General features: G+C 38.7%; 8 protein-coding genes and 1 pseudogene across 10 annotated transcripts in view; 8 read left to right on the top strand and 1 right to left on the bottom strand.

Moving 5' to 3' along the window:
* The window catches only part of LOC146660824 (claudin-4-like), a 3,426-nt gene extending 2,515 nt beyond the window's left edge, over positions 1-911 (top strand). Inside the window, exon 2 of the mRNA XM_085420861.1 lies at positions 1-911. This exon is cut by the window's left edge and continues 980 nt beyond it. The gene's annotated coding sequence lies outside the window, so the exon portion shown is untranslated.
* A 12,793-nt stretch (positions 912-13,704) lies between these two features.
* LOC146660823 (pyruvate dehydrogenase E1 component subunit alpha, mitochondrial-like) lies at positions 13,705-17,660 on the bottom strand. Of its 2 annotated transcripts, none has more exons than XM_085420853.1 (11): positions 17,609-17,660; positions 17,157-17,221; positions 16,910-17,083; positions 16,593-16,719; positions 16,116-16,207; positions 15,901-15,993; positions 15,568-15,723; positions 14,984-15,055; positions 14,841-14,908; positions 14,361-14,469; positions 13,705-14,097 (listed from the first exon to the last, which is right to left on the bottom strand). In XM_085420853.1, the coding sequence occupies exons 1-11, from the start codon at positions 17,658-17,660 to the stop codon at positions 13,933-13,935; spliced, it is 1,173 nt and encodes a 390-aa protein (XP_085276979.1). In that variant the 3' UTR covers positions 13,705-13,932. The 2 variants fall into 2 exon arrangements, with proteins under 2 accessions (XP_085276979.1, XP_085276978.1); XM_085420852.1 differs by having other exon boundaries at positions 17,157-17,225; positions 17,613-17,660.
* A 2,441-nt stretch (positions 17,661-20,101) lies between these two features.
* On the top strand, positions 20,102-24,624 carry LOC146660822 (uncharacterized; annotated as a pseudogene).
* Positions 24,625-30,044: 5,420 nt separating this feature from the next.
* Positions 30,045-30,638, top strand: LOC146660821 (claudin-4-like). Its single transcript, XM_085420859.1, has one exon. The coding sequence runs from the start codon at positions 30,045-30,047 to the stop codon at positions 30,636-30,638; it is 594 nt and encodes a 197-aa protein (XP_085276985.1).
* Positions 30,639-35,053: 4,415 nt separating this feature from the next.
* LOC146660820 (claudin-4-like) lies at positions 35,054-35,629 on the top strand. The gene has a single exon (XM_085419638.1). It carries the CDS (start codon positions 35,054-35,056, stop codon positions 35,627-35,629), a length of 576 nt encoding a protein of 191 aa, XP_085275764.1.
* A 2,534-nt stretch (positions 35,630-38,163) lies between these two features.
* Positions 38,164-38,727, top strand: LOC146660819 (claudin-4-like). The gene has a single exon (XM_085419640.1). It carries the CDS (start codon positions 38,164-38,166, stop codon positions 38,725-38,727), a length of 564 nt encoding a protein of 187 aa, XP_085275766.1.
* Positions 38,728-41,641: 2,914 nt separating this feature from the next.
* On the top strand, positions 41,642-47,770 carry LOC146660818 (sterile alpha motif domain-containing protein 3-like). 2 transcript variants are annotated; one of them, XM_085420850.1, is made up of 7 exons: positions 41,642-41,822; positions 42,760-42,955; positions 43,125-43,283; positions 43,442-43,529; positions 46,248-46,419; positions 46,564-46,643; positions 46,748-47,770. In XM_085420850.1, the coding sequence occupies exons 4-7, from the start codon at positions 43,488-43,490 to the stop codon at positions 47,042-47,044; spliced, it is 591 nt and encodes a 196-aa protein (XP_085276976.1). In that variant the 5' UTR covers positions 41,642-41,822; positions 42,760-42,955; positions 43,125-43,283; positions 43,442-43,487; the 3' UTR covers positions 47,045-47,770. The 2 variants fall into 2 exon arrangements, with proteins under 2 accessions (XP_085276976.1, XP_085276977.1); XM_085420851.1 differs by lacking the exons at positions 41,642-41,822; positions 42,760-42,955; positions 43,125-43,283; positions 43,442-43,529 and adding an exon at positions 45,799-45,983.
* Positions 47,771-50,906: 3,136 nt separating this feature from the next.
* Positions 50,907-51,515, top strand: LOC146660817 (claudin-4-like). Its single transcript, XM_085420871.1, has one exon. The coding sequence runs from the start codon at positions 50,910-50,912 to the stop codon at positions 51,513-51,515; it is 606 nt and encodes a 201-aa protein (XP_085276997.1). The 5' UTR covers positions 50,907-50,909.
* Positions 51,516-55,266: 3,751 nt separating this feature from the next.
* On the top strand, positions 55,267-61,627 carry LOC146660816 (uncharacterized). The gene is made up of 4 exons (XM_085421613.1): positions 55,267-55,422; positions 56,698-56,800; positions 57,656-57,819; positions 61,553-61,627. Exons 1-4 carry the CDS (start codon positions 55,324-55,326, stop codon positions 61,625-61,627), a joined length of 441 nt encoding a protein of 146 aa, XP_085277739.1. The 5' UTR covers positions 55,267-55,323.
* The last annotated feature ends 9,067 nt before the right edge of the window (positions 61,628-70,694 follow it).

Here is a 70,694-nt window from a genome sequence, read left to right as displayed (position 1 = left end):
TAGTAAATTGCATGTATAATTATGTATTTTAATATTTTTAAAGAGCTACAAGGAAAATGAAGTCTGTTTGAGCTGCTCTTGGATTGTATGTATGTTGCATATGATAATACAAAATGTTTACTGAAAAAATCTCCGATATGCTGTGTAGAGCACATGTTTTAAAAATTTTAATGAATAGTATTTGTTTAAGGCTCATAATCTTTTGCAATATTTGTATTACTGCATGTGTGAAAAAGTCTTTTTATACTTTTATACTTTCAGTGAATTTCAGTGATAGTTTTAGTGGAAGTTAGACAAAATGAAGTAAACCAGTCAGCTACAGAAAAATAAGCTATTACCGTTTATTAAAAAATTTGGTAAAAATAGGTATGAATTCAGTGGTAGACTTTGTAACATTTTTAAACTATGTGTTCTTCATTGTTTGTGCATGTTGTACTCTGTAAATGAAATGTTTTTGATGGTCACTGTAGTGGCTACATTAACTTCTTAAAGCTCTCTTTTTTTCTTATATTTAAAATAACCACAATACAGAAGGATAAGTGACTGTTTTTATTCATTGGTTTGTTAGCAAAAACAATGGTAAACCCAGCGTGTAGCTCCGCCATCTGCTTATTTATTTTCCACATGAACCTTTCACAATAAAGCTGAAGTTCCTGTTGAGATTTTTCAAAATAAACTGAAATGATGACAAAATGCATTATTCTCAAACATTAAATTTCAGAATATGAAGATGAAACATTCACTGTACCAATTCTTCTTTTATGTTGCTCTATGTAATAGATATACTGGTGCAGTTTTGTTGTTGAAACTAGAATGTATCCCATGATGTTCATGCTCAAAGCTAGTTAGCCTGAAACTTGGAAAATATTGACGATATGAATATGAATAAAACGTTTTTACTTTGGCTTCAGTTAAACATACTGTAATAAGTTGTCTGATCTGATTTTTATTTCCAAAGACCCCCTGCTTGATGGTTAGTCAGTTAAATTGCAATAGTAAAAGGTCTCATTTTGTGTAACAACTTATAAAAAAAAACTGGGAGTGAGTTGGGCTTCTGTTTCTTGTCTGTGGACTCTGCGGCACATAAAGGGGCTGGGAAGCCAACCTAGCAATGAGTGGTCAACCTAACCAGACCAAATACTACACAACACCAAATCCACATTTTAAGATCTGGTATGTTTTCTGTTCACTACATAGAGCAGATATTCACTGAATACATATCAAGAAATTCTATATGTAAGAGGTTGACTTTGCATTGCATCTCGCTCATACAAATTGTACCCTACAAGCCTACTCAACCCCTCCTACCTGTCACCATCACAAAGCATTACTGATGTTTCAAAGAGGAGGGGTGGCAGGAAGTGGTCAGTGTGAGATTTTTTTTAATTTAGGAAAGAAGGAGAAATCAAGAGCTTACTCAAAGAGAATCGCTGGGTTTCTGTCAATTGGCTTGGTGCTCTGAGGGCTCTGAGTGCTCTGAGGGCAGTCCATACCCTCCACCCTCCTAGCTCTTCTACTCCAAAAGGTGGAGTATATTATGTGACATGCATGAACTTGACAACTTTGCAGTCACAACACTTGATCCCACAAAAGATTTCTCACATGTTTTGCATGTGGCAGTTCACATGCAAAACACTCTGAAAACATCCAAAAGCCACAGCACCAGCCCCCCACTTCAGCCTGCCGCCAGTCCTGCTGACCCATTTAAAAATTATAGCTCTGAAGCAATGAACCACATGAAGCAAGTCTTAATCATCCACTGCAACTCCAAAAAAAGAAAAAGACATTCAACAGACTCTCATCTCCTTTAATTTCAAGTAGAGAGAAAGATGTTTTCTTAAACTGTTATACAACAGACAAGGAGCTCAATAATGATATGAATACATCCTTTGAAAAGAGGCAGCTTCTGAGCTGTTTGTGGATGTACGCATAAAACAAATATTCAAACACCTCTGGGCTACACAGTCAGGTTTTCAGGCTTTTACACTCATAGAAAGGGTTGATATTGAGCACTGAGCCTCTGAGATACTTTCATGTAGAAAGTGCAATTAGGGATGTGCGACATGACCAAAATCTCATCTCATATGAGACATTTATCGTCCTTACATTTTCTGTAAATTGTGTGAATCTCGGGCAACTCGTGAAGTGTTTCAGCTGGGTGTCATTTACCTGGAGTGTTTTGAGCCGCCATTTTCTTTGTGAGTATAACACGGTTTGCCTTCTGTTTGGAGCTACCTGGTTCTGCCTCATCTTCACTGGCCATGCCGGTATTCTCTGTGCCTGCATCCACGTGGTAACTGTAAGCGCCATTTATAGTTACTTCATGTTTTTATTTGAAGAATTGGTACGGTGAATGTTTCATCTTTGATTTTTATAATAATTTACTGAAGAAAACATTAAAAAGTGCACATTGGGTAATCTTTCAAGATGTAGAATATGAAAAGTCTCATTTTTTGCTTACATTTTGATGCAAGCTTCTCCTTCTAGCCACGATTCCTTTTATTTGAAAAGAATTTTAACATAGTCATTTGTTAACACTTGCCATTGTATCTTATGGGTGTGAAATGTGGAAAAACTAATGGTGTTTACATGTTGTCATATTAATGAAGCAACGTTAGTTTCTTTAGTTTTCCAAAATCTTGTGGTATGGATGGAAAAGTTTCTCAGGATCAAATTTATCACTCTACCCCTGATGTATTCTGCATGTACACAATATTTACATGCACCACCCACAGATGCTAAACAAGAAGAGAAATCAGTACTGGAACAGACAGTGTTATCCACCAAATACAAAACAGTGCTGTAGTTGTCAGAGTACAATAATGTGTTCACTGATAGAATTCAGTTGTTTCAGACATTGATTGAAGCTCTACGTTAATTATGTATTATTATCTTGAACTTCACATCATATGAAAAATGCGGCAAATAGAGCTGTAAAGTAAATGGCTTTAGCATCTAGACCACAAATCATCAGTTCTGCAATAATATTGTCATGATGCAAGTGTATCTGGTATTATTCTGCTTGAATCCTGTGGTTTACTGTGTCCGCCCATGTGGGTGGAGCTCTGGGTGCTCACCTGTTTCTATCACCTGTAATCCATCAACAGCACTCAGCAGCTGACTCATAAGGCCAACGCCGTCCTGTCAGTTTGTCAATGACCTCACAGCCTCCTTGCGGCTTGCGGGAGTGTTTTGTTGTTCCTTGCTTTGCATGTACCCTCATTTTCTTTGGTTGTTAGTTTTCCTGCATCTGATTAACCTCACCTATGTTTAATCTCATAAACAGTGGCTGCACCTGGTAAGAATCTCCAAACCTGCTTGCAAACCCCTTCTTGGAAATGCCACTACTCATGGGACTCGCCTTTCGTCACTCCTGGATTCTCGGAATCACCAGGTTGAAACCTCACCTTTTACCAGTGTTGGGCAAGTTACTTTGAAAAAGAAATTAGAGTTACTAGTTACTTCTTGAAAAAAGTAACTGAGTTAGTAACCTAGTTACAAGATTCTAAAAGTAATTAATTACTTGAAAAGTAACTATTGCGTTACTTTAAGAAAAATGTTTAACCCTCTGGGGTCCAGGGTATAAATCACCATTTTTGAGTACTTTTGATTTGATCTCTACATATTCGCTGTAAAAACTATTTACTTTGCCTTGTTTGGTATCATTCTTTTCAGCACAACCTCACGTGTCTGAATTTACAGTTATATTTTAATTTTGACATACTGTATTAACAAAATGTATGTTTTTTGTCTGAATTTAGATCAAATCTGAGTAGAAAAATCTATATTTCTTTACTGTAACAACCACAAACATGTTTATTGAATCATGTTTCATAATTTTAAATGCAAATATAAATTGTCAATTTTAAGATTGTATGCATAAGTTTTGCAAACAACGTTATTTGCAGCCATTTACTTTTTGCCCTTTTTGTTAAAAAAACAAAACAATTTCAAACTGTTTACAGAACAATCAGGTGTTCTGCATTCAATAAGATGCCACACAAATTATTTGATGACATCAGTCATCTGCAACACAGCTCTGCACCTAACCACCTCTGCTTCAGTGCCTCGACGTCTGAGACCCTTGCTACATCCCCTCATTGTCTTTTGTACGTATTTCCTGTGCACAATAAAACCTGGTTAAATATGAACTTGTTTTGTCCATGTAGTCTGCTTCAGACTTTTGATAAACATTTTTCTACAATGTGTTATATTTACTAATGTGTTTTGGCAGTCATTGTCTAATTTAACTACACATGTTGTCCAAACGTGTGCTCCTGTTGTCATGTATAGAGAAAAAATAATAATAACACAATTTCTTTGGAGGTGCCTTTGAGAACACTCAAGGACACTGTACACAGCAGAATAATTAAAAGCAAGCAGTTTAATCAATCATAAAAGCACAAGACATGAAACAAATTTAAAATGGCAGAGTGGTTGGTTCTGTTGGATAACCATTTTATTTTAACAAGCCAAAAAATATACATTATATTTCTGCTTTTTAATGCATTTTTGTCTTACATGAAATGTATTTCAAATGTTTTTCATTTAGCAAACTAAGAGGAAAATAGCAGTTTGTCTCTGAGGCTCAGCACTCAACATAAACAATTTACATTTACAGACAGGTTTAAAGCTCCCCATCCCGGGACAACTTTTAAATATCTTGAGCTCGTTGTCTTAACCTTTAAAGCTAAAGCCAGCAGCTTTCTCTCTACTTACACAGCACAGTCAGCTTGCTTCTTTTGGTACAGTGGCTGTACTGTATTAGCAGATTATTATTGCATGAAATGAGAAACACACTAAGGATTAATATTTACAAATTTTGATGTAAGCTGGATTGAAGTGCCTGCCTGATGCTGGGACATCTGGGATATTTTTTTTTTTTTTTAAACTAAAGCGGGCCTTTTTCTAAATAAACGTAACAGCTCATCACCCCTCTACTAAAAAACAAAGATTAATGCTTATTGCCACTCCAATTATGAAAATACAGTCCATTGAAATACCTCAACATAAGGCACAATATAATATGTAGTAATATAACTAAAAAATTAACAACTAAAAAAAGCTTGAAAAGATGACAAATAAATAGCACACAACAACATGAAGCACAATGCAAAATACATTAAAAACAGTGCAGTGCAACAAGATGTAGTCATGTGAGAGTTCACTCTAAGTTAGTGGGTCTATATCTTACTTATTTTATAGTCAAACAGAGAAAGAACAAAGAATAAAATCAGCATCTAAGCAAGGAACCTTTTCACGTAATCCATCAAACTGACTAATATAACAATGGACATAAAAGGGAGACTGTTATTTATGTATTACCACTCAGTAAATCTAAACAAGTTCACCATTGTAACCAAGCTTTAATTTTATTCCCACTGTACGTCACCATGTTTTCCTTCACTATTGTTAGCTGCACATTTTTCTCCCTGTGTCTGTGTGGGTTCTCTCCAGGTACTCCAGCTGTCTCCACTCACCCCCCCCCCCCCCCCCCACCCCCCATTTAGTTTTAATGTCCTTGCATTTAAAAATTATTATGAGTCACTAAATTTTCAACCAGTTTACAGGTACTTTAGTGTGAACATAATCCCCCTATGGGTGTGGTTACTTTTATGGGTAATCTACAAATGTTGACTACAAACTTTTCTAAACACAGTCAGTTTATTTCGACATGAGTTACCCAATCTTGCAACCCTGTGCAATTTATTGCATGGTTGCAAACTAAGAGGTAATATTCAATATTCAGCTGTGGGTAAGGTACTAACTGGGCAGGCACAGCTTGTTAGAATCAGAAAAAACAATTAATTTAGGTCACAAATTTATGGCACATGTAAGCATCCAGTGGCAGTTTTACAGTGGAAGTCATGATAATCTGATGTAGAACTGTAAGCAGTGCAACAATATTTTGATGTTACGTTCTGTAGCATTCTTGTCTTAACCTGTATTAGGCTTACATCTTTTCAAGGGATAAAGGTATTAGCTGATTTCAGTGAAGTATTTGTGAAGGTCCACCACTACAAACAATCATGTGTTACATTCCAGGTCATACGGTTGAAACCGTGTGTGCTGTCAATGTCAATGCCTGAAATTATAACCATTTAATTTGTTTAATATTTCATTGTTTTCACTTGATTAATATTGTAAATACATTAATCAGAGCAAGAGCAAACAGCAGTGCGATACTATTAAATAAGAGATCAAAATGGAAAATTAACTGCTATTATGCCTGAGATCCATCCAAGGCTCGATTATGATCCATCCGAGGCTCGATTATTTTCAGGATAGGTTGAAAAGTCACTGTCATCATACCTCGGTTCTCTCTTTGAACACCATTGTGCAGGCTATGAAACACATAAGCCACAGTTAGTTGAAAGAGATGAAAAAGGTTTTATTGCCACTGGTATTGTTTGACTCCTTTTCATTGGAACAAAATTCACTGAGCAGATTAGGTGGCTTGGTGATCCATATAGTTTTTCCACCTCTTCATCTATCATTTCAAATATAAAGCAACACAGCTAATAGTTACCTGATCCAGTCTTAACTTTGCAAATTAAGAGAAATGGAGATTGGGAGAAATAAGGCCTCCCTTTGTCAACACGATTAGTACTTCTGCCATGACATTTTTGACCAACTGAAAGCTTTTAAAAGAGCTTGATGCTAAAGAATGAAAATAGTCATGCCTTGAATTAACAAAAGCATGAACTAGTTTCTAGCATTGCTCAGTAATCAGGTGAAAGAAATCAGTGCTGCATATTTGTTTTAACATGTGGACTGGAGGATGTATCCTGGTCAAAAATGACTTCAAGATCACAGTGTAATAATAGGCGATAACTAATATTCATCCACATATAAAATACAGAAAGCTACATGAGGGTCATCCTTCCACATAAGACAGGGAGTTCTTTTCAGTTACACTTTATTTATTATTCAAAACAACAGTTGCATCAAGATTCTTTAAATTGTGGATTCGAAGACATTCAATACAACCATTAAAATGAAAATAAGCACCAGGACCAAACTCACACAGCACAAAACACAGGAGACAGAAAAAAGGAACAAAAAGGCAGACGTCAATATTTAATAACATAAAGGAAACAAAAAGAAATAAGCATAACCACAGAAACACAGGTAAAACAGACACCATGTCAAATATTTAAACAATTATTTAAACACTAAACATTAGAAGAGCAAGAGGCATCACAGACTTTGTGAATGCAACACAAATAGGGTTTCACATAAAAGAGTAAGGCTTCACCTAAAGCAGTCATCCGAGATCCAACATGCTCATTACAGGTCATAGGCTCCCACCTAGTGGCATCAACTGAATATCACATTCATATTCTGCTGGTGCAGCAAATAACACTGATTAACAAATAATCAACTGAACACAAAATATATCTTAATATTATTCAAGAGCCATTTTGAATTCCTAAAGAAGTCATCAAAAAGTAAACAGCTTGAATTTGTCTTTTCCCTGCTCCAAAATAAAAACACTCAAAGTACAGTAATTCATGGTAAATTTTGTTTTTGTTTGTGTTTTTAACAGCACTTTTCTACTCTGAGCACCCTTTGCTATGCTTAAGTGCTTTCTAGCTATGATTCAAACTCTGACGGATGGGTCAGCGATCAATTTGGGGCTAGTGTCTTGCTCAAGGATATCTGGACCTGCTAGTGACTGAACCACCAACCTTCCAGTTAGTAGATAACCTGGTGCCACCTGAGCTACAGCCATGTGGTAGAGCTATTCTTTTGCTACTGTGTATCACATTAATAACAATTCACCAAGTCACTAATCTCAGGGCACTTCATAATGTGAAGACTTTAAAACATTAAAGAGGTAATTCCAAATATTATCTCTGAGAAAGCACTTGGCACGTGCTCGGAAAAAGCTTTAGAAAAGCTATTATCAGGATGTGCCAAATGAAGCCCTTGAAGTGTCTTTGGAGAAGACCCTGAACCCCAGCTTGCTCCCAATGGCAGGTGAACACCTTGTTATGGAACTACCATGCAAGGTGGTGCACGAGTGTTTGTTTGAATGGGTGAATAAGAAAGTCAATATAAAGAGCTTAGTTTTGGGTACAAAAAAGAATAATTCTTCATAAAAATCACCCATAAAACAATGTTTTGGGGGGCAAAAGTTGCACCATGACACAGATTAACAGAAACAAACATGGGTACCTTGGATGACATCTGTTTTGTGATAATTCACTGGAGGAAACTTCAAAAGGTACAGCTTGGATAAACTTTCAATGGTCATATGAAATAACCGATTGGTCAAAACAAGTTATAAGATATATTTTTTTAAAATTCTAACATCAGGTTTGTCATGACTCCATGAGTCTTTTTCTATTATTATTTTTATACACTCACAAATGTAGCTTACACCTGTTAAACGGAGAAACAACATGTGCACATGAATTTTGTAATACTGCAATACCCCACTTTGCAGTTATTTATTTGTAAAAAATGTTTGGAATCATGTATGATTTTCGTTCCACTTCTCATGTGTACACCACTTTGTGTTGGTCTTTCACGTGGAATTCCAATAAAATTGATTCATGTTTGTGGCTGCAATGTGACAAAATGTGGGAAAGTTCAAGGGGGCCGAATACTTTTGCAAGCCACTGTATCCAAATGATTAATCTGTTTTTCCAAAGTCTGTTTTGCTTTTTTTTTTTTTACTTTCTTTCGCCTTCTTGGAACTATATCCCACACATTTGCCATTTACGATTGTAAATGGCAAATGGACTGATTCTTATCTAGCGCTTTTCTACTCTCCCTACTCAAAGCACTCTATACAACATGCCTCATTCACCCATTTGTACAAGCACTTCTATTCACAAGTGCAAACTAACCTGCATTCACACTCTGATGAACGCATTGGGGTTAGTATCTTGCCCAAGGATACTTGACATGCAGACTGGGGAAGCCAAGGATCGAACCACCGACCTTCCGATCAGTAGCTGATCTGTTCTACCACCTGAGCCACGACCACTAAAGTAAAACCGTCATAATGGTGGTTTTACTTTAGTGCAAACAACTTACGAGAATTTCAAAGCTGTTCTTAGCACTCCGACACTGGTCTCTCAATCTCCCGTTGGAGAGTCACGAGCTTCTCCGTGATGTTATCAAACTTGTGCTCAGAGAGCCGATTCTGAGAACTCACGACCGCAGTGAGCTGCTCCATGATGTGATCCAACTTTCGCTCAGAGGTGTTATTCTAAGTGGACTTCTCCTTGATGTAATCCAATGTACGCTCAGAGGTCTTATTCTGAGTATTCACGGCAGCCGTAAGCTTCTCCAAGATCTAACCATGCTGCACTCAGTGAGCCCATTCTGAGAAGTCGCGCCTCGTCCCATCGTTTCAATCCCAGCGGGCAGCCTTGGGGGGGTTTGAACAGCCGGTTCCGCTTTCTTAATTCTCCGATAAGCCAGGGCCAAGCCAGCTCTGATCAGCAAGAACCCTGTTATCATGGTTCCAAATAGATAGATATCTTCAGCGTCCTCGATCGACAGTCCCGCCAGGCACACGACCCTCCAGTTATGCCACCCGTCCATCGTGTATCCGGCAGGGAAAGTACCTCCAGGACACTCAGGCTCACGCAAGCCCAGACTTCTCGTTGAGAAAAGGGTGTCAATAGCATTCAGAGACCAGTTGATCAAATCCATAATTCTGTTTAGGTTTTAGAGAACAGACTGTGAGAGAGTGTTCCAGGGAAAGTAATACAAAAAACATGAGACTAGACAAGGACATAAGAGCTAAGCAGGAAAGATAAGGGAGAGGAGGAGAGGAGAAAAGTGCGACCGCCTTCGCCAAGAGCCAAACGAGCTTATTATCTGTGGTACTTTTTGTGTCATAATCAGGAATCATTGAGATCATTTAGAAAATGGGAAACGTATACCTGACCTAGAAGATTTTGAGAAAAAGCATAAAGTGTAAGGAACAGAGACGTGTTTGATGTGCAGATTGTGAGAGCTCCGTCTTAAAATGTTCGTGCATAAAAGTCCCGTTTTTACCTACATTTTGATGCTCACCTGATTTCTGATCTACATTCAAATGCAGTCATATCAAGAAAGATATACTCATAAAATGAACAGAATTATAAGTCGAAGCAGTCAGATTTGCTTCTTTTTTGTTTTTTTTCCTCTGGGTCTTAATTTCAGTTTAGAGTTCAGCCAGCTGGGTAGCAATAATTTTCTGTCTGTCTTCAATTTGTTCTAAAGAGTCTTCTTTCAGCTCTCGGTCAAGAGTCTCTACCTTCAAATCATCAAGGGCCTTGTTGGAGCAGAGCTGGGATTTAAGGTCCCTGATTTCTGTGTTGAGTGTCTCTTGATCCTACCCATGTTTAACTGACTGCTCCTTCAGTTGATTTTGAGCTTCTAGGAGCTGTTGCTGGAGCATTTCTATCTGTTCTTGTTGATTCTTGCACTGGACCTCAAATTCAACCTCCTTAGAAGATTTCAGGCTTACAAAGTCTGTGTGTGAAGCCTCTGTGGTTTGAGTGGCAGACTCCGCTCTGTTGCAGGGTGGCTGATTTGTTGCTGCAGGGAAAGGATCACATCATCCAGTTTGGTAATATAAAGCAACCTTGTTAGCAACTTCCAGTTTCCAAAAAAAGCTGGTTCTGATGATAGTGGGAAGCTTGCAGTTGCTGTCTGAGAGCAGAAATCTTGTCCCATGGATTATACTGGCCTTTGCCCTTATGAAATCTAAATTTGAAATAGGGCTGATGTTGCCAAGTCCCTCCATTAGGCCTAGGGTTTTGTCCGCTGGGGTTATTCACATTTCCCTGTGTGTCCATATTCATGTCCTCCTTTGCTTCTGAAATAGTGAAGGATTCAGGGTTTCCTCTTACAGAAGTTGCTTAAGTGTTTTCTTGCATTTCTTGATTTTTAGGGCTTGTTCCTCAGCCATGCTGTTTTGCGAATCAAGAAGAGCCCGAGTATATGCCCGAGTAACTGCTCCTCAGGCACTTTTTCGTTTTTTTGCACTTTTTTTTTCCTTGGTTCTGGTGACCATTTTCATTTGTGCTTCTGCCATTGTAGATTCTTCAGCGTTTGCATCTACGTTTCTCTGCGTCTGCGTTTCTCTGCGTCTGCCTTATCTTAGTTTTAACAACCAGGTTGTTTTTACACTAAAAGCACTAAACAGTAAAAGCTACTCTAACAGAATTGCAGTAAAAAATAAAACAAAAGCAAAACATACGTTTTAATAAACGGATGTTAAAATAAACCTAACCGAAGTAGAAGATGACTGTTTAGCGGGAAAGTATTAGACTATCAAGAGATTCTCACTCATAATAAATTCTTTCATAATGTAAACTAAGACAGCGGTCCCCAACCCCCGGACCGGTACCGGTCCGTGAGAGTTGAGACTCGGGTGTGAAACTTATCGTTTTCAGGGTTTTTATTGGTTTTTAGCGTTATTTTGTTATCGTTTTTTTCCATTAACTCTGTTTTTCTGGTTGTGTTATGAATAAATCTTTTTTTCGGTACCGGTACTAGTTTTATTTTGTTGTATTTATCCGCGACACCTTAAAGGCCGGTCCATGAAAATATTGTCGGGCACAAACTGGTCCGTGGCGCAAAAAAGGTAGGGGACCACTGAACTAGGACATGTAGAAAACTTTCATATTTTGGAAAAGATATTTATTAACATTATCCAGTGATCATCATATTGTTCTGAGTGTTACTGAATGACTGTAGACAGCGGGATCTTGGTGGATGCCTAGGGGACAGAATGTCATCTATGTTTATTTTTAAATCTAATTTCATTGCTGAAACTATGAAACAACAGGCTGTAGAGGGAGACTTTAATACAGGTTGACTAATTCGTACTATCATATCTGATGTAGAAAAATATGTATAGATTTAGCATAATATATTAAAAGTTTATTTGAATAATCCAAGTATGCAAACTAAATATCACAGGAGAGCTTATGAGACCCCAAATACTGACGAGGTCCAGTTCAGAGATGCAGGATTAGCAGAGGTGAAGCCTAGAAGACAGCTGGCAGCTGCAGCCATGCATGTCAGTACCCACCTGTCACAAAGAGCATTCCTAATTCTGCATAACTGTAAGCATTGAAGCAAACTGCCAATTGGATACTTCTTTACACTCTCACTGTCCTTTGGATGAAACCCCCCCCCCCCCAAAATTCAGCCAACAAGATTTTGACTGGTCTCTTAATGCAATTGACACACTCTCTTCGGCAAGCAGCCTGGGTTCGGAAGAGCCCAACCGTCCTACAGGGACGTTTCCTGTCGGATACACAATGGACGGGTGAAGGAATTGGTGCGTTGTGTGCCTGGGAGGACTGTCGATTGAGATTTATACCTATTAAGAGCCATGATAACAGGGTTCCTGCTGATTGGAACTGGCTGGGCTCTGGCTTATTGAAGAAAGCGGTTACAGCTGTTCAAAACCCCACAAGGCTGGCTGCGTTGATCGAAGCGATGGGAAGGGCCATGAGTACTCAGACTGTGCTCATTGAACGCAATATGGATAAGATCTTGGAGAAGCTCACAGCTCTTCAACGAGAAATTGATAGACCAGGTGACCAGTGACGGACATTAGACCAACTGTGAAAAATGCAGTTTCCCCGAAAGTTGATTCTGTTCATCTGGATGTAGAAACTTTCACCACATACCCACCCATGTTGCTTGTCACGTGAGTTTATGGTGTTGAGGTGTGAATGCATGTTATTGTTGTGCTGAGAAGTTAGTTTTCCATTCACATACTTATCCTCTACCAGCCCCCACCATTCCATTGTACATGTCATTGTTTGGCTTCCAAGCTACCTGTTCTGCCCCATCTCTAATGGGACTTAATGTGTAATGTTTGGAAGGGGTCCAACTTCACTGCAGGCAACTGAGAAATAGAGGCTCAATCATAATGAAAGGTAATCAGGCCTGAGGAGACTCCACTACCAGAAGGTGACACTGTAGACATTGAGAATAGCTGCAAGCACCTGGAAGTCCCACAGCGAAAAAGAAAACATGAAGTGGCTGCAAGGATAGCTGCAACCTGGAGGGTTTTCACCATACACCACATTAGTTTAGATGAGTGGGACCAAACCTGAAGTACTGGTGTGCTAATGCTACAAAAATTAGCGACTTCTTTGGAAAGGGATCAAGTAGGGTATTTCTTGAGTGTCCCTTAGAGAAGGCTACATAGACCATTCTGATAAAATTTGATCATGCACTAGTTTAAAGCCATTTTCCTCTTAGTTTTGTAGGTATTGAGACTAGACATTCATAGACCATTGTTCTTTGTCAGAGCTGCAACCATAATCTTAAGACATTGAAGCCTAAAGTTTGTTAAAGTTGGCCTGAAGTCTAAATCCAGCAGTGACAGAAGCATGTTAAGTCTTCAGATGCACAAACTTGTCACCCAATGTTAGGGTTCACATTTCTAGTTCAAGTCAAGCCTGAAATGAATCCACTCTTAAAGGGCCTCAGGATTTGAGTACTATGCAAACACATCCGCTCAACTTGAGTCGGATTAAACCTTAGACAGTTGTGTCAAGAAAAGTTACCATGTGAAGACAAGCACTTTCTCAATTTGACTTCTTTAAGCATATGGAGCACAAAGCCATGTTAAGGTCATACATCCTTTGACACTAAACATTTACAGCACCTCAAAAATTACTAGATTACACAGCAAATAATCTAGTCAGAGATTTAAGGAATGTGGCTGAAGTAAAAAGATGAAATCTACCAGAAGCCAATCACTAAACATTTCTGGCCAATGTAAATATGGTGAAGAGCATAAATGTAGGTATAAGTCTTACACTGATAACATTAACACTTCACTGTAGCAATTTCAAGACTTGAGGTAGTAAAGTGAACCTGATCTTGTCCTCTCTGGTGTGAGGCTCAAGTTTAACGTACATTGTGTGCATTAAGGACAGGCGGTTGTCAAAAGCTTTAGCTAAGAGACTTCAGCTTGGTCCACAGGTTTGTTCCGCGCACCTCAAAAGGCGGCTCATTGTAGAAGATGTGGTTGCACAGTTCTTCCAGTGGGGGCTCTGGGTCTGTGGTGGCAAACTGAGCTGCATCCTCAATCTCCTTCCTCACTTCCACATCAATTCCCTACAGAAATGACAGTTAAACAAGGCATCTCCCAGTATAGGAGGCAATTCTGCAAGACATGTGATGAAACCTGGAGGATCTCATTTTAAATGGAGTTGCAGCCCTTTCATTATCCTCACATGTAAAGCATGCCATTAATACTAGTTCAAGTGAGATCACAAATGTTAGTATGCTTAGCTAGTCAGACTTCCATTACTCGCTGCAAAGAAAAGGTCTAAACTTTCAGAAGTGTTGCTCATAAGTTTGATTTCTGCATCTCCTACCTTGAGTTCCTCCACACTAGCCATGTTGTGGCTGAGCATGTGGTCCTTTAGCATGGCGATGGGGTCACTCTTACTGCGCACTTCCCGGATCTCCTCACGTGTGCGGTAGCTAGAGGGGGAGATGGTGCAGCAGTTGTAGGGATGCACAAGGGTTGCCAAAAAATGTTCTTTGAGCATTTAAGTGATTTAGATGCTCAAAGTGAAAAATTAGTGCCTTGAAATTTTCAATAAGCCATTTCTATGCAGATTAGAAACTGATAGACTTAAAAGTTATTTTGAAGCATCAAGTCTGTCAAATGGAGAAATCTAGCAGAAGATACTGAAATTCTGTAGGCAGAACTAGCCACTACAGAGGGCATACATGAGACCAAGGAGCAGAGATCAGAGCCACAGGAATGGCAAAGGACATTTGTAAGATTAAACAAGAACTTGAGCCAGCTTAAGTTGCAGCAACTTAAGCTGGCTCAAGTAGATGTTTACCTAAGTCCAGGATTGCTCATGCTGTGTCCATGATAGCGGTATGTCTGGAGTTCCATGAGAATAGGACCCTGAGCAAAGGACAAAGAATTTCAGCGAGACAAGTTTCATATCCTGCACATGACAATTAAGCATTTTAAACATACCTTCCCAGAGCGACAGTGATCAGCAGCAAATCTGGTTGCTTCCCGGACACAGAGAACATCCATTCCATCCACCTGTGCACAGTTACTGAGTTTTAATCTCATCTTACCAAAAAAACCAAAAAAAAAAACCAAAAAAAAAAACTGACAGGGTCCATATGCAAGTCCATGGTTGCACCAGACAAATTTTAAATTAGTCAAACCTACAAGGAGTCAGACTTGGTATACTTTTCTGTATTGCAGTCTGATAGTGAACTTCAGAATTCAACATTAGACTAGTGTGTGAGAATGGGTGGATGACTGAATGTGTTAAGTGGTTTGGGGTCCTTAGGGACTAGTATAGCACTATACAAAATACAGGCCATTTACCTGACCATTTGAGGCTGCCATTTCTCACTTCCAGCTAGTTTGCATTGTGTTTGAAACAAGGAGTTCAGACATGCATTTTTAACTAAACAAACCCAGATTGAATAATTGGCATTTTGATTAAAGAGTGCAAGACTTTGCAAAATGAGAGCAACTGTCATTTTGAGCTGCACTATTTTACAAGTAATGAGAGATGTGCCGAAGCACGCCAGACCCCCTACCCTCAGACCAGGAATGAACTCTCCTCTCTTGTAGTAATCTGTGCTGGCTGCAGCTCGCTCCACTGAGGTGCCCATGGCATAGCGGTTGTTCTCACAGACAAAGATAACAGGCAGCTTCCAGAGAGCAGCCATGTTGTACGTTTCAAAGATCTGGCCCTGTTGAATATACACAAGGCTTTTTAAAGGTTGTCCTGCAAAGTTGTGAAGTTACAGCTTCAAGACTTCCTAGAGTTTAGTCATGTTGTGCATTTAGCACATATTTGACAGATACTGGCCGTGCAGAGCCAAGCGTTGCTCTTCAACCCATTTACATACAAAATAAAAACTACATACCTGGTTGGCAGCACCATCACCATAGAGACAGACACACAGCTCATTGTTGCCCAGGTAATTGCAAGCAAGTGCAACACCAGCACCCAAAGGAACCTAGAGAAATCCCACATTGTGTGGACATTAGTGTTAAAGTCTAAATGTACAACAAGTGTCAGTTCCAAACCAATGACATGTTTAAACCATAGAAGGCAAAAAGACACGTAGATGACATTTACCTGAGCACCAATAATTCCATTTCCACCATAGAAGGTTTTGCAGTACATGTGCATAGAGCCGCCCTTGCCCTTTGCAATTCCACCTCTTCTGCCTGTGCATGGAAAACATTAGTTGACATAACGAAAGTATTTCCATCTCAGAGTACTTATTGCCATTTGTTCCTTGATTCAGTGATGCCAAAAACATCTTAGAGCCTTAATCTCAGGGAGTAAACCACCAAGGGCAAGCCACAATTGTGCCACCTTCATCCAATTAGGGAGACATTTCTATTGTCATCTTGTAACTGTAGTACTCCATGTACTGGGCTCTTTAGGATAATCTTTAAGTTTCTGAACCTCAATAGCTTGACTTTTGGGAAATATTAAAACCCTGTCAAGTTACTCTGGCAAGAACTGAACACTTACAACTGCCACGTTCACAGTGGAGTTGCCAAAATGAGTCCCATGTTTACTGATCTTTAGTCTTCAACAACTCACCAGTGAGCTCAGCCATGATCTCCTTGACAGTCCCTCCCCGGGTGTAAGTGTAGCCATGGACACGATATGCTGTGATCAGGTGGTCTGACAAGTTAATTGAGGCTTCAAGACCAACAGCACAGGCTTCCTATTATGAGAAAACAACTTCACGTGTCTGGACCTAAAGGGAGATTCTGAAGAGTAGCCAAAGAGTATTTTACAATAATAGTACTGTGTTACTGCAATCTGATTGCAGTTCAAAGCCAGTTTCAGATCTTTAGCAGGTATTCAATGTATACCAGCCATGAGTTTCATTGTAGATGAAGAAAAAACCCAACCTGGCCATCATACAAGTGACAGAATCCTCTAATCATCTTCTGCTTGTACAGCTGATCTGCCTTCAGCTCCATACGTCTCATGACCTGCATTGTGCGGTAGTACTGCAGACCCTCATCACGAGTCAAAACCACCTGAGTGGCAGGGCCCTCATCCAGCAGGAAGAGGTCACATTTCTGGAGAAGCAAATACCCATGAGTCAAAGTGCCAAGTGCCAGTCTGTGTTCAAGACCTCACTGTCAATCTTACCTTTATTTCAAAGGTAGCCCGAGTTGTGAAATCAGTGAATGTGCGTGCTGACATAATCAGTGCAGCTCCCTGTTGAAACAAATTTAAGCACTTAGTCTTTAAAAGCAATGCATGTCATATGGAGACAGCCACAGAGATGATGCTTCCAAGACATTTTTTTCTCAAGTGCTGTTCCCATTAATCACTCAATGCAACTAAAACACTAGTGGTTCTTTCCCCAACAAGCCAAAAGAATGTCCTTTGTAGAACCAGGTTTGTAGTTAAGCCATGCACTGAACAGTCTTTAAGCCAACTGTCAGTTTCCAGTAGTCTCAAGCCATCATCTGAAACAAATTAAAAGTTCTTATCCAGTGCAAATAATATTTTAGCACTAAAGCTTTAATGTTTAAATAAAAACAAGAACAAAAAACAAAGATTTTAACTCAGGTCACAATAAAATAAAAACTGAGTACTTGCATTCTTCCAGGCAGTCACTCGAAACACACTTGCAATACTGGCCAACATTTCACCTACACTAACCCAAGACACAACTGTCCTTGTGGCTTAGGGCCTCTTCCCTGTCTTAAATATTGGCAGCTAAAAAACACAGCTGACGGCGATCCCTCTGATGTGCATAGCACAGAGTGAAGTGAAAGCACCGGAGGTAATCAGGGTAAAGTGACTGCACCTGCAGGAAGGAGTGGAGTTTGTTAACAGTTTACTGATTAAAGGATTGGATGCTGTTGATTTTAAAAGAAAATGTAGGCATACTATTGATGATCATAAAGAGCCTGATACTCTCAGGTGATCTGTGTGCCGTGATAAATGGGGTGTGTTTTATTGAGTAAAGGGTGTTAAATTATTGTGTAGAAGGTGTAAAATTGGTGTGATAAAACTTGGCCATAGCCGTGTTTGGCCCACTGTGGTTGCCACATTTCATACTGTGTTGTATACTTTTTAAACAAGGAAAATTGCTGCATGAGCTTGTTAGGATCCTTGAAATCAATTTTTAAAATAAAATAAAACATAATAAAGGATCTGTCTAACTTGGGAGCTGCTGTCATACTGACGTAACCACAGTCTCAGGCCTTGATCTGTTTCTGTTACATCCTACATGTCTTTGAAGAAATATTCTCAGTCCAGCTGAGGATGTGGTCCCTGCCAGTCATAATGGTAGTTTAAATGCCCTTTTAGGTATGACCTATACGTTTCTGCAGTATGTTCATCCACTTTGTAAAGGCATTTGTATAAATTTGTGTTACAGAATCAATCACAACCATTAGTTTCATATCTGCAATAAAACCTTTCACCTATATAGCATAACAGTGCAATTCTTTAATGCTTCTTTAAGCTGTTTCAGCTATTAAACTTTGATGATGGCTATAACTTCACCTCGGTGTGTCCTTGGTCCTCCAGGTAGATGCCCGAGGTTTTTGAAATCTGGTGAGTGAGATCAGACTGCAGAGATCCTGATCCTGTAAAAAAAATTAGGAGAAAAAACATCACTGCACACTTTCATGAAATGAATTAAAGTTGATGAAAGGAAGAAAAACAGGTTAAATTAGAGCAGAGCTCTGGGAAGCAAAACAATACAACATCATCAGTTTTTATTAAATGTGATCTTCAGCCATTAAATTGTGATGGAGATGGCAAATGGTAAATGGCCTGTATTTGTATAGCGCTTTTCTAGTTCCTAAGGACCCCAAAGCGCTTTACACAACCTGTCATCCACCCATTCACACACACATTCACACACTGGTGATGGCAAGTTACATTGTAGCCACAGCCACCCTGGGGCGCACTGACAGAGGCGCCCCAGGTCGCAATACCAAGCCAAGTGTATGACCCGGGAATCTACTGAGCAGGCGATCGGTTTATAGCTTGAAACTTACACACACGATCACTGAATGCACTTCCTGCTGTGAGACAACAGTGCCAACCACCACTGTCCACATTGTCCACATTCATTTAATTTTTTTTAAAAATGTCTTTGTAGAGTTTAATAAGTTCTCTCTACTATACAGCATATGCACTTTGCACAGGCTATAAGCATTCATCTGCACAGTAAAATGGTTACATCTATGTCACTCATTTATTTTTATTTGGTTTTGATTTCCTGCCCTGTATCAAATCCATCATAGACTCTCAGCTACAAGTACCGATACACTAATAAAATATTGAAACTGATTAGGTACAGTCTACAATCTTTCCATGCATAACATGAATAATCCAGATTGAGGTTGTCATAATGAAAGGGTTAAATAGCTGTTAGTGTGCCTTGTTTTGCAGCATGTTTCACAATATAAAAAAAACATAATGTCACATCTGATTTAAAAACATGAAGACTTACACGTAAGCTGTAAATAAGCCGTCCTTATCTTTGAATCTAACCTCTCTTCTTCCTCTCTTGTGCGCTTTCTTATCTTTCTCCATCTCTGAGTGAAGTTAGGTCTCTTTTTTTTCTCTTCCTGTGAAATATAGCAGCTGGACCTTTAGCTAGCAACACACTGTGACAAACTGCACACAAACAATTTGTGTGCAGTTTGCTAATGTTTGTTGGTTTCTTAAGGCTCAAATAGGTTTGACGTGATGATAAAATAATTACCCCCAAATGTGTTAAAGCAAAAGTAACAAGACTGTTTTGAAAAGGAATAGAAAGTACATATATTTATTTAAAAATGCATGGAGTAAAAATAAAAAGTAAAAACTACTCACGGAAAGTACAGTACCTGGAAATTGTAATTTAGTACACCAACAAAATATTTGTACTTTGTTACTTCCCACCTCATGTGACAACGAGGCGGAGAGAGGTGCTTCAGCCAAGATTTTCAAAACATGATGTGTCCTAAAAAACCATCAGAGTTCAGAACAGGCTTAACCTATACGTAAAGCTATCACCTGGGGATTTAACTGCAAATTAAACCATAACATATGGGCTCCATGGAGTGCCAGCCTGCTGCCTCAACATGCAGAAGCTGCCAGTGGCAGTTTGGATAGAATGTAGAAGGTAGGAGAATCCAAACAAAATATCACTGCAAACTTTAAATATGCAAGTACAAATCTAGCAGCACCTTCTGGATGAAAGCATGAGGAAAACTCTCTCTGGGTCCCTCCCATGTAGCTTTGACTGGAAGCAGCTTCTGCAGAAGTGTCTCCTGAGCAGTCCCAGTTATTATCGCCACATTCATCAGATTCACAGGATACGGTCATCCTTTCAGACAGCCCTTTTAGGAAACGTCAGAAGCTGGATGCAGAAGCTAAGCAAGTAAGAGTTAGCAGAGTTCCCCATTCTTCTAACAGTATCATTTTTGTTTGTAGCTTAAGTGCTCTGAACTGTGGTTATATCAACATGTAGAATGTTTTTTATTGTGTTTTCCAATTGTTGGAATCGATTCTCACCAGCAAACCTGGTGGAGAACGTATAATAAATGAATACAATCAAATATAAAGTCCCTGGTGGATGAAACCAGAAGAAAAATGGTCAACATACTGGTAGCTGACTTGACAGAAAAAAATGGGTAATTTATTTCTGGCCCTTTGATTTTACTATCATTTTCAAATGATTTTAAATCTCTATTAATTCCAGGGAAGCTGACTAGTCCTTTTCCTTTTGATCTTGCAGTACATCACCACCACGACAGGTAAAAGAAATGTATGCCAGAGGAATTGTAACCTTTTTCCCTTACCTCAGTGACCCGTACTCCAAAAATGGCTATGTAAGTAGCTCACAGTAATAACTGATACAACTAAAATCGCATTTAATCATTTTAAATCCTGCCAAAATGTACGTCCTTATCAACTGTTCATTGTTACATAACTGATAAATGAATAAACAAAATGTCTGTACATGTCACTCTCCAAGGAACATTATTATGATTGCGAAAGTGGCACTGGTTACTTGGCCTGGAGGATAAAAAACCATACAGAGATGGACTGCTAAAGGGAGGCGATTATCATCTGGAGGTAACACTTATAATTCAGTGGAAATACAGTATACAGTTCCAAATTGTGGTACTGTATTAATAATGGTTATCAAATGTTGTTATTAGTTTTGATAAAGCTGTATTTCGTATTGTCTAGCACCAGGAGATGGATCATCGGGTGAAGTCCGGTGTGGTGGGCCAACTGTCAGACGAGAGTTGCAGTTTGTTACAGAGAAGTTACTGAGTGAGGATGAGTGCAAGGAAGCAATCTCTCTGATGAAACATTCAGCTGATAAAGACACAGTAAAGAAGAAGATTAAGTTGACATTTGTTTATCGACACAACATGGTCCTTGACCCCCTGCTGTCAAGCAACATACTGTCTGTTTTTCCACATTTCAAAGATATCAAAGGCTTGGTGAATATTTGTCATTACTTTGACAATGTAAACACATTTTATTTTTTGCAGATAGCAGATATAATTCTCTATTCTCTATCCCTGTTACAGATCGAACAGGATTTTGTACTGATGTTTGGTGAGGATGTATCAGGCAGGTTGCTGAAAAGGTGGCCAACAACATTCAAAAGAAAGATTATCCAACAAGGCAGAAAGCTTCCTTCAACCAGTGACCTGAAAAAACTCTTGCTGGCAGTTGACTCTCCTGAGGATGCCACTGAATTTAATGTTGACATTGGTGAGCTTGTAACAAACCTTTTGGGTTATAGCACCACTAGGGGGGGAGTCTCCTAGGGGGTGTGTGAGTATAGCGTGGCAGCCATTACATGCTGCTCGTGTTCTGTTCTCAGGATAGACCTCACCATTGTAACGGCCTGGCACCGGCGACTACCGATCCCCGCACATGTATGTACGGACAGTGTAGAGCCGTGGAGACCTGGCTTGTATGGTCTTATGTTGCTGACAAGGAATAAAGGTCTGTTGTTTAATTTAACTGACTGGCTCCGTGTTATCCGGCTAACCTCCACACCACATGCCCGCTGGACCGGCTAGCCGCTCCTTCCTCGCCAGACTGCTGTTACAAGCTGTTGTTTCTTGGATTAGCACATTTATAGCATATATAATGTTTGTCACAGAACAGCTATCCTTTTTGTATTTTGGGTCTACTCAAACATTTTGTCAATGCAGATGCATTGAAATATGTTGTTGATGCTGATGATTCAACTTTATTAAAAACAAATATTTTTTGCAGGCTGGGACAGTGACCTCTCAGCAATTCTGTTGCTATTACATCTGATTCCACCATCCGGTCAGGGTCAGAAGAGACCAGGAAATGTATCAGCTTCTTAAACAGAACGGCATCTTGTTGTCTTCAAGAAGGTTTGTGTTTCTTTTCTATTTTTGTGTTATGAATTACCAATTTAAGAAACACTTGATTCTTATTGCTTGTCTGTATTTGTCTTTTCATACTGGAGCAAATATCCAAGAGCACCTTGATGCCATCACTACCAGCACTCAACCCTACCTCCTGGCTGTTGGGGTGAAAAAGAATGACATCCACCGGTTCTTCATTATTCTTGACAACAATGCCATACCATGCAAGTCTACCTCTTCACTTGGTGCTTTTGATGAACTGTTTAAAGCACATTTTGTGTTTGGCACATCTTACAACACCCTGCTTCACAACATAAGATAAGATAAGATAAGATAACCTTTATTAGTCCCACACGTGGGAAATTTGTTTTGTCACAGCAGGAAGTGGACAGTGCAAAAGTTATGACGCAAAAATTAGAATACAATAAGAATAAATACAGTACACAGCTGTACAGAATAGAATAAAATAATATACTATATACAGTAGAATAAAATAGAATAAAAATATACAATAAGATAAAAATAGAATACGAATGCTATATACAACTGAGTAAAAATACAACGATGCCAGAAAAGATTATTGCACTTAGTGTTATTTCACATGTGTGGATGTGTGTGTTTGTTCAGTTAAAGTCTTTGTTGTGGAGTCTGACAGCAGTGGGGAGGAAAGACCTGCGAAATCTCTCCGTCCCACACCGTGGGTGCCGCAGTCTCCCACTGAAGGAGCTGCTCAGTGCTGTCACAGTCTGCTGCATGGGGTGGGAGACGTTGTCCAACAGGGATGACAGCTTAGCCGCCATTCTCCTGTCACTCACCACCTCCACTGGGTCCAGAGGGCATCCTAGAACAGAGCTGGCCCTTCGGATCACCCTGTTCAGTCTCTTCCTGTCCCCAGCAGAGATGCTGCCGCCCCAGCAGACCACACCATAAAAGATAGCAGAAGCCACCACAGAGTCATAGAAGGTCTTCAGGAGTGGGCCCTCCACCCCAAACGACCTGAGTCTCCGCAGCAGGTACAGCCTGCTCTGCCCTTTCCTGTAGAGGGCGTCTGAGTTATGAGTCCAGTCCAGTCTGTTGTTCAGATGAACACCAAGGTACCTGTAGCTGTCCACAGCCTCAATGTCCATACCTTGGATGTTCAGTGGTTGCAGTGGAGAATGCTTGTGCCTGCGGAAGTCTACCACCAGTTCCTTGGTTTTACTGGCGTTGATCTGGAGGTAGTTCAGCTGGCACCAGTCCACAAAGTCTTGAGTCAGTCCTCTGTACTCCTTGTACTCCATGTACACATTCATCCAAACCACAGGTTTTAGAAAACATTTAAATACCAAACATGTTAACTATTTTGACCAACAGGTTGACACTGATGTTAATCTACAGCCTGATGTGGAAGTTAAAGTTAGCATTACAGGGGAGGTGATGTCAACTAATGTAGAAGAAACACCCACAACATCTGAAAAGTTGAAAAGGTCAAATAAGAGCACTTTGGATATGTGTGCCTCTGCTGTTGCACAGCTCAGGGCAGCAGGATTAAGCCAATCTACTGTGAATAGTTTTGTCTCCTCAATGGAGGAAGTGTTTTTTGAGATTCATACTCAGGCTAAAAATGCAGCCTTACAGAGCGTACCTTCACAGTACACCACAAGTAAAAATAAAAAAGACAAACAGTATCCCACGCTTCAAGATTTGATGTGTTGGAGCCGGAGTAAGGTGCACGTTATGGAGTAGACGCGCAAACCACGAGGTCCCAGTTATTTGTTAAATTACTTTATGGTTCACCTATTGTGGCCCGATTTCAGAGATTCCTTAAGCTCTATTAAGAAAGTCAACATTGTTTTAGTAGTTGTTTTTTCCGTCTTTTTGGCTTATCCTGAAGTGAAATACCTCCTAAGCAGTCTGCTAAAAAAAAAAAGGCTAGCTGCTCAGAGACTGCAGCGAGCAGTCAACTGAAATGTAGCATTTCTTCAACAAACACACCTTAAGAGTAATGACCATGCTAGATTAAGACGAAGTTGGGTTGGACACATTTTTCATTCCAAATTTAATGGTAAAGCCAGAGGCGCAGCAATTTTGATCAATAAGAATATTCCATTTATAGTCTCTCACACAACAGCTGACCCAGGTGGTCGATATGTAGTTGTGACAGGATTCCTTTTTAATACTTCACTTTTTTTGAGTGCTCCGAATGGGAATAACTCAAAATTTTTCAGTTACTTTCTTAATTCCCTTCCACAGATTGATACACACCAATTGGTCCTTGGAAGAGCCATGAATACTGTTACGGATCTAGCACTAGATTGCTCCTCAGAGAAAAGATTCATATGGATTACTTTTTTTCGACAAAAAATTGCTTCCTAATATCAAGACTTGTAAATACAATAGCACAGTAATATCACAGTCCACTTGTTTTGGAACTCAGCTTCCCGGATGATCCCTTTGTGTACTCCTGGAGACTCAATCCTCTTCTTTTGTCAGATAAAGAGTTTGTGGAATATCATTCCAAACAAATTGATATCTTTATAAGAACAAACATTACGCCTGGCATGGCCTACAGTACAGTTTGTGAAAACTTAAAAGCATTCTTACGGGGCAATATTATATCATACTGTTCATATACTAGAAAACAGAAACATCTATCTGAATTGATACACCTTATTTCGCAATTGGATGAGCAACACTCTACAACCCCCTCTCCAGATCTGTATAAACAAAGATTAACTTTACAAACTGAACTTAATTTAATCTCAACCCAGCAGTTAGAGTCTATGATTCTCAAATCTAGGGGAAGATGGTTTGAGTACAGACAAATCAAATATGAGGCTATATTATGGGAGCGTGAAGGTATGCCAGGGGGCGGGAAGGATAGAAGTTACTCGGTTCCCCTGGTGTTAGGATTTCAGCACACTGTCCAGGAGGTGCCTTTTAGAGGTAGTCCGGCAGGTATTGCAGCCTATGAATCTGAATTACAGGAGTTAAAAGAGATTGTTAAAAGTCAGCAAGAGCAGTTGAATTAGCTCGCAAGGAGCTGCTTTGAATAGTGCTTATCCTAACCATATCCTGCCATATCCTGTAATAAGGCCGTAATTTGCAGACGGTGCCAGAAGGTTGAGCATTTTGCCAGAGAGTGCCCTGGCGAGCCCACAGTTATGCCTACGCAATCCAGCGCAGGCCTGTTCAAGTAATGTTGCTTGCTCTTCCATTCAGGGAAACTTCCGCCCGGTGAACCATTGAGCCGAGGTTCGGTTGGGGCGTCCTAGGCTCACAGCCTGTAGTACCTGACCCTTTGCCCCAGGTTATTGGTAGGAAACCACTAACCCCTGCTGTTCAAGCCACTACCTCTGTCTTCCCTGGGTATGCATTGTCTGACCTTCGTGTTTTACAGGAGACTGACCCCTTGATTGGAAACCGAGATGGTGGCCTGATGCCAAGGAGCGTGGTCGCACTTCAAGGCGGGCTCTCAGGTTGGCCAGGCAGTGGCGTAGGTCAGTGGAGCGGGATGGCGTCATCGTAGGAGAGGAGAGGCGCCGCAGGTATTGTTGCCCAAATCCCTTCAGGGTCAGGTTTTGTAGTACGGTTATCAGGGTGTTCGGAGAACAGTAGATGTGGTTTCTCAATGGTGATACTGGTTAGGGATGTATGGAAACAGCCAAAAGTGGTGCCAGGAGTCGGCTAAAGATGCACAAACCCATCCTAATGTTTATGTGGGTCATTTGCTGGCATCCCGACCAAAGCAAATCCCTGCAGCTAAATGGCGTAAGACGCGCCACGACCAGTGTGTAAAGGATGCTCCCCTGCGAGAAGGTCAGTTGGTTTACCTGAAGGAAGTTGGGCTTAGAGGCCGTCATGAAATTCAGGGTGTTTGGAGTTAAGTGGTGTATAAAGTGCTTGAGGCCCCTGACCAAAATGGGTCCATGTACACTGTTGCTCTGGTAGATAACCCGAGTCACGTGAAACATGTTCGCTGTTCACAATTAAAGAAGAATGTGGAATTTGAGAGCCTTTGTCCCTTCAGTGCTCCAGTTCAACTACTAGAAACTGCCCCTATAGAGGAACCTATGCAAGATTGTGAGTGGTTTTTATTGGTTTTTGAACCTAATCCGGCCCCAAGAAATTGCCAACCAAGACTGAAGACTCCTCGCCCACGTAGATCAGGCTAGCTAGAACCCTTAAGATCCACTGTGGTGTCGGTTTGCACAAATCTGTTGCCAGGTATTGCTGACGTCCAGAATGGTGTAGCCCCTTTACGTAGGACTACTTGGGCTAATGCTGGGACACACTCGAATCCGCATAATCTTCGCCAGGTAGCAGGGAGTAGAGCAATCAAGGCTGGGAGTCCCCAGGTACTGGTGCCCAATACAATTACCCAGTTTAGTAGGGGTGCAACAATACTCGTATCGGTATCGAACAATACAAATTTTTTTATTTATTTTATCAACTTTTCTTCTGACGATGCGTTCGACTACTCCGCCTAGGCTGCACTGTCGAGCGCAGATCCACTGAGCGCAGCGCAAGCTAGCGAGACAGAAGTTAAGCTCGTTGCAACATGGCAACTGCCTCAATGCTACCCGAAATTGAACCTCCCCCACCCTCATTCAGCTCTGGCGTATGGAACTATCTTGGTTTTCATGTGAAGCATGACCCTGATGTTAGCGCGTCATGGATAAAAGTAAAACAGTATGTTTGATGTGCCACGCAATGCTCAATTACATTTGTGGGACCTAGTGCGTTAACGCAGTTAGATCGTGTTAGATTATAATATTATTTTATGGCATGTTATACCCCTAATTAAAGATTGTGAATTATTATGTAGTTTTAGTTTGCATTATTCTCCTGAATTAGAAGAAGCTGATAACTATTGCATTAGTTAAACTGATTTGCATTACATTAGACTGCTGATTTATTGTGGATGAATGATATTGTTTTATGATGCATTATACTGCTGAGCTATAAGAAATACTGTTTGCAGAAAGTCATCGCCTTATTTGTCTGATTAGAAGAGAACAGAATATACTGGAGTTTTCTGCCCCATCTCAGCAGGAGCAGATGAACGGGGAGCCAAGGTCGTAGCTTAGGCGCCGTGTGAGAGAAAGCATGTGAATGTTTAGGCTTTTATGATAAGGTGGGGGGCACCAGAGGCTATAAGAGTTTGAGCAATGCTCCACCATTTTGAGATCCGAGGCTGTCTGCATACAGTGTCCATCTCCCACGCGTGTGATCATTAAAATCATCGTTTGACTTAACCCGGCCGGACCAGTGTTGTTATTGTGGTTTTTTCTCTTGTCTCCATCCCCAATTTTGAACTCGTAACAATCGTTAACGTGTTGACGCCATCCAGCCCGATCCGCGGTAACTCGTTAACGGAGATTTGCGACGTTATGGCTTTAATGTCATTTTAATGAGATTAACGCTGACAGCACTAGTGGGAACACAATGAATATGACTGCACATTTACACCGACATCATCCTACTGCAAAGACAAGTGGAAGCAGACAAAAACAACAAGCACGCATGCTACAAACTTTACCCGAGTCATTTAGACAGCATATGATTCTCCTTATGGGGACCTGATATGTTTAATATGCTGCTGAGAATATAGCCCAGAAGAAGCGTATACTATAGCTTTTATTTTGGAAAGAGCCATTTCTCTGTAATAAACTCTCTTTTCCAAATATGAGTGATTTCTCGATCAGATAGATTTATTTATTTATTTTATTACTTTGTTGTTTCAGCAAAATTACATATAAAAACTGTACTTTTGAGTTAAAATATATATTTATAATTTTAATAAATGACAACTTAAAAAGGAATGAACATTTTTTTGTATCGAAAAAATATCGAACCGTGACACCAAAGTATCGAACCGAACCGTGAATTTTGTGTATCGTTGCACCCCTACCGTTTAGACCTTGGCAGTAAATGTCAATAGTCAGGACGATACAAATCCCGGGGGTTAATTGTAGTGAAGTCTGCGAATGCAACGCAAAATCTAATATTCTTTCCTGGGGTGTAACTTCCCCGAGGTAGCACCCCTCCGTAATCCCTCGCACCGCTACAATTTGGTGTCTGTCGACAGGATGTAGGTTCAGTGTTAACCTGCCCCAGCCAAATCCTTTCCTCCCCTCCTCGTGCCGCTACATTATAATTGGAGTATATTTGTCTTCTCTCTTGTTAAAAACAAAAAACAGAAAAACCAAACAAAAAACCCTAACACTAGGTCTGCACTTGCAGGCCTCGCTGGTTCAAAGATTTATCCCCATAAACAAAGCAAGACAATCAGAGATCAATCTATTTCAACTTGCAAGGGGAGCCGATCGGATCAGGGTCTTAGAGCTGAAAGCTCCTCACCTGATCCCAGACAACTAAAAAAAAAACAGTGTCCTTACATTCCTTACCAAATAAGAAAACCAGGACCTTACATGAAATGTGCCTGCAGTTAAACACTATAGCTATAACTTCCTCCACCATCCTACAAGTAAGAAAGGGACAGAAAAATATCTGAACATGCAGTTCAGGACAAGGTTTACAAATTTAAGTACAATGACAACTTTTACCAAAATCACCCTAACACTATAGGCTGCACTATTTGGTTATGAAACAACATCAGCATCTTGGCCACTCTGCATGAAACAGACTTTTTGTTAAAATGTTTTTTCAGCAAGTTGAGAAGAACATTGGGTCAAAAGAGCCAGGACCACGACATTCACATTCGTATCATTAATTTTCTGTAGGGGAAATCGGGAGAGAAAGGAAAGAAGAAAACTGTTAGTAAAACATAAACATAAAGATTAAAATATACAAGAATTAACAATTAACAGCACAAACAAAGTGAAAGAAAATCAAAGGAATTAAAAAACATTAACAATTGTTGCCAGTAAACAGGCGTGATATAACACCAGAAAAGGTTTGGTTTGGTGCCTAATGTGTTGCCGGCTTTGTGTGGTTGTATTTCTCACACTATATTCTGCAGTGAAACTGCTTTTCACACAGGGTATTGTTTCTCATCTTTCTCCCACTGCTTCAGAAATATATTCTGTATGCAATTATTACTTCCATGCATTAAACACACACACACACAGACTACTGATCTCACATGTATATGAAGTTCTCAATCATAGTTTCCACTTTAATTTAAACACAGCATTTCTTCAGAAGGATTGAGATTAACAATATAACAACACAAGGCTCAATCTGCTGTGAATAAATCTCACTAATTTTAGTGATCCTGAACAAATTTTGATTTCTTTATTTGCACTGAAATAATTTACTTAGTGACTTTGTGATAAAGTGAATAAAAAGTTAACACTGAGATTAAAATTGTAACAGAGATGTGGCATTTTTCAGCAATGATGATGCACATTTAGTAGGTTCCAATCAAATACTACTTGCATTTTTCAAAGTCAAATTATTATTAGTTCTTCTGTGTGCTATTTTTTGCCGTTATGTGTCACTTTCTTTAGAAACCAGTTTCAACTCAGAGGCAACACTAAAAGCTGTCATCTCCTGTAGAAGTGTGAACAGGAACCGTGGAGGCCACAGTAGAATTCTGAGTATTAAAACCAAATGATAACCACTTCCTTCTCAGCTCTTCAGATAAATTCCTGAATCTCCTGTTAACACATCACCTTTACTCTTTGAAGAGTAAAGGTGCTTCAGCGTCATCATGGTGGCTTGTGAAAGACAGCTTCTGGGCCTGGCCTTGGCCATCATTGGCTTTGTGGGGACCATTAGCATCTGTGCTCTTCCCACATGGAAAGTGCATAAAGTCGACCATCAATCATCGAACAACGTGCAATCTGAAGGTTTGTGGAAAGCCTGTGATACCGTCAGTGCAGAGCATGTGGAGTGCAAACAATATGGAAAACGACTCTATATAAGTCTAGACCTTGAGGTTGCCAGAGTGCTCATCATCATTGCCATTATTATTGGTGTCTTTGGGATCCTGCTCGGTGTTGTTGGGAGCAAATTCATCAACTTTGTGCCAGATGAAATGAAAAAGAGCAAAATAGCTATGGTTTCCGGAGTTGCTATTCTCTTTGCTGGCCTCTTTGTGCTAATACCAGTCTGCTGGACCACCATCACCATCACCTATGTTCTGCAGGGTGACCGTGTAAAGAGTGAACCGGGAGCCTTGCTTTACATTGGCTGGATCACCACAGCACTTCTGTTCCTGGGAGGAGGCCTCCTCTGCAGCTCCTTTATCTGCAGAGATGGAACTGACCAAGATGTTGAGTATGTCAACCCTCACTCTTTGTAAATAGTCTTTTTTACAAAGAGCAGTTACTTAGTTACTCATATTAACCTAAGCTTTGAAATCCAGCAGTCTGTTAAAAAGAAAAAAAAAGGTTGAATGAGTAGTACAAGAAAGTTTAAAATGTAATTAAAATAGGAAAAACTTTCGGCAATTAGGTATGATTGTATTGTAACAGTAAAATTGTCACATTAAGTTGTCGGTTAATAAGAGAATGAGATCATGTTTTGGGCATTTTGAGTTTTGCTTAGTGTTTTTAAAGATGTCTTTTTGGTGGCTGTTTTTCTGAAAGAAGCCAATTAAAAATGTTTGTTTTCTTTTGTTTGGATTTTTAAATGTATTGCATCCAGTGTTGGGCAAGTTACTTTGAAAAAGTAATTAATTTAAATATAAATATATAAAGATAAATCATAACAGACTTCAAAGATACCACAGTGTACTCCTGCTGTGGAGAGGGTTTGTGGAAGAAATGTGAATTCGCAGAAAGCTCATCCTTTGGTGTGTGTATGGATTACGAGCACATACCATTACCTAAAGAGCTGAGGGCTGCCAGAGTACTTATGATCATTGCCATTATCATTGAGCTCCTTGCGATGCTGCTTGGTGCAGCTGGGAGCAAGTTTATTAACTTTGTGCCAATTAAAAGGCAAAGGAGCAAAATGGCTCTGACTTCTGGAATTGCCTACCTCATTGCAGGCCTCTTTGTTCTCATACTAGTCAGCTGGACAGCCAACACCATCAGTGATCATTTTCATCCTGCCCAGTCTCCTTATGATCCTCACCATGGGATGCTTAGGAAGATGGAGTGGGGAACCTCGCTCTACATTGGCTGGTTCACCACCGTCCTTCTGTTCCTGGGAGGAGGCCTCGTCTGCAGCTCCTTTTTCTGCAGGGCAGAAACTGACTAAAACATTAAGTACTCCAACTCTTACCATGTAAGCAAGGCCATATGTAATAAGGCTTATTTTTATACATCGAGCAGTCTATTGGAAATAAGAAAAAGGTTTTCTGAAAGTTTTCATCTTTACTTTGTCCTTTGAATGAGTAGATTAACAAAGTATAAAATCAGATTAAAAAAGAAGAATTTTGCAGTTTGGTTATGTAACTTGCTTCTAAATCCGTTTTGTTGTATCCTACACCATTATAACCACCTTTGCATTTTTTAAAAATTTATTATTTGTGTTGTTCACTTTGTTGTATGAAAAGAGACGTTCCTTTTTTGTGTAAAATCATACAAAGCATGTGCATTTAAAAATGCTATAAAATCTGACTCTGTATCCACTGGTTTAAGTCTATGTTTTATCTTTTAGTATCATCTGTTTATGTGATTGTATACAAGTAAGACTTATCTCAAATGAGAATATATATTTCTGAGCATGTAAAATGATGTGTATTTTTTTATTTCTCTTTTTGGTTCCTTTTTTGTTAAAGTGGCTAAACGCAAAGCTCATTAACCGCAAAGCCGTTTCAGCAGGCTTTTTGCTGACGGTTGCTTAGCCTACTCCAGTTACACACAACAAGAAAGAAAATATAAGGATTTATATATATTTAATACATTTCAATATATTTACCAGTACATTTCAGAATAAATGTAAATATATGTGTGAAAATACAAACAAAATAAACAATCACGTGTACTTGTAATGCTGTGAAGATGTATTCGCATTTATCTGATTTCAGATAAAATATATTTCCCTATATTCTTTATATTGTGAAATAAAAACACTAGTAACTGACACAAGCACAAGACTGCAACACCAGATTTTTATGCTAACAACACCTTTTTGAAGGAATTCTCCTGAATTTCACCAGCGCAAACCGTGCTCGTCCTAAAGATTCAGAAACTAAAACTGTGACAGGAAAAAAAGGAATACAAACGCTTTCGTCTTTTCCTTCATTTTTCTTCCGGTCTCTGATTTAAAAAACAAATTAATGTGAAAAGCACAGCAAAACCCTGGTTAAAATTAGCAAGTTGATATCCAACTTTGTGTGACTGCTTATCCCGTTTGCCAGCGTTAGGGAAAGTGAACCCAGATAATTGACAGTTACCCTGGTTACGCTGAGCTCACTTTGTAGTTTAAGGTTTAAATTTACAGTAAAACTTGCTCTGTTTCATTGGTCTGCCCACAGCAGGAGTCTTCCTGCTTGAGAAGAACTTTCTGCACCTTTTCTGAATGGAGTCATTAAATCTGGTATAAGGCTAAGTAGATATGGTCAAATAAAGCTTCCTGAAGCACCGAATTACTCACAGATTTTCAACACAGTCCTCTTTGGTGACATCTGGTGGCAAAAAATATGAAGAGCAGCTTGAATCTGCAAATTACGAAATACCTCATTATGATTGCCCCCTCTACAGATGTACGTGTTTTGGCAGTTCTCTCTGACATCTGGGTACCGCAGTGGTCCTTTAACACATATTTTTGGGGTGAAAATATTATGTTGACAATTTGTGGGGAGAGTTGCTTATGAACTGGTTTTTATTTATGAAGAAGCAGAACACTGACTGAAAAATTGACAGCGTATGACCCCACTTCCTGCTCAGATCTTCCCTCACAGATAAAAATTACAGCTCTCAAGGACACACTATGTCCATCCTTCCATTCATCCTTTTCAGGGTTGCAGGAGGGCTTTAAGCCTATCCCTGCTGTCTTAGGGCAAGAGGCAGTGTACACCCTGGGCAGTCTGTCACAGGGCTAACACAGATACAGAAGACAACCATTCACACTTAAATTTACACATATGGTGGTGAGAGTCCAATTAACCAACACGAGAAGAGGAGGCTGCATGTGTAAATATATACACTTTGAGATCCTATAAAGAGTGCAACGAGAGCATAAAGTGTAAATGACATTTTCACACGATGTGCAGATACTGAGAGCTAAGTGAACTCTTTCCAACTCTCATGCAAAAGAAAAGTTACTGCACAAAGGTCTTATTTTTACCTGCATTCTCATACTCGGCTCTTCTTTTATCCATAATTCAAGAGAAGTCAAAACTATTTTAAATGACAGTCATATTTTATAATGTGCCGTATGGCTGTCAACAACATTGGTATTCACATGTTCTATATTTAATTTGTGGCTTGGAGATTGCAGCATCAGTACAATCTAATGTGTGCTTTCTCATGCAATGTGAGTGAGCGAGTAAGGAAGCCACTCGAGTGGTTTCAAGTGTGAAAACCACATAAAAACTAGTTCCTGCTCAGCTGCCGCTCACTGTTAAATAACTGGAGCACTCAGACCACATCACCCCTCCTCTTTGAAGCGGTGGAAGACAGTTTCTTGATTTGGCCTCGGCCATCGTCAGTTTACCTATATACAATTAAATCTATCAATCACTAAATTAACTGAAACTGAAAAGAGAGTTAAACACAAAATGAGAGTAAAGAAAGACAGACAGTCAGAGACCCTGTATACTGGCAGCTCCTTTACTTTTGGTTGTTCTGTGTGGGTGAGACAACTAATCTCACCATGTACATCTTGAATAGGTTGAGTATAGATGATATAGTTTCAATAAAAACAATTTTATGACAGAAATTTATTGGACATATCACATTAACCAACTTTAGTTCCTGAAGAAGATTTTTAAAACGTATCCAATGTGAGCACACAGAAGCACATGGATTACAGAAGATCATTAGATGATCTCATCTGAGTACGAGCCAACAGATGAGTAAACTGCACTGAATAAAAGTTTCAGACCATGTGGATGTTCCCCTCTAAATTTAAGTAAACTGAGCATAAAGGACATGCCACTTCATTTAAAACACATGATCACAAGTTGAACCAGGCACAAAGCAACAAATTGCAACAAGAACATCCGGTGATGAAGATGAGTCTGTTATCATCGTTGCAGCTACATATCAGTGACTGAACTACAAGTATCTACTGGTAATGAAGATAATCTGTAGTCACATCTTCTTCCTCGGAACTCTACATCAGTATCTGCTATGAGTAAATCTCACATTTCAGTGAGAATGAAGGAATTTATATTCCTCTATTCATGAGGAAACAATAATGTTTGATTTTGTTTGTATTTAGTCACAAAATGCTGAATCATTAAATACTTTAATGTAATTAACTTAAACCAGGATTGCCACAGACCATTTTAAAAAAATATAATCCAATTGTAATTTTCTTTAGATTTAATTAACAAAAAATTGCGATTTCCTTTGCAACCTTTTTCTAATTATACTTTTTACTCTCTCTGAGAGTCTGGGTTTCCTTCAGAGAACATTTTCAGCTTAAAGGCAACAATATGTCTTTTCCTTTAACAGCATGATTAGTGAGTTGGAAACTAGTCAGCTCCTCTGATCATGAAAAACACATAAAAACCACTTCCTGCCCAGCTCTTTTCTAAATTACTGCAACTCTCAAGAACACACTGTCTTTCCTCTTTGAAGAGCTCAAGAAAACTTCATCATGAAACCTGGCGGGAGACAGCTTCTAGGTTTGGTCTTGGCCATTTTCGGAGTCCTGGGGAGCATCATAAGCTGTGCTCTCCCCACATGGAGATCCCCTGAGTGGGGGAAATCAGAGGGTTTGTGGAAGTCCTGTAACTTTGATTATCGTTACTATCCACGACCAACAACAGAGTGCAAATCTTATGATTCTCTGCTGGCCTTACCTCAAGACCTGCAGGCTGCCAGAGTGCTCATCGTCTTCGCCATCATTGTCGGGATCTTTGGAGTCATAGTTGGTGTTGTCGGGGGCAACTGCACCAACTTGGTGTCAAATAAGAGGAAAAATAGCAAAGTGGCTATAGCTTCTGGAATTATCTTCATCATATCAGGTGTCCTGGTGATCATTCCAATCTGCTGGAGCACCATCACAACTCTCACCATGGCGAAAACGTCTTACTACGGACCTCCATTGATGGGAGCCTCACTCTACATCGGCTGGGCATCTGCAGGGCTGCTGTTACTGGGAGGAAGCCTCCTCTGCTTCTTTTGTTCACGCAGTAATGAGAATGAATACTCCAAACCTAGCTCTGTGTAAAAATATATAAATACTTCTATAAACTAAATAAATTTAAATGTATACAGTCTCTAGGGATCAAGAGAAATGTTTTAGAAAAGCTTTACTGTATTTTTCTTGACTGAGTAAAAAAATAAAGCATGGAATGTGACCAAAACAGGCAAAAATGTTTGCAGTGTAATTGTGTAAAACAAATATTTCTTTTAGTCCAGGGGTTTTTCTAGGTAGTCTTCTTCATTTCAACTTTCAAAAAAGTCTGACAGGGAAACCAATGTTTTAAGTGTAGGTCAGGTCTGTGATTACTCTTTCATCACTGAACTGCTGTCACTGATTTGTATCCACGGTGTGAATAGTGTCCTCATTTTTCTTTTCTTTTCCTTCTTTATGTAAGATTGCATGCCAGTAAAATTTTATAAGTGATGGTGTATATTTACTTTTTTTATCTGATCATGATGGATCTTTTTCTGTGAAGGTTTAATAAACATAATCAGAATGTATTTGTGTTTATGTAGATCTCTCATGATTTAAAAGACTAATGAGAATTAAGTTTTTTTTTCATTGAAGATCAAGAGGAGAGGAAAATATTTTTAATAAAGACAACACTGTTGAGCTTCATTTTTTGCATTTCTAATTTACAGTGTAAAATATTTGTTGTAAAAACCAAGCAATTAGTGTCTGTATACGTGTGTGTCGGTCTGTGGTTACACTTTATCATTCAAGCAACAGGCTACATGTACTGCAGGAAACACATGTTCATCATAGTTAATAAATGTAGTTGCATATGCAGTCTAGTTCAACATTAAAGAAAGTTATTTTGTAATACATTAAACCACAAATTAAAAATCATATGAAAGAAGAGTCAGTTTTGATTTTCTTTATTACTTTGAAAGTGCTCCTAGGCAAAGCTAAACTAAACTGACATTAAATAGCAAACCACTGCCACAGAACATTGAGCTGCTATCTCCAAGTTGTCCTATAAATAGTTCAACCTACTTTCTGCACACATTTTCTGCGCTAAATGAAATGAAATAACATGTTAGTATCAAACCCAGCATTCACATGTGAAGACTGATAACATTTGTTTAATGCTAATGTTTTGTTCTAGTTGTGAGGGGAAACACAAAAATTCTTGTGTAGATATTTTTTTTCCACTTTAAAAACATGTAGTAGTTTGCCTTTGCATGCCAAATTATAACCTCAGTGTGTGAGATGTTGGTGTTTTTTCACCTCTGAATGCAAACATAGAAAAAAAGACACTGGATGGTCTGTTTGTCTTTTTCTAAATAAATGTGTTGTGAAATGTTTAATTCATATTTAACAATTAAATTATAACATTTTCTTATCCTATAATATATTCAATTATACCAACACTGTTATTATTAGTTTACCCACAGGGAAATGTGGCATTTCCAGTTTTAAAGCAGGATTGGAGAAGCTTGGGAAAACTTGTACAAAAATAAAGAAATTACTGTAGATCGTACATCGGTGGAAATCATACATATAGTAGCATATATTACCACATTAGATTGGTTACTTTTTATAAATACTTAGAAGTCTACAATGTCTATAATGTGAGTGTGTTTACCTGTCAAACACGAGGAAAGTGTTTGTGTGAGAATCCATTAGTGTTTTCATTTTCTCTTTAAAGAAGACTGATATTCACACTGTCATGGTTCTGGGTCATTCGACCCAGCATTTTAAGTTTATGATTTCTTTCTGTTGTATTGTTATGTTTTAGTTTTCTGTTACTTAGTTTAGTCGTGGTTTTTCCTGCTGAGTTATTTCTACTCCTGGCACATGTTTTCACTTTTCATTAAGTTCCTGTCTTCCTGTGTCGCCTGCTCCTGGGTCCTTAACTCGCCACACATGATTTGCTTCCAGATCGTTACACACACACACACACACACACACACACACACACACACACACACACACACACACACACACACACACACGCACGCACACACACACACACACACACACACACACACACACACACACACATGGCTACATGCCAGTCCAGAGAGACAGTGAAGTCACTCTGAAAATCACCTGTTCTTCCTTCAAACTCTACTTTAGCATCTGCTGTGAATAAATTTCACACTTTTCAGTGAAAAATATTTGATTTTGGTTGTGTTTTATCACCTTCAATCTTAATAAATGAAAAGTTGACAGTGAAACTAAAGTACCCCTGAAGTAGTGTTATTTTTTCCACTATTATCTGTTGGGGACATATAGCAGTTCATTTAGAACAGTTAGTATCATTCGACTAAAAAAAGAGCTTTTTCAAAATATTTCAAATGATAAAATAAGCAATTATATCTTTGTGCCTCTTTTGGTACATGCATCTCTGTAACACTATGTTTCATTTAGAAACAGTTTTTTAGCTAAAGGGTAGTACTAAATAATCAGCAAACTTTAAATATGTGAATACTCATTGAGGAAGCTACAGACATCTCTGGTTATAAAAACCACCTACAAACCACTTCCCACTCAGCTCTTTGCTCACATATAAGCTACTGCAGCTCTCAAGAATACGCCAAGAAATCATTATAATGAAGGCTAGTGGAAGGCAGCTTCTGGGTTTGGTCTTTGCCATCTTCGGCTCTCTTGGATGCATGGCCATCTGCATCGGCTCCACTTGGAAATTTGCTCAGAATAATGGGCTGGGTTTGTGGAAGTACTGTGAGAGTCAGGACTATTACTACAGGACAGCATGTGAAGCTTATATTTCTCTGGATGTACCTCAAGAACTGAAGGCTGCCAGAGTGCTCACCATCATGGCCATCATCATCAATGTTTTTGGCATCATGCTTGGTGTGGTAGGGGGCAACTGCACCACCAATGATCAGGATGAAAGGCAAAAGACTAAAGAGGCCTTTGTTTCTGGAATTGCCTTCATCATTGCAGGTGTCTTGGTGCTCATACCAGTCTGCTGGACCACAATCACCATAGCTCATGAATCCTACAATGAAGAATACAGAATGGGAGCTGCGCTCCACATCGGGTGGGTGTCTGTAGGGCTGCTGATACTGGGTGGAAGTCTCCTTTGCAGCTCCTGGCCACTCAAAAAGGAGACTAGCTATGATGTTAAGTACTCCCAACCTCCCTCTGTGTAAATCAGGGTCTTGTAAAAAGAAAAAGCAGTTAATTAGAAAGAGTAAAAGCTCTTTGAAACTTAAATGTGTGATTTGGATGAGTAGTAAAGTTTGTGTATTTAAACTTTCTGTAAAATCTGACTGAGCAGCCACAAGTTTAAATCTATGATTTATTAAACTGGTTCAATATTGATAGTGATTTGGATTATTGTCTTACTTGCTGTTTTTAAATACTTCTTTTTATATTTGGTTTTTGCTTGTCTGTTTAATGTGTGAGCATGTACCATTAAAATGTACATTAAATTTACTCACAAGCATGTGAGAGCAGACATTTCTTCGTTGCATCTGATGGCAGTGGCTCTTTATTTTCAAACATCTAAATAAAGAGTCTGATTACAATTTGTGTTTATGTCTTCATTTATAAGATACTAAGGAGTTGTGTATATTATTGCATAAAGAGTGGGTCAAGGGAGAGAGAAATATTCAATTCAGTTCAGTTGTATTTATTTATGCAGGTACCTCAAGGTACTTTGTGCTACAATAATAGTATAGCCAACAGTAGTGTGTGCCCTCATAAAGACGTATTTCATGTTTTTTGTTTACAAATAGTCTGATAATGGAATACAGTATAATACGGGGACCTCAAACATGTGGCCCGGGGGCCACTTGTGGCACACGTCACCCGTACTTGCAGCCCATATATCGACGTGACGAAATATAATGCAGTTTGGTACTTGAAGTTACTTTTTTTGTTACGAGAGTTTGTTTGTTGTTGAGTGCAATGTTAAAATAAGTTCTTAAAAAGAAAAAAAATTAATATGAATGCAATATGAGCAGAGAGCACAAACCTGTTGAGGGATTCACAGTGTTAGTTCAGTAGTGAGAGACTTATTTCTAAAGAAAACAATTTTCACTACAGTCAAAAACTAACGTGTACATTTATGTCTGCATTTTTATTTTGTTAAATACAAACAAAATTATAGCAGAAGTGTTGCCACGTATCTGACCAGAATGAGAGCGCCAATGTGTTTATTTGGTAGTTCAATGAAAGGCTTCGGTTAGTTAAGAGTGAGAAAAAGAAATTGTGTTCATGTTTGCAGTTTTGTTTTGTTATACAATAATCAAAATTTAAAAGAACAAACAAAACACGACGTTTTCAGAAATATTTGTGGGCGTTTGTTTGTTTTTATGCTTCTTGAACACTAAAGTGGCCCTCCAATGAGATGACGGTACCAGCCGTGGCCCACGGCTCATTTCAGTTTGAAACCCTTAGTGTAGTGGGTGATTTAAAAAGCAAAACTTTCACAGTCCTCATAATGACACCGGGAAGGGCTTGATTAAACACTGAAACTGCTAAAATTAGCTTTGGACTTTTAATCATATGTTAGCTTGTAGTGATTTAATCACCAAAAATGTTTTTAGGAATTCACATTATGTACAAATGAAATGAAAAGCCAAAAAGTAATAATAATAATAATAATAATAATAATAATAATAATAATAATAATAATAATAATATTGTTGACACAGAATATCTACGAGGCAAAGCCTCACAAGTGGGGGGAAATACAGGAACCACCATGAGGCCACTTCTTTTTCAGTTTAGAATATAATTTAGTGCCAAACAGGTCTGATTATTAGTCTATTAAAGACACAATCATCCTTTAATGAGAAAACCGCAAATCAAAAATCAAATAAAAGTTGAAGTAAGATGTTTTTCTTTGCTTTATTATTTTTTCATTACTCTTCTAGGCATAGCTTGAAATAAAAAAAAAGTTAAGTGAGCATCAAACCATTGCTACAAACGTTTGTGGCTTTTGCTGTTTGATGTGGCAGTCCAAAATGGCTCTTAGAGCCAGATCTTTGACGTGGACGACGCGAGCCGGCTCCTTATCTCGAGCTGTGTTTTTTTTTTCTTTCTCTCACCCTCTCTCTCGCACTTTTTTTCCGCTTCACTCTGCACGCGAGCCTTGTACTTTACGCTGGGAAGAGGGGGGAGGGGCGGTAGTTACACTCGCAGTAGCACAGGAACAGAGCAAGAGAGAAAGAGAGCCAGGGTCACATTAGAAAGGTATAGTAATCATCCACAACTATTTTCAGTTGCGGATGATAAAGGATTCAGAAAGTTTATTCATGCAGGCCCATATGACAGAGAATGTGCATCTTCTTTTTGTTTTCATATTTTAATTTATATTTAATTGTGTTGTGGTTTGCAGCGTTTTGTGTTGTTTCACTTTAAATTAGTTTAAAAGGAAAAAGCTGAAAATTTAATTAGTTAAAAGTTGAACTGTGAATAGTTGGTTTTTGTCTTATATGATTTATTTATTTTAATGTGGAGTGAATAAATAAAAGTATATTTACGGTGGCCCCTACACAGTCAGAAATAGGGGTACGGAAGGGGTACATTACTGTGCCCCAAGGTACAAAAATGACATTAATACAGTCTAAGGACAAATATTGGACCTCGGGGTAACTATCTGTACCTTTTTTAGCGTCTGAAAGGTACATACATGTTCCTTAATTGTGAAAAGTACTTATTTGTACCCATTCTTTCAAAAGATAAAGTACAGGTTGATTAAGCTCTTTTTGATTAGAGGTTTTTTTTTTTTATTCTTTTTGACAGTAATTTATTTGCAACTGTATTGATATAAGCATATATTTTAGTGTTTTTATTTTTTATTATTTTCATTGCTGTTGCTGTTTTTGTATTCCCTGAACCCCCCCTTATTTTTAAGCTGCTTTAAGAACAATGAATTTATTTGAAAGAAAAAAAAGTAAAAATGCATTTAAAAATTTTTTTAAGAGAGTGTTTTTTTTTTTAAGTATAACTATTTGGATGAATTGCAAAAAAGCACCCTTATTGAACTCGGAGTGCGAGTTGAGCCCATCCTCACAACATCAAACAAAAAGTAGAAGAAGAAACTCAACGAATAGCTGGTGGATTCTAGAATTTTCTGTAAATGCAGCAGGTGCCATTTTGTTTTATCAACGGAGGGAGATGGATTACGAACTTGCAAGTCCTGGTGTGCTCTGTTCACTTTCAACCGAGGAACTCTTAACAAAAATACAAGAGTGGGGCTTAGATGTCACCGAAGCTGAAGCTCAGCATTTCAGAGGTAAGTTTTATTTTAAGAAAAATGTAGCGTAATTACTAATTATTGGTTTAGCCTAGCTTAACGTATATTAGCAATTTAGCTAGTTTCGGCACTCTCTTAGCTCAAATTATGTCTTTTTACAAACGTTTTTACAAACGTTTCATGTGTAAAGTTGAGGTCACAGTTCTGAAAAATGTGTACACATAGTATTTGTATAAGTTTGAACTTATATATGTGGTTTGGCCACAGTCTATGGGTTCGGTAACCCCTGCGCAGCGGAACGGCGCGAAATTTGATTCCCTGGTAGCTGAATGCAGTTTACCGTTAGTGTATTAATGGTTTAATAAAATCACGTTTTTACATCCATTCCAAGGCCATCAACACACATGGGCGGCTGAATATAACGTCTAAAGGAAATATCTTAACACCGCACTTCTTTAAAATATAACAAGGGTGTCGCAGCTGGGGTTTGATAGTCGCGTTTTAAGCAATGTGGGAACTTTTTCAGCATGTAATCTGAGCTTGTAATACGGTCCTGCGGGTGTTATCGCTATAAGTAATCGGTCTGAAAGAACAGACGGCAGAAACTGTCGGAAATCTGGAGAAAGGAGTCACCTTAGTAGTGAATATTAACAAATTACAGCATTCTAGTCTTTTTTTTTCTTCCAAACTTGAAAGGGCACAAAAGCATGCTCAGACTCTGCTCTCCTGTGTCCAGTAGTCCCAAACAAACATCTAAATTTAAAAATGAAAACTTTGCATATCAAGAGGATTCACTCTAAAGATTTGCTTTATTTTATTTAATTTACTGATTTTTTTAAATGAATATTTCTTTGAACTGAAAGAAGTTGTACAAAAGGTTTTAATGTGTGTGATATACGGTTTTTACCCATGTAAAAATGTGGTGATAAATATTCTTACATGGAATTTAGAGTTTGTACTACCATTTATCTTGCAGACAATGAGGTTGATGGTGACACAGTTGACTGCGGTCTTACTGAGACTATGGTTGCATACCTTTTCCAAGGATCCTTCAAAAAGCAGGTTAAATTCAACCAATTTGTGTCAAGGATGAAGGAATCTTCAGTGACACTGACTCTACAGACTGTCTCTCCAGAAGACTGGCAACCATCTACTTTGTCAACTTCAATAAGGTATTTTCTTATTTATAATGAAGTTAGTATGTCTGAAACATACATGTTGGCTGTTATGCACTTTTAGGATTTAGTTAATATGATCATTGTTTCTACCATATGTATTGTTACTGTAGTGTTTTATACTTCAATTCATGCAATAAAAACAAACGCTTAACTGTTTTCACAGCAATGAAAATACTTTGAGACTACCAGCGTCTTTTGAAATTCCAAGATTTCCCAAAAATCTCCAACTAAAACTGGACAACAAAGAACCGTGCCATAAAAATCCAAGGGACAGACACACAATAATCAGAGTTCTATATGAAGCTGTGGCACAGTATACTATGTAAGTTAATCAGGGTAATGTTAGCTTGTTGCTTTAGAAAAAGCTGAATCTGTCATATTGAAAATAAACGCTACATTACTAAGAAACAATAACTGATACTTGATAAAGTTTGTTTGTCAGCAGTTGCTCTAACACTTATGTTTCTTCTGATATTACAGGTAACCCACAAATTCTGAATATGTGCAAGCTGTGAAGACGCTGGTAATGAAGTATCCTTTCCTCAAGGATCGTGAGGGAAATGGTTATGTAAGTTAAATTTAAAATTTGCATAAGGTTCCTTCAAGATTACAAAGTAAAAGTGAAGCTTTTTTCAATCTTGTTTTGTTAGTAAGACAATCTGTAGCCTCTCAGTAGGTTTGTATGAAGTATGTTTACTGATTCTTTGTTGGGTGTATTTTGTGTAGATTGTTTTTACAGTAACTTATGTTTCTGTTCAACAAGCACACATGGCATATGTCTTTGAGACGTAAATTCAAATCAGAGCGGGCACCACTAGTCGACAGTGAGGCAGTGAGGCGTTGTAAGGAGAAGTTTGGTTCTACGAGGAGAGGGCAGCCTAATAAATGTCAATGAACAAGTCAGAGAAATGTTTGTCAGGTTGGTGTGAGGGACATCTTGAGCTATAAAATGTTCTTGCCTCTGTTATTACATCTAAAACTAAGGATTAGGGATGCAACTGTACCCCTTTTTTTTCAAACCGAAACAATACCAATACTTGGATTAGAGCACTTGCTAATACAAAGTACCAGTGCTAATACTTCTACCTCACAAAATATTATTAATTAGAAGGCGCTAAAAGAGGGTGAACTAGATTTTTTTAAAAAAACAAAAAACATTTTAAATATGACTCCAAAACTAAAATTTCAAGTTAACAATTAAGATTTTATGTGAAATTATTTCAGACTTTCCATATTTTAAATATTGGTTCATGGTATCGGTTAACTTTAACCGATACGAGTTCTTTGTGATGCACAGATCGTGTCAGCTCTAATTGTATATTTAGTCTTATGTTGGGTTTCTAATCTGTTTTGACTTTCTCTTCTCACTCTTGCTTTCTTTCAAGGGACCATGCGTCCAAGGAGAGGATTTATTATCCATAGACGCCCACTTAAAGGTCTTACAGTGCCAATTAGAGCAGGGCGATATGGCCAAAAATATTTATCACGATATATATTTGAAAATTTGCGATAACGATATAACTGACGATATAATTGATGCGAGACAAAATACAACTCCACAACATTACTAGCGCAAAAAGACAACCTTCCATTTATTTTCACGTAAACAAGAAGCTGGTTTTTATGTACATTAAAGCTTTATAAAAATGTAACAGTGCAAATGCAAATTCCTTGCTGAAAGTTTAACCCAAAGGCATTTCCAGTAGAAATGGGCTGACATATCCTGAGCATAACCATGTATAATATCCACTGAAGTTAAAAAGAGGTGCTTTGCAACATTAAACTGCAGTGTGCAGTACGCATTTTTCGGACCATAAGGTACACGGGATTATAAGGCACATTAAGCGAAACAAAGCAGTCAGATAAATCAAACTTTATTAAACTCATTCTTCTTGCTTCCTCCACTTCTGTACCATTGATTCATTAATGTTGAATTCTCTGGCAGCTGCTCTATTCCCATGTTGTTGCAGTATATTAATGACTAACCTCGTATTGTGGATGGATTATCTCAGTTGTTCTCCTGACTGAAGTTTGGTCCGTTTACAGCATCCTGCCATGCGATTGCATTTGTCTCTAACCATGAGGAACCTTCACGTTAACTTTTATAAGTGGAAAAGTGTTAGTGTTTGTCCTCCAGCTTCACTGTTTATGTTATGCTAACATAGCTGTGTCGCTAGCGATCACGTAGCACATCATTATATACCAGCTAGCCCAACTTCAGTAACCCTACAAACGTCACTGCTGTTTAGTTTCCTGTCTTCATTTATGTTGGAAGTGATAGCAGAGCTGTACGTTTGAATTTTTTCAGAAATCTCTGTCAGAACGTGCTATATCATGCTTAGGTAACTAGCGAAACTAGCGAGCTAACTTCCGCTAGCTTCCTGCTAACTTCTAACTCCGTTAAATGTAATAACTTTTGTTTTCATGGATGCCTGGAAGTTAAACTTTATAGTTACACCTGGTAAAGCAGCAATGCTGATCGTTTTATTAAAGATCAAAGAATTTAGACAGTTTTCAACTCTCAGTGATGCTGCAGTGTTGTTTGACCTGAAGTCAAATATACGGAGTTTGGGACCCAGATTACTCCCAGATTTAAGAGCATCTTAGTCCGACAAACACGACAATAACAACGGCCGCTTGCATGTTCTGCAAAAAAATGTGCTTTGTTGTGTATCTGACGGACAAACACCAAACCAGTTCCACATCACGGAAGTTGCACCATTTTTACAAACCAACAATCGGCCATGTGCGTATGAAAACAAAGGCACTGCGCATGCGCGTTTTACTCCCATTCTATCGCAATATTTCATTTTCCTATCGTTGCCTAACATTATACCGGTATTACCGTGAACAGTATAATATGGCCCAGCCCTAGTGCCAATATCAGAAGATGCAACCAGATACGATGGTGGTTCATAACCGTGTGCAGCAAACGTTTGCTTGGCGGCAGAAAGAAATTGCAAATGGTATGCCTGTGGAGGATGTGTTGAAGAAGTACCCCTTCTTAGGGATGCCTACTGGTGTAAGTCAGAAAGCTGGATTGAACTTGGAAATAGCTGTCACATTTAACATGTTTATAGTAGTAAATTTTATTTGCCCTTGACCTTGTTTTCTTCATCTGTCCCTCTTTCCTTTTTTCGTATGTTCATGTAACTTCTTACAGTATTGTTGTTAAATTCTATAAAAAAAATAATTATGCAGCACCATACATAATTAATATCAACTTTAGATTATTTCATTTTCATACACTGTTATTTTGTACTGAAAATGAATTTTTTACTTGTAGCTGTGCAACGAACTCGGGTGGATCCAACCAACAACGGGTAATGTAAGCCAGCGATTTCGTGAAGGGCTCTCATGTGTTGCAGCAAAGGTGATTGACCTTACACAAGGGAAAACCCCACTCTACCAGCTCTACCTTGATGCAAGAGAGGAGGCTCTCACTGATGACCTACCGGGTATTTGCTTTTTTTTTTTTTTTTTTTTTTTCTTTTTTTTTTTTTTTTAACTTCAAGGCTTCCATTTTATATAATTTTTATAGGTAACTGGAAATGCCAGATAAAATGCATGGGTGATCTTGTGTTTTGTTGTTCTTTTGGCAGATCTTGACACAAGGGCTGCACTTTTATTCCTGCCATACGTCTTCAAGGAGAAACTGGATCTCTTTGTCATACTTGGAGAGGTGTGTGTATTAAAATATTTAGTCTATATAAAAGGAAAACAAATGTATCTTTTGTTAAGAGACTAATATATTGCTTTCCTCTACCTTCTCTTTTGACTTCAAAGGTTCATCCTAAAACCCCCTATCCAACTGTTCAGCTACTTCATGAAGACTGGAAACCAGTGTTCTCCAGAAGCGCTCCAAATATTGTGAAGTTGGATGGCAGTGAAGTGTGCAGAAGCTCGTGTATTTTTGAAGGAATCATCTCTTCTTTCTGCTTGTATTTTGTCTTCAACCTTGCTTATCCAAAACATCTGAAGAACACCCTGATTTTTCTCCAAAAGTACATTGTGAAAATAGATGAGGGTGAGGATCGGCCTCTGCCAATCACAGTCACCAGACAAATAAATCTTCTGTATTGACCACCATGCCTCAGCCATATCAGTGCTCCAAATGTGGCAGAAGAACCTTTAGTTTGACAAAGCTTATTCAGCACATAGGACTTATTCATTCCCATGATGCCAATTTTGATATAACCTGTGGACTCAGTGACTGCTGTTCTTCCTTCAAAAAATATGAATCTTTCAGACGACATGTGTATAGGAAACACAGAGAACAGGTGTTGTGTTAATATTGACACAATGTGGGTCTTTTGTGGAAAAATTCTCATTCCTCTGTTATATGACAACCATTTTCATTCATACAGTGTTAGAGTTGATAGTGAATGGACGTTGCTAAAACCTGGACAGGAAATTGATGTTGCAGCTTATGACACATACTCTGTTGATAACAGTTTGTATGTAACAGTTAAGCAATGTATTTAAGAAGGTAATAAATGTGACAAGTATTTTTGACTTTGTATCTTCAATTTTTCAAATCTTGAGAGGAAAAATATAGGAAATCTGTGTGTAGATACTGAACCTTTAGAAAGACATTTTTGTACTCCTTTTAAGGGTTCTTTTTTGTACTTTATACTAAGGGTACAATTTTGCCCTTTAAAGTACAGGTTTGACGTGTAAAAGGTACAAATTACAAGGGTACAAATCAGTACCCACAGTTTAGGGTACAGAACGGTACCTTAGAGGGTACCACCCCAGTGACAAGCCATTGTACCCCTATAGGTACATTTCTGTACTTTAATTTCTGAGTGTGTAGAGACAAAGCATGTGCAAACTCCAAAGCACGTACAAATCACAACAGAAGTGCTCCAGGATGCTAGGGGCAGTGTTGAGCTTTTGTTACCTAGTGGCTACACAAGCCAGGAAGTACCAACGACCCGATTTTGTGTGTGGTAGTAACAGGTAAATGAACATTTTCTTTTTTAAATTATTTGAATATATACAGTGCTTGTGTATAAATACACAAACAATACACATATGCTTTCAATTGTGTAATTTGAGTGATCTGGGTAGCTCTGTTTTGGAAGTTCAGTTAACGCTAGAAATGTGTTTTGGAGTTTGTACGTGTTTTGTCTCAAGAGGCCACCATAAATATTTATATATAAACATATATAAATAAAACCACTTTTTTTTACATTAGTAATTCCTATTGTGCATAATTTTATATTATTGTTAATAAGAAATTAATTAAAGCAACAAAAAAACCAGAAGAGCCGGTTCGGAGCCGGTTCGGAGCCGAAAGAGCCGGCTCTCTAAAAAGAGCCAGAAATCCCATCACTAGACTGCGGTTATCTCTAAGTTGTTCTTTATATAGTTCAGCCTACTTTCAGTGCTTATTTCCTCTGCTAAATGTTTCACGCTTCAACAGATTAGAATCAAACCCAGCATTTACATGTGAAGACTGACTGATCTAATTTGTTTATTGCTGTTTGTCTGTTTCCAAAGAAAGTTTACCTTTTTTTTTTTTTTTTTTTACTATTTTGATGTTTTGTTTATAGGGGTGGAAGGAAACACACACATTTTGGTATAGATCATTTTCAATATTAAAATGATGTAGTAGCAGTTGGATGTGTAAGTGTAAGCATCAAAAAGATACAGTGGAGCAGGTTTAACTATGCCTTTCTTTAGCAAAGAAAAAACAAACAGTCATAACAATACACAATATTTTATAATACACATATTTATCTTTAGTTGCACGGTCTTATCTGATTGTCTGTTTCTGAAAATATTTTTCTTTTTTGCTTATTTATTTGTTTTTTAAATTTGTTTATTAATCAAGGTCTGCATTTGCTAATGTGGCTGTTTAGGATTTTTGTTTTTGCTATACTTTTTGTTTTGTACTGTAAATGCAGAAAAGTAGTGTTCACATATTTTATATACTAATTTGAAACTAATGTACTCATCAAATAACTTTGACACAAGTCACAGAGCATTTGGATGTCCCCCTCTACAATTCAGTAAAGTGAGTAATAGTTGTATGCTATCTCATGCTAAAACAAAATGATCACAAGCTGAACAGGGAACGGAGCAACAAATTGCAAAGAGGGCTTCCCGAGATAAAGATAAACCTGATATCATTCAAACCACCAACATGTCAGTCCATGTGTGCCATATGTCCTTTCCAGGAACTTAACATTACCATCTGCTGTCAATAAATCTCACATTTCAGTGAAACTGAAGCAAAGACATTGTGGCAGTGCAAGGCGAGGAAAAGGGTGAGGTGAGGCAAAAAGAGAAAAGGGAACAAATGATGATGTTACAAACACAAAGGCAGTGGTGTGGTGATTGGGAGTCTGAAAGCTTCACAATTATAGAGTTGTGAAGTTGAACAACCCAACAACGTCACACTGATAATTTGAAACAGATAATCTGTAGTTTAACACTATGGTAATTACCAAGAAGGCACTCAGGTTGGTTATACAGAGATGTGGTTCAGAGTATAAAGTAAAAAATGTAATGCTTAAGTGAGGAACCCAGATTCAGCCACTTCCTGCAGAAGTCTTTTCTGCAGCTTTCAAGAAAAACCATCAGCTTAGCTTCATCATGACAGCTGGCTGTAGGCGGATTCTAGGTTTGGTCTTGGCTATCATCGGTTTTCTGGGGAGCATCATCACCTGTGCGGAGAGTTGGGTCAGAGTTGTGTTACATCAAGTGCAGCAGATATTCATATGAATTTTAGGTGATGATGCTGAGATCCATTCACTGAATTCCACCTTCATACCAACTTTAGAGTGTCCAATATAAAGACAGTATAAACAGTGTACTCTCAGTGTAGAGGATGGAAATCAACCATGACATATATACCTGTTTACACTGAACATATACTCACATATGTACTATGTCACCATATGTACTCGTATACACTGTATACATACCTACACTTGGATGTTTAGACCCACACTTTTAGATCAAATATTATTCACAAGTATATTAATGAAGTTTGTGCCACTTGTTGAATGAGCATATGTGATCAATACTGTCTGAAGTGTAGTGATTAGGAACAAAAAGTAACCTTTGATTGTATTATGGCCAGTGGTAACTAGTCCAAACAAAGAGTTAAATAAACTTGGTCCCACTAAGCTGCACCTGGGAGCCTATCCGCTGCCAGAAGGTGGTGAACCACCCATCTCTAACCCATGAAGTAAAGAAATTTTGACCACCTGAGAGTGCACCGGGGACACTTTTTGCCTGTCTCCAGTTGCCAAAGTTGTGAAAAACCCTTCTTTAACAGATATAGTAGCCCACCCCTGGCAGCAAACCTGACAAAGCTGTCAGGAGGATTCATTTTTTTCTGTCTGCAGTATGTTTGATATCTGACTTTTGCCCTTAAAACTGTCAAAAGGACCCAATTAAAATGATTGATGTTGGGAACAGCGCTCAGAGTTATGGAGTAATGCCAGAAAGTTATCTAACGCAAGGGGATGCATCCATTGCACTTTTGAATGTGTGTGACTGTTAGAAAGCACTTAAGAACAGAAAAAAGTGCTTGTGTGAATGAGTGAAAGAGGCATGTTGTCTGAAGCGCTTTGAGTGCTCTGGGAAAGTAGAAAAGAAGAATCAGTCCGCTTACCATTTCACAGATTTCTTGAAAAGTCTGTGTGGGTCATCCAATAAATAACTCCATATCTTTTTCAAATGATTGATTGATTGATTTTTTAAATCTGCTAATATCTAACATACAGATTTTCTGTATGAAATGTTCTTTTGGGGAGTGATTGGTCTTTATATGTAACTTTGCATGCATCAGTGAAGACGCAGTCAACTTCTCCTTTAATTATTACAAGCACCTAAAAACCACTTCCTGCCTGACTTTCATGCAGATAAATTACTGCAGCTCTCAAGAACACACCATCTTTCCTCTTTGAAGAGATCAGCAGATCTCATCACGATGGCTGACTGTAAGCTTCTGGGTTTGGTCTTGGCTATCATCGGCTTTTTGGGGAGCATCATCACTTGTGTGCTCCCCATGTGGAGAGTGACAGCCTTCATTGGTACCAACATCGTCACAGCTCAAGTAACCCATGAGGGCTTGTGGATGAGCTGTGTGGTCCAGAGTACGAGCCAGAAGCAGTGTAAGGTCTATGATTCGGAGTTGGCCTTATCTCAAGATTTGCAGGCTGCCCGAGCGCTCATCATCATCGCCATCCTGTTAGGGTTCTTTGGGATCCTGTTTGCTGTAGTTGGGTACAGGTGCAGTAACTGTATAATGCATCAAAGACAAAATAGCAATGTGACTATAGCTTCTGGGGTTATCGTCATCATTGCAGGTGTCTTGCTCCTAATCCCTGTAACTTGGACAGCCCACGCTATGATTAAGGATTTCTACAACCCACTCTGGTCCGCTTCTCAGAAGAGGGAGCTGGGATCATCGCTTTACATCGGCTGGGGCTCTGCAGGACTGCTGTTCCTGGGAGGAGGCCTCCTCTGCAGCTCCCGTCCTCGTATGAATGACACTGACTGTGAGGTTAGGTACTCCAACCATCGTGCTGTTTAAGTCCTACATTTAAATACAAAACTAATGAGAACAAGAAAAGTTTCATCTCCTGTTTTTCTCCTGAGTAAAACAACAAATTAGATATTTTATTTGTACGCTTTAGGAAAACTGTATTGCAGCAGAAATCACATCGTACTTCCGTCAATTAGGAAAGTAACATGATTCAAATAAGCAGCAATGTTTGCAGTACAAGTGTTTAACTTTACTGAAGTTTTTACTTCTTACTTTTTACTTGCATCCAGAATATATTGAGGGAACACAGTTCAGTGTTTTGAATCTCTTTGTGTGCTTAAAGAGATTCAAATACAGCAAATTACAATACATTTTCTAAGATATTTTACACCATGATAGAGATTTAGTTCACATTTCTTTGTTGTTCATGCTGTGTAATATATATTATATAGGTTATTCTCACTGAGTTTTTTTTCTGGGCTCTTTAGGAAATTCAAAGGATGTGCATTAGAAACTGCCATGAAATCTGACTGTGTAGTCAGTGATTAAAGTCTAGAAGTCTAGGCCTCATCTTTGACTGGTCTTTCTTTTTTTGTTGAATAGTTTTCTTCTGTTTTTTGTGTCTTTCTTATAATGTATATGTAATATGAAATTAAGGTAAACATTAGAAGCATGTAAGATCATGTGTTTGCTTTTTTAATCTTAGCATAGCCACTCTTTTTTTTTTCAAGAGTATAATAAACAGAGTAAAAAGTAATTCGTGTTTTCAGTTTATGGAGTATTTCTTATATTTATGGGACTAGATGCGAATTAAATTGAAATCAGTTTAAAAATATATTCTGTGTTTTTATTGGTTTGTTTGTAGTACATGAATTTTAGTCTTTCTGTAATTAACTGGTTCAATATTAATGATCATGTCACAGATTTGCATTTTCTAGCTGAATAGTTTTCAGATTGTATTTGTTTTGTGTTTGTTGTAATGCATATGCAGCAAAAATTATCAAGCATTTTTACAAGCAGGTGATTTCATGTGTTGTTGTTTTTTATCATGGTGGGGGGTTTTGTCAAAAGGTGAAATAAAATGAGCGAACAACTCTGTGTTTATAGACTTCTCCCTTTTTGAAAGACTAATGAGTTTTGTAGACTTTTTTTATTCAAGAATGAGATGAAAGATGAAAGACAACGCTACCACACTTAGCTCTTATTTCCAAGTTTTATTAGAACATACTTAGTCATTTTGTTTCGTGTTCAGCATCTATCGAACTTAATGCAATTTATGAAATTTCTTTTTTTTAAATTCTGTCACAAAGTTGAAGAGACTCAGCATTAAAAAATTCTACCAATTATGTCATGGTTCAGGTTTTATAGGGTTAGAATAATGGTTCAAATCTTTGGTTAAAACTACTCAATTTAAAATGGGTCCAAATGTCCAACACTTTTTACAGTTCTGGTAAATTTTATCACCCTGAATAAAGTCAAACACACAGTCATTTTTATTTCTTTTGATGTGTGATACAAAGGAGATGGAACCAAAAACCATTGGTGATTAAACGAAGGAAATGAAAGCAATTATCGGAACATATAAACTTAATCAGATGGCAGTGATGACTGGAAAAGAACAAATGAGGAAAGTAAAAATTTAGAAAAACACACAGCCTGCAAAGTAAGCCAGAAAGGTCCAAACTCACACAGAGGGGAACAGTGGACCCGGCCCACTTAGAGCTCAAAGGCCGGGTCCTCAGGAGGATGCAGCCTCTGAATTTGGACACCCCCGCTGATTCCGGCCGGACAGTAATAACGGTGACATTTAACTTATTTTATCCGATAAATAAACACTGTAAAATTACAATTTCTTGTATATGTGTGTGTGTGATATATATATATATATATATATATATATATATATATATATGTGTGTGTGTATATATATATATATATATATATATATATATATATATATATATATATATATATATATACATATATGTGTGTGTGTATGTATGTATGTATTACACCCCCCCACCCCCCGCCCCCAACAGCACTGACGCAGTCTGACCAGAAAGAGAGTACCAGTGTGTTTATTTGGTAGTTCAATGAAAGGCGGCAGTTAGTTAGGAGGGAGGAAAAGAATCAGCGTTCATGTTTGCAGTTTTGCCTTGTTATATTTTAAAAAAAACACACACACAAACACCACATTTTAGGAATTATGTGTTGGTGTTTTCTTGTTTGTTTGTTTTGTTTTTGTTCTAATTGAACACTAAAGCGACAGCTCCAGCAGTGGCCAATGGCTCATTTAAGTTTGAGACCCTTGGTGTAGTGGGTGATTTAAATTCGAAAACTTTTACTTTCATTATAATGATATGGGGAGGGGCTTGATTAAACACTTAACTTGCTAAAATTAGCTTTGGGCTTTTAAGCATATGTTAGTTTGTAGTTATTTTAACTAACAATATTTTTAGGAATTCACATTATGTACAAATGAAATGAAATGAAAATTTAAAAAGTAGTAATAATAATAAGAAGAAGAATAATAGCAATGACACAGAATATCTGCAAGGCAAAGCCTCGTGGGGGAAAATACAGGAACCACTATGAGGCCACTTCTTTTCCAGTTTAGAATATACGGTAATTTAGTGCCAGGTCTGATTATTAGTCTATTAAAGACACACAATCATCCTTTAATGATAAAACCTCAAATCAAAAATCGAATAAAAGAAAAGCCAAAGTAAGACGTCTTATTTTCTTTGTTACTTTTTCATTACTCTTCTCTTCTAGGCATAGTTTGAAATGACAAAGTAAAGTGAGCATCAAACCATTGCTACAAACGTTTGTGGCATTTGCTGTTTGGACTGCGGTTATCTCTAAGCTGTTCTTTATATTTCAAACTACTTTCAGTGCTTTCAGGGTTTCTACGTAACCATGAAGTGAAGACGCAGTCAACTTCTCCTTTAATTATTACAAGCAACTAAAAAACCACTTCCTGCCTGACTCCTTTCATGCAGATAAATTACTGCAGCTCTCAAGAACACACATCGGCTGGGGCTCTGCAGGACTGCTGTTCCTGGGAGGAGGCCTCCTCTGCAGCTCCCGTCCTCGTATGAATGACAATGACAGTGAGGTTAGGTACTCCAACAGCCGCCCTGTGCAAGTCCTACTTTACATGCACAACCTGCTATTGAGAACAAGAAAAAAGATTTTCACCTCCTTTGTGTGCCCCGGGTAAAACAACAAATTAGATATTTTATTTGTACGCTTAGGAAAACTGTATTGCAGCAGAAATCACATCATTTTCTGTCAATCAGGAAAGTAACATGATTCAAATAAGCAGCCATGTTTGCAGTACAAATTTTTAATCTAAGTTTTTACTTTTGCATATCTATATATATCTATATATATCTATCTATGTGTGTGTGTGTGTGTGTGTGTGTGTGTGTGTGTGTGTGTGTGTGTGTGTAAGAGAAACAAAAGGAAGTTTCAGACTCGGTCCAGCAGATGGCAGATATCTCTCTTAACTCAAATTGGTCGAATAAACGTTAGGTGATTACAGACATGGAAAATGAAGATAAAAAAAGAGGCGGGCATTCAGAGGTTTTTTTTACAGTTAGGAGGAGGGTTTCCAAACACCTGTGTTGTACTTCAAAGTGCTTTACAGTCAGAACGGTGCCTTAACGTCAGTGTGGCACATCGCATACTTTTTTGTTAAGAGGTGTATTTTATTTACTAGCTGTCAGCGATAAAGCCAATATCGACAATGTTCTTCTGTTGCCTACGTTGGCATTTTAGCAGACTTTTTGCGTTGGTTTTCTTTGTGCTTGCAGTTTTGGAAGCAACAGAGTTCGAGGGTCGACCCCAGAAGATGCGGGAGATTCGGGCAACCGTGGCTGATTTGGCCTGGCAGGGAAGCACCTACCTGGGCAGGCTAGTAGGGGAGCAGACTTTGCTGTCGGTGGAGAAGGTAGCTGCTATCTTTCTATATCTATCTATCTTAAAGAAAAACTATCTCAATATATTCATTCATTTATTTATTTATTTATTCATTCATTCATTCATTCATTTAGTATAGTTTTTCTTCAGGCTATGATTCTGTATTATTTTTTTCTCATTGTAGTTGGAATTATTTTTGTGTTTAATTCTTTATTCTGAGAATCAAGTTTTGATTTGTCTCTGTGTTTGTTTATCTTTCCCTCTTCGTGTCTGTTCCAGCGTGTTGCTTCTTCCTGTTTTATTTTGGCCATCTTTTGTCTCTGGTGCTTTGTGCTAATAAGCAACTTCAGCAGAGTGTTCACTTGCACTTTGACATGTACTGTGTCCCTCGTGTGCGTTTCTAAGAAGAGTTATAGTTTAAAATTTTGTTGTTTTGACCTGCATTGTTACTTTACTGAGCAATACAGCTGCCTTCTAGTTTACCTTTTGCTTCTGAATGTTGCTGTTTGGGTCCAAGAATGGAAATAAAAAGGCCTTGGATTGTTTTTCAATTGATTGAGTCATTCATCCAGTTTATTTTGGATTAGTAAGGATAATAAAATTGAGAGAAAAAAAGTAAGGATAATAAAAGTTTATCAATGTCGACATTAAGCCCACACACTTTTTTAAACAAACAAAGGGCCATCATTCAGGTAGGGTTTTCTCACTTTGCTCTGACTCCTACTCCCTGCTCTGGCATGTTTAGCTTACTTGGAGTCATGTGACTCAGTGGCACTGAGCAGGGCCATGTTGGCTGAAGGGAGTGAAAAGTGGAGTAATGTGTAGATGTAATTTACAGTTGTAAATGGAACACTGCAAACATAATGTGTGCTGGAGAGAAAAAATTATACTTTGCCAAAATCACCAGTTTATATAAAGATGTGAAAAGACAACATGGTTTTTAAGAAATTTCCATTCCTGTTTTATCAGTGTCTCAGTGAAAAAAGCAGAGGCAAACTGTGACCCCACTGCTAATGCATGGTGTGCATATATAGATTTAATGACTATGGACATTCCTAAATGGAATATCAGTAATCCCTCTTCATAGATAACTGTGTGTTTGTTTTGGCCCACAGTTACTGTATATGTCTAACAAGATCAAACTGACAATTCACATGAGTAGATGCTGTTTGATACACTGAGTAAATGCAAGCAATATGAGGTATAAATGAGGTAAATCTAGGCTGTAACTTACCATGTCTCCATCTGTCCACCCCCTTCTTTTTTTCTTTTTACTTCTATTAACCCCTGTTTCCCCACCTTCCAGGATTTCCTTCAGGTTATAGGTGTGGTTGCTGAAAGTGTGGCTAATCATCTAAATGCAGTACTACAGTACATCTTACAATTCCTGAAGGCTAATGAAATTCAAGGTAAGGATGTTTTTTTCTGATGGGCCAGTGACTAGAAAACTACAATGAAGTTTTAATTTTAGACATGCTCAAAAAGTGGCATTGCCCTTCACCTACCATTTACACTCACCAGGCTCTGGGGAGCAGATGCTTAGATAGCACCAACAAAGCATAGGCTGTATGTAAAGATGGAAGACTTGTTCCTTCTGCACAAAAGGGTAATTTAGACATTTCAGAAATAGCACTGCTATTGTGACTGGCAGAGGAAGGACTGTGTCCCCACAGCCTTTAACAATCATTTAGGCCTGTTGCTGCAGTACTGAATTTTCTTTGCTGTTTTGGAGCCTTACTTTTTTATAAAAAGAAAAGATTCAAGATTCAAACCCAGTATCCCAATGCACAGCAAATTGACTGAGCCCAGATTGTTGGGTTAGGCTCAAATCTACAAACAACATTCTCACTTGGATGTTTTTTCTGGTCTAGTTTTGTAAGAGCTGATGGAGAGCTGTGATGACTGCATCCTCTGTCAGTCTCTATGCTCGATATTCAAACTGGTGCGGGTGAACGTCAGCAGGGGGTGAGGATGTAAGAATGAGTCTCAAAACAAATCATAAGCAGACAACAAAAAAAGTAATATTAAATGTAGAAACTGATCTATAGTAAGATGTTCTGTTCAATGTAAAACTAAAGAAAAATCTTGGTGTTTCACTCCACCTGCTGATTGGACCTACCAGACTCGCATTCAGATGATTATTCCCAATAAATAATTGATTCAATTCAAATCATAGTGCGATGTGCTTTATAGGAAAGCTATTAATAAACACACAATAAAGGATTATTATATTAAATGTCATTGCTTGTGTTTGTTGTCCACAGTTGATCTCCCCATCAGCAAAGTCACCCCAGAAGGACTGATCTTTATTGCACAGTGGCTTCTCAAGGTTATTTTTTGGTACTGCTTAATTTCTCATGCCTTCCAGTTGATTGGTTGGTTGCTCGTACGGCTGCTGAGACTCATGCTAAAGCTGCTGAGAGTCATGGTGACTTGCTTGCTTCCAGGCTGGTCGGGAAAATTGTTGGCCTGGAGGAGCAAGTTGAAATCCTGGCCAAAGTTGAAGGGGGAAATAAAATTGAAAAAAAAAGAAGAGCAGCCAAAAAAATTGATTGAAAGATTGAAATCCCCCAGCTTATCTTTACCCAAAAAGTGAATAGAAGGACGCAACATTTGGCCTTTGTAACGGAAAAGTATTAAAACTGAGTTTATTTACTTGTGTTTTTGCTAATAGTTAATCATGCTTAATTCTAATCATAGTATAATGAAGAATAAATCTAATCAATATGAGGAGTAAGATTATGTTGTTTGAGTAATGAAATAATTTTGATGCCTTGCTTTTTCACCTAGATTGTGGGAGCATTGTTATGACTATAGTGCATCCTTGGCTCTTTCTTTGCGAGTGAGTGTGTAAGATTGTCAAAGACACAGTCATAACACAGTCATAAAGAGAAAAAGTATGTTTATATGTGATTGAGCTATTGAGAAATCATGTTGAAGTAAAACAGCATATAAACTGAATGAGACATGATGAAGAACATATTCATGTGTGGCTGAGCTACAGCATATGAATGTACAATGAAATACAGTATATGTATGAGAAAATGTAACCATTTTAATGAATGATTGAACTTTTTAGTTAATCTGTCTGAAAGGTTATAGAGAGAACAAGAGGGTGTGGCTTAACTTTGGGACAACGTGAATGTCATGTGGGCTGATGGTGGGGTTAAAGAGGGGAAACGGAGATGAGAACAACATGTATAAAAATCCCATGCAGATAGAAGAAGTTGTTTTTTGTTGCAGAGTGTTGTTGAGTGGAGAATTAGAAGACCTTGGAATTCACAGTTAGGATTTTCTGCAAGAAACCCAGAAGATTTCACCTTCTTTTTCCAAACCACCATGGATTATAAATTGGATTGACTATTTTGGGGATTTACTCTGCTCACTGCCACCATGTTGGATTGGAACTTCGAGGAAGTTTTGGGAACTTTGTACAGAGTTCTTTGAATGTGCATCAATCTGCCTGGTAAGGAAGAGACTCCATCTGTTGCTAAGATGTTCTCTCTCTTCTCTTCTACAACAACATCAAGACCAGTAGTAGATATTTAGCAACATTTTAAACTTGATTATTTTTAAATTTCATAATCTTTTATACATTTTTAAGATGATTAAGATGTTTTCATTGTTATTATCTTGTTGAGCTGTTTGTTTTACTCCAGCTACTGTTGCTTAATTAAAAAAGCTTATCTGCAATTAAAGTTAATTTTATGAATGTTCCTTTTTTTGGGTTCTTTATTTAAAGTAAAGGTAAAACTTGTGAATGAGTACTAACATCATTTCAGGGTTCTGGGGCCTATTTTCCAGGCCACAAAAGTAAAACCTGGCAAACCATAGATCATTTGGGGGGAGCGAATGTTAATGGATGTGGCTGCTGATTAAATCGTACTGACAGTTACCGACAGAGTTGAGGCTCAGGTGTGAAATGTATAGTTTTCAGGGTTTTTATCGGTTTTCAGCATTATTTTGTTATCGTTTTTATCGTTTACTCGGTTTTCCTTGGTCTTTTCATGTGTGTTATGAATAAATTTTCTTTTTTTCGGTACCGGTACTAGTTTTATTCTGTTGTATTTATCCGCGACGCCCAAAGGCCATTCCATGAAAATATTGTCGGGCATAAACTGGTCCGTGGCGCAAAAAAGTTTGGGGACCGCTGCTGTAAAAGAACTTAAGATAAAGTTATCAGGCTGCATTCCATTTACTAAGACAAACTTGTTTGATAAGATATGACGGCTGTTTTTTTAAGTTTGTTGTTTGTTTTTAATAGTCAGCTCATCGCGTAGTGGTATAGATCCTTGCATAATATGTGAAAGAACCCTTTGAAGTCTCTTTCCCTGGAAGCAGACATAAAACCCTTGGGGGTTGTGCAAGAAATAGTATACTTCAAAGAAAATATGCAGGCAGCTGGGTTACCTAATGGCTTACCTATTGTAACCCCTTGTGAATGAGGGAATAACTGAAAGTAGCTCTTCTTGTTTTTTAGTTGGTTTGTTTTTATTTTTTAACAACATTCTGGGCAGCCCACTGTGGGCCTTGGTACCGATGTGAAATGTAGGGCACATCCATGCCCTGCACTGTTAGACCCACTGTGGGGCTAGATCTGCTTAGTGTGGGCAGCCAACAGACAGCCTATACTATGGCCTCGCAACATTTCACTTTGATACTGTGATTTTGTGGACTATGTTTACTTGGATTTTCACTAAATGATTCTAGTAAAGCCACTGGTAAACATTCCTTCCACAACTGCGTGTACATACAAAAGCAGAAATATTACTCAATGCAATTTCTGGAGAAACTGCAATGGGTTTGTTACTGTGCTAAACGGTTGAAAGTAAATAGGTTAGCTAAAAAAGCTGAGGAGAATTGGCACTTAAAAAAGTAGCAAGGCCTGTACCTGATAAATTGTCCATGGGCATACCTAATAATTTGGCTGGGTACACAGGTTTAACAGCTGTAGTGGCTAGGCACAATGGCATACTTAATAAAATGGGCGGCCACTTTATTAGCCACATAAGTGTGCCTTATAAATTTAACCAAAGGTGTATGCCAGTTTGCTGAAGCACAGATAATTGGCTGAAAAATATTGGCATGTTTGTATATCCCATACTGTATATCCATTGTCAAAATCCCAGAGAGTAGGCTGTTAACTATCAGTTCTTCCCAGCTGTTTCAATTGCGTGGCTGTGAATCACCATGGTAATGGCATTTTGTGGAACTGGAAGGATGCAACTGTTAGAATTTCTCTGAAACATGCTTGGCACTCTGGCATAACGACTTATAATACTTTATAACAACTTATAATACTTGAGTAATTTAAATCTATGAGTATAATAAGAAGTTACTCTATAGATACAATGGGACAAAAAAGTATTTAGTCAGCCACCAATTGTGCAAGTTCTCCCACTTAAAAAGATGTGAGAGAGATGACTTTGTCAAAGGGCCATATTTCCTACCTTTACAAACTAGTTTCTCCACCTAGCGAATCTCTTTTCCATAGGACCAAGATGAAATGGGAGTCACAACTTCACATGCGTCTTTCTGAGAGGAAGCTGTAGGGGCCATTAATTCGTCTTTTAGTTGTGCCAGACTTTCATTAATACAATTTAAAGTTTTCTACCGAGAGGCGACCGTGGCTCAGGGGGTTGGGAAGCGTATCTATAACCGGAAGGTCGCCGGTTCGATCCCCGGGCTCTCTGTCCTGGTCATTGTGTCCTTGGGCAAGACACTTCACTTACTGGCGTTGGCCAGAGGGGCCGATGGCGCGATATGGCAGCCTCGCTTCTGTCAGTCTGCCCCAGGGCAGCTGTGGCTACAACCGTAGCTTGCCTCCACCAGTGTGTGAATGAATAGTGGCATTGTAAAGTGCTTCTGAATGTTATAAAAAAGAGAGAAAGAAGAGACTATCATTTCTATGTGTACCTATGTGCTTTATGACTGTCTGGCATTTGAAAAATAAAAATTGGGGGGAAAAAAAGATGAGAGAGGCCTGTAAATCACAATCCAGAAAATCACATTGTCTGATTTTTAAAGAATTTATTTGCAAATTATGGTGTAAAATAAGTATAAGTAAAATAAGCAAGATTTCTGCCTCTCACAGACCTGTAACTTCTTCTGTTGGAGGATCCTCTGTCCTCCACTCGTTACCTTCTTCTTCTTCTGTATAGGGTTTACTGGCGGTTGGCAAACAGCAAAATGGTGCATTACCGCCACCAACTGGTATGGAGTGTGGACCGAAATGACAAAAAAAAAAATGGGTCTGCCTTAAAAACCAAAAAACAGCCCGATAACTTCCACTTACAGAGGTCGTGCGAAACAAATCAATCAAGTCCAACTTCACTTCCATATCGTCCAGCTCACTCGTTACCTGTATTAATGGCACCTGTTTGAACTCGTTATCAGTATAAAAGACACCTGTCCACAAGCTTAGTCACACTCCAAACTCCACTATGGCCAAGACCAAAGAGCTGTCGAAGGACACAAGAAACTAAATTGTAGAGGCTGGGAAGACTGAATCTGCAATAGGTAAACTCTGGGAGCAATTATTAAAAAGTGGAAGATGTACAAGACAACTGATAATTTCCTGGGGCTCCACACAAGATCTCACCCCAGAGGGTCAAAAAGATCACAAGAATGGTGAGCAAAAATCCCAGAACCACACAGTGAATGACCTACAGAGAGCTGGGACCAAAGTAACCAAGGTTACCAATAACACAATACACCGCCAGGGACTCAAATCCTGCAGTGCCAGACGTGTCCCCCTGCTTAAGCCAGTACATGTTCAAGCCTGTCTGCTAAAGAGCATTTGGATGATTCAGAAGAGGCTTGGGAGAATGTCATATGGTCAGATGAAATCAAAATAGAACGCTTTGGCCAAAACTCTACTTGCCGTGGTAGGAGGAGAAAGAATGCTGAGTTGCATCCAAAGAACACCATATCTACTTTGTAGCATGGGGGTGGAAACATCATGCTTTGGGGCTGTTTTTCTGCAATGGGACCAGGATGACTGATGTGTAAAGGAAAGAATGACTGGGGCCATGCATCATGAGAGTTTAAGTGAAAACTTCCATCAGCAAGGGCACTGAAAATAAAACATGGCTGGGTCTTTCAGCATGACAATGATCCCAAACACACCGCCTGGGTAACGTAGGAGTGGCTTCATAAGAAGCATTTTAGGGTGGAGTGGAGTGGCCTAACCAATCTCCAGATCTCAACCCCTTAGAAAATCTTTGGAGGGAGTTGAAAGTCCATGTTGTCCAGCAACAGCCCCAAAACATCACTGCTCTAGAGGAGATCTGGAGGAGTGAGCCAAAATACCAGCAACAGTGTGTGAAAACTAAATAGAAAAGACCAAGGGAACTAAAAACAAACAGACAAGAAGATCCTAATCTAAATAGGAAAAAACGTCAATAAAAAAAACTAAATTCAAAACATTAGTAAAGTAATCCAGGCATGTGCAAAAACACCATCAAAAGTCAAATACAGCCTATTGAATAACACACTTCACACAGGTTTACTGAGATAAAAACCTCTTTAAACATTCTTCAGTTCTATGGAAACTAAAGGACGTGTTAGATAAGACACATCCTCAAATTTCCTTAGAACCCACTGTGATGTAAAAGAGAAACTTGGCAGAAAGAACAGCTTGGCTTGAAACCCAAAGTTGAGTTATCATACCACTTGCTGTGACTGACATATGAAGTCTTTCATTTTCTGCAGGCATTTGTGATCTTTGAGATTTAAAATATATGCCAAAACTCTGTCTACAGAAGCATATGTCACAAAACTAAGTTAATCATTTTAGTATTTGAATGATGTCCCTATGACTAATAGTATGGGAGGAGATAGGTGCCAAAGCTGCAACTGATGTATCTAATATAGTGGCTGGGCACACCGGCATACATAATTATTAAAAACTTCAATGCTGAAAGCTTGAAGGTTGTTGCCTGCCATTGCTATAAACATTTGAAATGTCTGAAGCTTTATTTTATTGACCCAGCTCAACTGCATTGTATTATGAAAACATGTACCATGCATTAATGTAAAAGCAGAATAGGATGCACCGAATGAATCAGAAACTGGAGCTGCATTTGTTGAATTTGCTTTAAAAAATGTAAATAACACATAAATGGGATCAGAAGTGCCTGAAAAGCTGAAAGGCCTTGGAGTTAAATAATCATTCCTGGACAATGGAGCTGACTTAATGCCCTGCTTTATTAAGGATACTGATTAGTTTGTCAAAGCTGAACCTAATATAGTGGTTATCTGATAAACTTTTCCTGATACAGGAAACAGACTTGCCTAATAAAGTAAACAGGTATAGAAAACCTACACATTAACTTTCATTTGACCATTGTCTATCCAGACTTGAAAGCTGAGTTGGACAACTTCCACAAACCAAACAACCTCTTTAACACTAATGGCAAAAGAAAATTACAACTGTTTAGCCTCCCAGAATGTTAAGTAGGAGCATGCAATCACTATTTTATACCAGCTGCAAAACTAATTGACAACTTCTAACAGAAAAATGGGATGTGGCTCCAGAATTCTGCACAGCACTCTATTACGCCCTTATAACTACATATTAAATGTAGAGTGGAGTACGCTCCCTTGGACTTGTTCGTGCTGTTATAGTTGCCATTATCATGTTGGAGTTTTCTGAAGGAGGAGTTGGTATACTGGCATCAGGAAGTTCAAGGCATCCAGCAAGTGCAGCTTTCAGGAGGTGAGTGATTATCACCTCCTGAAAGCTGAAGTGATTCACTTCCAAAGAATGGAAATGAATCACTTCAGCTCCTGTTCTGCTTTCTTTTTCTGTGCTAGTTTATTAATATGAGTCCTGTTCTTTCCTCTGAAAAAAGGAGCACTGCAACAAATTTCTGTAAAAACTGCAGCACAGTTTTACAGTAAGAAGGCTGTATTTTAAAAATCCAGTAGTATTCTGTAATCAGCAAAGCATGGGAGCTCTTGGAAGTTAATTCGATTGTTATGTCAAATATACAGTCTATTGAGGTTTTGCAGAAACTTGACCGCCTGTGACATTAACTTGTCAGCCATTGTGGACGTGTAAAAATAATACTGAAACATAGTGAGAAAGCAGCTAACTCCATTGCAATATATTTCACACCTCAAATATTTAGTAAACAATTAAACAAATAAAAGTAAACTGCAACAAATTACAGGTAAACTACTAACTCTTTTACACTACATCCACACCTACATGGGTATTTTTGAAAACGCAGCTTTCTCTATGTGTTTGGGCCTTTTGTCCACAAAAAACTGCATTTTGATTTACCGAAAACAGAGACTTTAAAAAAAACCCCACTCCAGTCAGGTTGGAGATATTCGAAAACTCAGTTTTTGCATTTACATGTAGACAAGGAATACGGTGTTCGTCATGCAACGTCAAAGGTATGCCTTTTTTGGGGCAGGGGCGTTTGTGTGGGAGCCCCATTTATAAAAAAAACCAAAAAAACAAACACAGTCCATTATGCTAGCAGTGTCCAAGCTAGCATAATTTATTTATACACCCCGTCCCCCAGGGCATGAAGCAGCAGATGGAGGCCCCAGAGTGCAAGAGCCCAAGGAGGACCATCAGAGGGGCAACCGTGTCACCCTCGGTTGAGGAGCTGAGTGGAGCCCCAGATGAGGGGTCACACAGCAGCCAGGGAGCAGAAGCCACAGGGGTCTGCAGTGATGTGCCCGTGGAGCTAGATTTTTATCAAATTTTAAAGAATTAGTAGAGGTATGGTAAATACAAACCAAGCCAATTAAATCATGGTGGCTCAAGAGTTAAGGAAATACTATGAAATAACTAAGTTTTACATGTCATATCCTAATTTTCATAAACACAATCTCACCCATAATCAAGGCAGCAATAAAGCAGCCAAAGTGATTCATTTGCTGATTTATTTGATTGCTTAATGTATGTGTGTGTTATGATTCCTATATTATCAAATGAATAAAACCTTTCCTCCCAAAAAACATGCTGCCTTTCCGCTCCAAGCTCAAAGTACTGCTGAAATAATGTGTGCAACCAGGCGTGCAGCGCGCATCCAGACAGGAAGAACAAAGTAGGAAAAACAATATTTCCTTCAAGGGCAGAGAGAAGAAATGACCAAAGTATAGCAATCTTTCTCCTTAGATACATCTAACCTTTACATTATTGCCATCTTGTGGCCACAGTCTGCTATTGTTGATGAAAACTGATTACCTCAATCTCTGGCAGACTCTCACTTTAATGTGGGCGTGTCCATCTCCCGATTACACTGACTGAGCTGGGCAAGCTGAGACACCAGCAGCTTTTTTCCCCCCATAGTTTTCACATGCGCATTGTGGGTGAAACTCTGGTATTTACCGGTATAAGCTGCCTTTCACTGCTCTGAGGCCATTGAGAGGAATGAGATTTATCTATCTAGCAGTATAATTGTAGTGCAGTATAATTAAAAAAAAACAAAACTAAATGTGTGTTTGTTTTTACATGTGTTGTAAAAACAAAAGTAATTAGTTACAGTTTCTAGTTCTTCAAAAAAGTAACTGAGTTACAGTATTATAAAAGTAATTAATTACTAGGAAAAGTAACTTTATTACTTTAAACTGCATTTCATTTCCTACATACAAATCCTCTTTCCCATTAATATAACACTACACTCATGGGTGAAAAAGGAACAGGAAGAAGAACAAATTCTTATTAGCACCTGCCCCCTATCTGAAATCTAATTATCCCTACAAGAGGGCGCCAACAACCCCAAAAACACTCTTGCATTGTTACATATCAAGACATGTTAAACTAAACAATAAATCAGTATAATCAACAATATACAACACTACTAGATGGCAAAGAAATATTGTTCCTTCCATATTTAGCCCAAATTACTTTTGTGTTCTTCATACTGATTTATCATTTTAAGTATTTAACACATTTTAAAACTGTGCATATTTGAGATTGAGATTATCTCGAAGAGAATTCCATATTCTTATACCTTTAACTGTCGGACACATTTGCCTTTGTGTGGTCCAGACATCCAGAGGCCCCAGAGTATGAGGACCCAAGGAGGAGAGGGGTTGCAGTGGCGTGCCCGCGGCTCTGCCGGCAGCCAGCTGTGCCAGAGGACCAGGCCTCAGGCCCAGAGCCCAGAGGGCACCCCACACCCCGGAAGGGGCCCAGCCGGGCCACAGGCGCCAGGCCCCGCCAATCGGCCACCAGGAGTGAGTCGGTACATATGAGCGCCCAGCCCCAGGCACCAAGAACCACCAACACACCAACGTCTGAGGGCATCAACCACCGGCAGGGAGTGTGGTGAGGGGAGATAGGCCTCCATTCCTCGGAGAGCCTGAGATGTACCCAGAAAGGTGGAGTCTAAGACCCAACCTGACATATAGACACAGACGAACAGGCGCACGCAGACACAAACGTGCATTCCCACCCCCATATACACAAATAAATACTCGGCACTCACCTGACGTGGAGACAGACACAAATAGACACTGTACACAAAGTCACACTCCCCAAACATACTCCATATCCCAAGTCCAGGTACCCCTGCCCCCAGAGGGGTAAACTGCACCCGGACCCAGGAGATTCAACCCTTCTCTCTGGGGTGGAGGAAAGCAGACCACCTCCTTATCTGCAGTAGCAGGGAGGCTCCGCATCCCAGACCCCAATCCAACGGCCAGCACCTCCTCCCAGCCCCCCAGCCCCGACGGTTAACGGAACGGGGGTGTGTAAAGACCCCAAACCTCCCTCCACCTGCTCATATGTAGTGTTGCTGCCTGCTGTTCCAAAGTGCATTTAAAACACAGGAGGGCATGGTGCTTCCTGCCAGAGAGCAGCCCAGCTCCTCCTGAAAACTCTCAGTGTCTATATGCATTTAAAAATTAAGGTAGGGCACCAGCGCCAGAGGTGGGTTTGAATACACAGACCATCTTCTGGACGCTGTATAACGGCACGTTATTTTAATTTGGTCTGAAAAAAGGTCTGAAATACAATTTTTGACTCTTTGACACTATGCAATATATTCATATTTATATTTATATTCACTATTGACTGTAACTACGCTCAAACTGTTAATGCTATCTTATTTTAATAAACAACACTGTCATATGCAAAACTGGGGTGGCACTTGGGGTGGCAAGGGATCATTTTAGGGTGCCACTTGCCACCCCATGCCACCCTTCTTGATCCGCCCCTGGTGCTAACACTTAATGTGATTTATCAAAAGCAATGGATAAATAAAATGGGTCTAGTGGTTTGATTTTATGGCAAATAATCAATTTTAATAACATTTAGGTTATGTTAGCAGTAGCACCATAAAGTGACAAATAAACCATTTGGTTGACCACTTTAAAAAAAAATTATTTAACACTTAATTTCACTTTTTTAATGCTGTCCAGTGACATACATCTGTTAAGCAAGTCCTCTAACACTATCATATATCAAAAAAGTATATCTTCCTACCTTAGTTTAATCAAAAACACTCAAAATATGTTGGATGTTTTTTTAGTTTCTGACTTCCTGGTTGGGAGAGGGATAAGAAGAGCCAACCTTTTACATTCACAGTGCCTTCTGGTGGATTTTTTGGGCATTACAGATGTAAACCAATTGGTAGAAAAGACTCATTAAGGTAGGCAAATTGCAGTGAAAGCCTCAGTTAGATATAGGACCTGAAAATGTGCTCTACCAATTAGTTGAGCAGAACGCTAAAGAATTAAATAGAAAGAAAATTAAAAGAGAAATTTCTTCCCTTTAATTATCTTTTTTTTTAATCTTTTGCAGCTTCAAGTCAAGCTTGCTGAGGTCACAAAAACAAAAGGAGAAACTCGACTTTGCAGCAGTGTTTGGAGCTTTGTCATTATCAGCAAAGCAATAAGTTCTGTACAATATTTAGTTCCTTCAGAGCTACATTTTGTAAAATAAAAAACCCCCATATAGTTAAACCCAATATTTTTTGATAAATTACTTTGACACATTAATTGAAAATGATGTCATACTGTATTCGTTCGCAATCAGGAGATGCTGCACTGTGCATTGGCAATAACTGTGAAATGCTGGATGTAATTAGAAGACACCAATATGTCTTCTAATCTCCTGTCTGTTTGTAATATTTAACCCTTTTATGCATGAATTATGACAACCTCAATCAAGTATTTTTATTCATCTTTAGGCATAAAAAAATATTTTTTTGAACTTAATTTTTTAAAACATGTGCTTTTAAAAGAGCCACTTACACATGTCCACTGGTTGACCAGTAGGTGTCAGGGTATGGAGTGACACATCAGTGTCCAATGTAGTGGTTTATGTGCAAGTCAACACTGACACAAATACAAGAAAACAGCCTTTGAATAGCTGTCCACTGTAGTGACCACTGTCCGTGAAAGGGATAATGTACTGCTGCATGGGCTGGGCTGTAGTTACATCCTAAGGTTTTAAAAACTGAGCTTTCAAATGAATAGTGGTAATAAAAATCAAGAGAGGCCGATAGTGATCACTGCCTTTTTTAGGGCCTTGTTCAGATTAAATAGATCAAGCATTAAAACATGTTGAAAGCACAATAGCCTTAATAAACACAGAGTTGTTTGAGCCTGGAAGCAGAGTTCATAGATCATCTCTTAAAGACCAATTGACCAAATTGGTTTTCGTACGCTAATAGATAGAAGTTGACATAAGAGGGAAAGATGAGACACCGCCCACCCACACTCATTGGATTAACATGTAACAGAGTTCCTATACTTAAAAAACTGAAATCAACTTTGAAGGAAAAAAGCAGCAACGTTTTTATAGGGTTTGGCAGCCATTTAACTTGTATGTAAGTATGTCAACAAATGAGCTCGCAGATGAGGGCAATAATTATGCATTTATTTGTATAATTTTTTGCCCTAAGTTTTGTCATCTCGGTTGGGGAGGTTTGTTTGTTGTTGCCATGAACTGGCTGTGTACCAGCCAGACTGAGGACATCAAGTGCAGGACTCAGGAGACAAAACATGAATTTTACACAGCTTTTCTGCAGGGGCTTATGAACTTGAGAATAAAATACGATCTAAGAAGTACTATAGCTAGGATAAGGATCAGGATGCACACAGCATTAAGAGTATGTAAGACAACAATATGACAAAGAACAGGGGGGAACTGAGGACTTACATGAGGTAATCAGGGAGATGGAGCACACCAGGGACCACAGGTGAACTACATTTGATTAACGAGACAGGGAGAGCAAAACTGAGGCTGTATCCCAATTCAGGGTCTGCAGCCTGAATTGGCCCACCTGGCAAATGCTCGGTGGGCCGAAGATGGTCACTCACAGTGGACATAAATGGCTTCTTTCACTCCTCTTTCAAAACTCAAAGGTCACTCTTTCGAGGATGCCAATCTTCACGTTTTGGACAGAGAGGACAGATGGTCCTCTTTGAACAGAGGCGGTGGTTTACGACACCAACTGTCTGCTATCTATAATCCAGTTTTGAGATTCCTTCCCAGACGCTTTAACGCCCACTGACACCCTGGGCCATATGACCTCAGGAAATCACATGATAGGGTGGGGCCAGGTTTCACAATGAGCTCACCCGAAACCTTGGCTGATTGTGACCCACACCCGCTTTCACACCTTGGCTCATGTGATTAGGTAGAGGATCATCAGGGGGTCCTTTGTCCCTCTTTGGGGGGATACTCCCACTAGGTTTAATGCTTTGTATCTTGTTCTATTTAATCTGAACAAGGCCCTAAGAAAGCCAGTGATCACTATTGGCCTTTCTCAATTTTTATTACCACCACTCAATATACCAATATACTAAGTATATTGGGTTTCACTGTATAGGGTTTTGTTTTTTTATTTTACAAAATGCAACTCTGAATGAACTAAATATTGAACAGAAAATATATTGTAACATTCTGCAATCTCAAATACAAATTTCAAAAAGTAAATTCTTGAAGAACAGAAAAGATATTCATTGTCAAAGATATTATTATATATTATAAAAATATTAATATATTGTGGAACTATGAGCAACTATGAGCAAAGTTGTGTACAGTATTGTGTACTTACTGCTTTGCTAATAGGGACAAACTTCAGGGGAGTTCATAATGACAAAAAGCTCCAAACACTGCTGTAAGTCAGGTTTCTTCTTTTGTTTTTGTGACCTCAGCATGCTGAGAGACTTAAAGCTGAAAAAGATTTTAAAAAATGATAATTTTAGGGAAGAAATTTCTCTTTCTATCTATTTAATCAAACATTTTATACCTCAGCTATCTCATTCTTTCTATAGCGTTCTGCAAACTGTGACTAACGTGAGGAGGCTTATTTTTGGCTGCAGGTA

Source organism: Rhamphochromis longiceps, linkage group LG10 (genome assembly GCF_057381845.1).
Source record: "Rhamphochromis longiceps isolate RC_006_pf linkage group LG10, R_longiceps_female_GT1.1, whole genome shotgun sequence".
NCBI lineage: Eukaryota > Metazoa > Chordata > Actinopteri > Cichliformes > Cichlidae > Rhamphochromis > Rhamphochromis longiceps.
Note: the sequence above shows the minus strand (reverse complement) of the source record. Positions and strands in the feature narration are given on the sequence as shown.

Bases quoted from the DNA above. Each gene is read 5' to 3' on its own strand.
- LOC146660823 (XM_085420853.1), bottom strand. From the start codon at position 17,660: ATGTTGGCCAGTATTGCAAGTGTGTTTCGAGTGACTGCCTGGAAGAAT. The intron at 15,724-15,900 runs GTATGTAGTTTT...TATATTCAACAG, and splicing joins GTGATGGTGCTGCCAACCAG to GGCCAGATCTTTGAAACGTA. The intron at 15,056-15,567 runs GTAGGGGGTCTG...AACTGTGCACAG, and splicing joins AGTTCATTCCTGGTCTGAGG to GTGGATGGAATGGATGTTCT.
- LOC146660821 (XM_085420859.1), top strand. From the start codon at position 30,045: ATGGTGGCTTGTGAAAGACAGCTTCTGGGCCTGGCCTTGGCCATCATT.
- LOC146660820 (XM_085419638.1), top strand. From the start codon at position 35,054: ATGAAACCTGGCGGGAGACAGCTTCTAGGTTTGGTCTTGGCCATTTTC.
- LOC146660819 (XM_085419640.1), top strand. From the start codon at position 38,164: ATGAAGGCTAGTGGAAGGCAGCTTCTGGGTTTGGTCTTTGCCATCTTC.
- LOC146660818 (XM_085420851.1), top strand. From the start codon at position 45,852: ATGCAACCAGATACGATGGTGGTTCATAACCGTGTGCAGCAAACGTTT. The intron at 45,984-46,247 runs GTAAGTCAGAAA...TTTTACTTGTAG, and splicing joins TCTTAGGGATGCCTACTGGT to CTGTGCAACGAACTCGGGTG. The intron at 46,644-46,747 runs GTGTGTGTATTA...TTGACTTCAAAG, and splicing joins TCTTTGTCATACTTGGAGAG to GTTCATCCTAAAACCCCCTA.
- LOC146660817 (XM_085420871.1), top strand. From the start codon at position 50,910: ATGGCTGACTGTAAGCTTCTGGGTTTGGTCTTGGCTATCATCGGCTTT.
- LOC146660816 (XM_085421613.1), top strand. From the start codon at position 55,324: ATGCGGGAGATTCGGGCAACCGTGGCTGATTTGGCCTGGCAGGGAAGC. The intron at 56,801-57,655 runs GTAAGGATGTTT...TGTTGTCCACAG, and splicing joins GAAGGCTAATGAAATTCAAG to TTGATCTCCCCATCAGCAAA. The intron at 57,820-61,552 runs GTGACTTGCTTG...TCTTCTGTATAG, and splicing joins TAAAGCTGCTGAGAGTCATG to GGTTTACTGGCGGTTGGCAA.